A 72,089-nucleotide genomic window follows, 5' to 3' on the forward strand; every position below is an offset into this window, starting at 1 on the left:
CAGGACTTTGTCATAACTATGAAAGGAAAGCAAGCTTTAACAGTGGTATAAGAAGAAAGAAAAGGAAAGAAAGTGGGGGGAGGTAGGAGGAAAGAAAGGAAGGAAGAGAATGGCGTTTTTGGAGGTCCAAAAGCCAATACTGATTAGGCCGTTTTTAGCAAAGGAATGTATTTTATTTTATGTTATTATTTTAGTTGGTGGGTAATTACTTTACAATATTGTGGTGGTTTTTGCCATACATTAACATGAATCAGCCATGAGTGTACATGTGTTCCCCTCCTGATACCCCCTCCCACCTCCCTCCCCATCCCATCCCTCTGCGTCACCCCAGTGCACCAGCCCTGAGCACCCTGTCTTATGCCTCGAACATGGACTGGCTATCTCTTTCACATATGATAATATACATGTTTCAATGCTATTCTCTCAGATCATCCCACCCTCACCGTCTCCCACAGACTCCAAAAGGCTGTTCTGTAAATCTGTGTCTCTTTTGCTGTCTCCCATATAGGGTTAGCATTACCATCTTTCTCAATTCCATATATATGCCTTAGTAAAGTGTATTGGTGTTTTTCTTTCTGACTTACTTCACTCCGTATAATAGGCTCCAGTTTGATCTACCTCATTAGAATGGATCCAAATGTGTTCTTTTTAATGGCTGAGCAATATTCCATTGTGTCTATGTACCACAGCTTTCTTTCCCATTTGTCTGCTGAGGGACATCTAGGTTGCTTCCATGGCCTGGCTATTGTAAACAGTGCTGTGGTGAACATTGCGGCACACGTGTCTTTTTCACTTCTGGGGGAATCACGATTGGAATGAGGAGAAACCATGATGACTATTAGCCTGTTAGTGGGAAACCCTGCATATGAGTTTGGTTGAAGGACTGGGACCAAAGTTGGTAATGGTTGTTTCCAACCTTCTGAGAGTGCTCAGATGGACATGTGGGGTGCTGTCCTGCTGGGGGACATGTGTGGTTGCTCTGTTCTCACTAACAACAGAGGATTTTCTTTCCTTCCTTTCATTTCCGTTGTTTCCCTTTCTCCCTCTTTCCTCCCTACCTGCCTTTCTTTCATAAACATCCAATGTGCTCTGCTGTGCTGCATTTCGTTGCTCAGCAGGGTCCAACACTTTTTGACCCCATGGACCGTAGCCCGCCAGGCTCCTCTGTCCATGGGGATTCTCGAGGCAGGCATACTGGAGAAGGCAGTCATTCCCCCCTCCAGGGGATCTTCCCAACCCAGGGATTGAATCCCGGTCCCCCATGTTGCAGGTGGTTATTTATTTATTTATTTTTTAATGTGTGACCCACGAGGAAACCCATAAAATGGGCTTCATCTGACACTATTTTTTTCATATCTGTAAGATCACATGGGGTTCTCTTTTAGGATTTCCATGTCTCTCCTTACTTTGAGAACACACAAAACACCGTTATTCCAAGTATCTTAATGTCTCTGTCTGCAATTTCTAAAATCTAAGCCACTTCTGCCTGAGTTTCAGTTCTCAAGGGAATTTTAGTATGTTTTTCTTTCCTTCGTCAGATTTAATATGTTCTTAACGTGTTTTGGGGCTAGTTCCATACTCTTCTTGTGAATTGGCTGCTCATGTCTTTAAACATGTCTTCATAAATTTAAAGGCCAGTGATACATCATTCTTATAAAGTGTTGGCTCGTGCTCTTGTCCATTTTTCTTTCAGGTTTTAAGATTTTTCTTCTCAAAATTGTAAGCGTCATCTTTTGGGTTTCTTTTTGGCGTGTTTTTTCTACCTCTTAAAATATTCAGCAGTGTGATGGACCCTGGGTGCGTAAGCAACAAATGGATGAGAACACTTCATGGGAAACCCAGGGAGAACCACTAAGCCAAAAAACTGTCCCCAGGGCTGCACCTTAGGCTGGTTGACCCTCCGAGTCAATTGGAAAAACGAGGACTGAGGAGGTCACACTATCCATTCCCCTTTCTTCCACAGCCAACCAGCTCAATGACAGACCGTGGGAACTAGATGCACAGGACAGGATGACTCAGTGTTTCGTCCAAGAAGCTGGAAGCTTGTGGCAGCTGCTCATGGAAATGAATTCCACCATGGTTTTGGCTGTGAGGTAAGCTTCAAGGGAGCTTCCAGCAGGAAAACAAGATGAGCCAAGAGAATTTTGAGGGCACCTGTTGAGAAGACCTTTGCACACAAGGCTCACACAGCTCTGGGCAAGCTCCACCCCTTGCTGGGAATACTAATCAGCTGCAGGTGGGCATTTCCTGCATGGGATCCACCAGCACAACCTGAAACAAGCATTTCTCTGCCCCATCCCCATCACCCAGCTCAAACGCAAGCCTGGGTGGTACTCCTAGTGAGGTGAGCCTGAGTCCTAAACTTGAAATGAGACAGCTCCTTGCAAGGGCAAGTGTATTCAATGCATTCTCATAGCCTGAAGAAAAGGGTTTCTGACTGGAGACCAGAAAACGGAGGCGAGTTCCGGGAACACTGAGACAAGGAGGCGGGATGGAAAGGTTTCTGACGGCTGGCCCAGAATTCAATGGGCTTCACGGTGCATTAAGACCACACTGCAGAGGGAACGTGGAATGATGCTCCCTTCCACAGACTCTTAAACACAGCCCAGTTGTCGTGGAGTGATTTCAGCAAGATATTCAAAACTAGATAAAGGTGAAAGGTGAGAGAGAACAGAATGAATGCCCGAGGAGTGTGGCTGTGGGGAAGGTTTGTAGGAGATGCACTCTGCCTGCCGTGTGACCGACGAGTTGACGTGGAGAGATGAGGGTGACAGGTGAGTTTGGAGGCCTCTTTAGGGGAATTACAAATGCCTCATTTCTCCCACAAAATCATCTGAGTTGCTCCCCATCCTCTGCTAGACATGGCAGGATGGGTCTTTGTGATGTCAAGGCTCACCCGGGGCCACCATTGGCTGGGGAAGAGACTTGCTGATCCATAAACCGTAACGCTGTGGCCCCCTGGAGATGGGTATATATAAGGGTGCTCAGGGGCCCTGGGGCAGGCTACTGCGAGCCTTCAGAAAGACTAAGTTCACTGGGAAGTCACAAGGCTTAGAGTAGTTATGTAACAGCCATCTCCATATACCCAGGGGGTAAAGATGAAGACCTCCTATCAACTGCAGTCCAAAAGGTGAGCTGAACCCACCTAAGCTCCTCTTATCTTTCTCTGTTGGACTTACTTTGTATGATCATCTCTAGGTGCATCCATGTTGACAAAAGAGCATTGTTTCATTCTTTCTTATGGTTAATATTCCATTGTATGTATAAAATATCTTTCTTTATCCATTCACCTATGTATGGGCATTTAAAGTTGTTTCCATTTCTTTGCTACTGTACTTGGTACTACTATAAACACTGCTGTGCGTGTCTCATTTCTGATGGGAGTTTTCATCTTTACTGGATATATGCCCAGTAGTGGGATTGCTGGATCATATGCTAACTCTACTTTTAGTTTGTTTGAGAAGCTGCATACTGGGGAGGGAGATGGGCAGGAGGTTCTAAAAAGAGGGGACATATGTATACATACGGCTGATTCATGTTGAGGTTGGACAGAAAACAACAAAATTCTGTAAAGCAACTATCCGTCAATAAGAAAATAAAAATTAATTTAAAAAGAACTGCTTACTGTTTTCAATCGTGACAGCATCAGTTTCTTGACTTTCATGTATAGGATGTTGTTAATCTTGCTGCAGTGCATGGTCGACTTAGACGTGTTTTTCACAATCTGTGTTTCTTTATGTTTTAAAGCACTTTGAGCTGTATTTAACTGTTGATGTTTTCTTCCTGAGAGTGTTGTGGATTTTCTTTTTCACGTTTTTCTTTTTTGGATGAATCACCCCTGACATGGTCAAGGGTAGGTCTCATGTTGAGTCCAGCGGCCTTGAGTATATCATATATCCATCAGCGATAGTTTGAAGGCTGCCATTACAGAGAAAACCCTGTACGCTGCAAGGCTTTATGATTCCCTCCTCTTTTGGGATGGCCTGCCCCATCTGAGAGTTTTTGTTAGGCCCAGTTGTACGGTAGAGTTGAACGAGCAAGAGGATGCCACAAAACCCAGCGTCTACTCACTCTTGGATTTTTGAAGTAAATCTTCCTATTCTCTTTAAGTTGAAGACAAGGGGAGCTGTTTTGACGTGAACAGATTCTTGTTCCGTGACACTGAGACTACTCTATGTATTCAGCTGTGCTTGTTTTCACCTCCATATTATTAGAAGCTGTTTCGAATACCACTCTCGCTGCAATAGGTTTATGTGGATTCTGTATTTCATATGTATCTGTGGGAAGAAATTAATGCCAAACTACAGATGTTTCCCTTCCATCCACCAGGGTCCACCCATAGGTTTCTTGCCAGGTTGGATGTCCATGTCACCTTTGTGTGGGTGCTCACTGCAGTGGATTTTTGTATCCCACCTCTCTGTTGCATCACCTAAAGTTTCTTGAACCGAACCTCCTTCACTCAGTGGGATGATCTCTGGATTTATCTATCTCTGAAGTTTTCCTCCTTTCAGATTTCAATCCTTGATTCCAAATTCATTCTAGACCTGTATCAATTTCCTTATACATTCCTCTGTCCAGGTATACTATCTTAACTTTCATCTCTTCCATGTTTTGAATGGTTTCCATGGGACCTGGTTTGGGGTGTGTGGTGTTCGAAATCTGTTCATTTCTGAACGACTCCAGGATAGGGCCTGGTTTATCATAATGTCTCTGGCTCTTTGATTATTTATTTATTTGTCTTTCATGGGAGTGCTCTTTTCTAATCATGCTCATAGCGCCTCTTATCAGGTCCATCCCACCAGTAACCTAAAGTATCCACTGCACTAATGCTATTCTACCACTGATTCCATGTACAGCTTTAGACAGAGGCTTTTTTTCGTGCTGAGGCAGAGGTGATCATATCCTCAAGAGCTTAGATGTTCGTATCTCTTAGATTTTATCCTATGTGCACATTGTCATCAGCTTTTTTAATGAGGCATGCCATTGTGTTGACCCGTTCATATCCTCTATCTGTTAGATTCCCCTGTGTTTATTTTTTCTCTTATGTGAGCCCTGGCAATTTGTAAAGAGTGGGTATGGGTTAGAGCTCAGCACCGTTGTGAACACTGGGTCCATCAGCATTCGAAGGTTGCTGTTATAGAAAATGTCCACAAGGAGACAGCATTTCTTGAGTCCCTCCACTTGTTGCTATGGTAACAGCCCCTCTGAAGTCTCCCAGGCTTGGTTGTAAATGAGAGGAAAAGGAGACCCTGGAAGTCACCAAAAGCTTTTGTCTCTTTAGCCTTTGAGGTTTTTTCTTTAAGTGAAACTTTTATTTCTCATTTAGGACAAATTACACCGTTATAGTTGTTGCAGGGAACCAGTTTCTCCTTCCGTTCCCCAGATACCTGATGTTGTTCAGCTGGGGTTACTATCACAGCTGTTTTTAGAATCTGTTAAGCACATTTCTTTTGATACAAGAAGTCCATGTGGATTATGAATTATATAGGCATTTGTGGGGATAAATTTATTCCAGCCTTCACCTTTCAGGCTCTCACCCAGCAACACCCTTTGCTAACCGTAATTTTCTTACCAGGAATGCAAGTCCATTTCACTTTTTTTTTTTTTTTTTTCATTCATTGCCATCAGTGTTTTCTTTTTAATCCCCTTTCGAAGGTATATGATATGATATCTCTTTAATCTGCCCTTCTTTACTTACTGTGATTAACTCTAGATGTTTGCGTATCTCTGAAAATGGAATTTTTTCCAATTTCATAATTTTGGCAATATATTTCATTGTGTATCTCTGTCACAATTCTTTCTCTTTTCATCTGCACCCAACAATACTCTTTCCCTTCATCTCTTGGTCGTTGTGAATGCTGCTGCAGTGCATGCAACAGACAACTCAGAAATACAAAGGATCACAAGAGACTACTATCAGCAGCTATATGAAAATAAAATTGTAAACTTCAAAGAAATGGACGAATTCTTAGAAAAGTATAACCTTCCAAAACTGAGCCAGGAAGAAATACAAAATCTTACTAGACCAATCAAAAGCATGGAAATTGAAACTGCAATGAACAATCTTTGAACAAACAAAAGCCAAGGACCAGTTGGCTTCACACGTGAATCCACCAAACAATTAAGAGCTAACACCTATCCAACTCAAACTCTTCCACAATATTGCAGAAGGTAAACCCCAATATCAAATTATGAGGCCCCCTTCACCCTAATCCCAAAACCAGCCAAAGATGCGGCCAAAAAAGAAAACTACAGTCCAATATGACTGATGAACATGTGTGAAAAATGTTCAACAAATTCTAGCAAACAGAATCCAACGACATATTCAAAAAGTTAGACATCATGACCAAGTGGGTTTATTCAAGAATGCTCCATGTGGAACAAGGTCAAGTGTATTCACTGTGTTCTCACAGCCTGAAGACAAGCGTTTCTGAATGGAGACCAGAAAACAGAGGAGAGCTCCTGGAACGCGGAGAAAAAAAGGTGGGATGGGAAAGGATTCTGTCAGCTGGCCCAGAATTAAGTGGTCTTTGAGGTGCATTAATACCATATTGCAGGAGGAACGTGGACTGATTCTCGCTTCCACAGACACTTAAACTCAACCTAGTTGTCATGGAGGGAATTTAGGTAAGATATGAAAAGCTAGATAATGGTGAAAGCTGAGAGAGGACAGAATGAATGCTCGAGAAGTGTGGCTGTGAGGCAAGGAATGGAGGAGTGCACTCTGCCTGCTGTGTGACCCATCAGAGTTGACATAGAGGTGAGTGTGGCAGGTGAGTTTGGAGGCCCTCATTTCTCCCAGCAAATCATCTGACTTGCTCCCCATCCTCCGCTAATCATGATAGGATGGGGCTTTGTGATGTCAAATCTCACCCAGGGCCACCATTGCCTGGGGAAGTGACTTGCTGACCTCATAAAGCATGAGGGTGAGGCTCCATGGGGACGGGTATATATAGGGGTGCCCAGGGGCTCTGAGCAGACCACTGTGAGTCCTCCAAATGACTGAGGTGACTAGGAAGCCACAAGGCTCCACAGTAGTTATGGAACACGCACCTCCTGTTACCCAGGAGAAGATGAAGACGTCCTATCAACTGAGGTCCAGAAAAAATATCTAGGTGAGCTGAACCCAGCCAAACACTCTTGCCCATTGGCCCCACCCCAAAAGACCCCTCCCCTGTCCTTGCCTGGCACATAACCCTTCTGTGCCCACTCCTCTTCTCCTGAAGCCATGGTTCCCACCTGTCTTCACACTCTTCCCTAAACCAGTGCCATTCTTTGCTCCCCCTCTTGTTTTCTCTAGGTAGCCAGGGTAACCGTGAGGGTGAATAATCCCGTTCCGGCAAAGCTGCCTAAGAAAACTCAGAAAACTCCCACCATCAAAAAGCTTAAGAAAATCAGATGCTCAAAGCTCTGTAGCCAGAGTTCCAAGGCAAATGAACAGCTGAATCAGAAGGATCCAGAAGAGGTCCCAGAGACCACAGAAACCCCTGCCATTCCAGTTAATCAGAATGAACCACAGGAGGTCTCAGAGACCACAGTGACTCCTGTCATTCCAGCTACTCAGAAGGAAGCAGAGTAGGTCCCAGAGACGACAGAGACCCCTGCCATTCCAGCCAATCAGAACGAACCAGCGGAGGTCCCAGAGGCCATGGAGACCCCTGCCATTCCAGCTGGACCAGTGGACAGCCAGTGACTTCGGGGCATGGCTAGAGACTTGCGAAATGCTCGGGGGTCTCGCCGCTGAGTACTGGCCAACAGTACAGATGCTGAATATTATAGCAACTGCATACATTGATAAGGAAAATAAAATCAACCTGATGTGAAATTATTTTTGTCTCTGAGTTCTCTGATAGTGGGGGCAGAGAGGGCAGGGAAGGGATAAGTGTGTGAGGAGGGAGGGAGATGGCTTCTGTGGAGTTGGAGATGTGACCAGAAGGCCCAGGTTGCCAGAATGTAAGGGGAAGAACTAGTTCCAGACTGATCTTCCAAGACACACTTCCCATGGGAGAAGAGAAGAGGACTTGGTGTTTCTCTGTGTGAGTGCAGAGATGGATACTTAGCTGGGGAGCTGTGTCGTGTGTGGGGGGTCCGTGCCATTTGCTAAAAAGGCCTACAAAGGAGCTGCCCCATCAAAAGAATGGAATATTGGCATTTGAAGCAACACTGAACGTAGAATATTGAGTAAATGAACTCACAGAGATAGACACATTCTTTATGATATCACTTATAGAATCTAAACATACCACAAAGAAAAGAATATGATAAAAATGGAAGCGCACAGATATAGAGAAGCATCTACTGGTTACCAGTGGGGAGGGTCAGAGGGAGGGGCAATACAGAGGTGGTGGATTGGGAGGCTCGCAGTGTTAGTTAGGTGGAAGATGAGCTCAGGGATGCATTGTACAGCATGGGGAATAGAGCCAGGACTTTGTCATAACTATAAATGGAAAGCAAGCTTTAACAGTTGTATAAGAAGAAAGAAAAGGAAAGAAAGTGGGGGGAGGTAGGAGGGAAGAAAGAAAGGAAGAGAATGGCATGTTTGGAGGTCCAAAAGCCAATACTGATTAGGCCGTTTTTAGCAAAGGAATGTATTTTATTTTATTTTATTTATTTTAATTGGTGGTAATTCCTTTACAATACTGTGATGGTTTTTGCCATACATTAACATGAATCAGCCATGAGTGTACATGTGTTCCCCATCCTGATCCCCCCTCCCACCTCCCTCCCCATCCCATCCCTCTGGGTCATCCCAGTGCACCAGCCCTGAGCACCCTGTCTGTTGCCTCGAACATGGACTGGCTATCTCTTTCACATATGATAATATACATGTTTCAATGCTATTCTCTCAGATCATCCCACCCTCACAGTCTCACGCAGACTCCAAAGGCTGTTCTGTAAATCTGTGTCTCTTTTGCTATCTTCCTTACAGGGTTAGCATTACCATCTTTCTAAATTCCATATATATGCCTTAGTAAGGTGTATTGGTGTTTTTCTTTCTGACTTAATTCACTCTGGATAATAGGCTCCAGTTTCATCTACCTCATTAGAATGGATTCAAATGTGTTCTTTTTAATGGCTGAGCAATATTCCATTGTGTCTATGTACCACAGCTTTCTTTCCCATTTGTCTGCTGAGGGACATCTAGGTTGCTTCCTTGCCCTGGATATTGTAGACAGTGCTGTGGTGAACATTGGGGCACACGAGTCTTTTTCACTTCTGGGTGAATCAGAATTTGAATGAGGAGAAACCATGATGACTATTAGCCTGTTAGTGGGAAACCCTGCACATGAGTTTGGTTGAAGGACTGGAACCAAAGTTGGTGATGGTTGTTTCAAACCGTCTGAGAGTGCTCAGATGAACATGTGGGGTGCTGTCCTGCTGGGGGACATCTCTGTTTGCTCTAGTCTCACCAGCAACAGAGGATTTTCTTTCCTTCCTTTCATTTCCGTTGTTTCCCTTTCTCCCTCTTTCTTCCCGACCTGCCTTTCTTTCACAAACATTCAATGTGCTGTGCTGTGCTGTATTTCGTTGCTCAGCCGGGTCCAACTCTTCTTGACCCCATGGACTGTAGCCCGCCAGGCTCCTCTGTCCATGGGGATTCTCCAGGCAGGCATACTGGAGCAGGCTGCCATTCCCCCCTCCATGGGATCTTCCCAACCCAGGCATTGAATCCCGGTCTCCCAGGTTGCAGGTGTTTTTTTTTTTTTTTTTTTTCTTTTTTTTTTACTGTCTGAACCACCAGGAAACTCTTAAAATTAGCTTCATCTGACACTATGTTTTTCATATCTGTAAGATCAAATGGGGTCTATTTTAGGATTTCCATGTCTCTCCTTACTTTGAGAACACACAAAACACAGTTATTCCAAGTATCTTAATGTCTCTGTCTTCAATTTCTAAAATCGATGCCACTTCTGCCTGAGTTTCAGTTCTCAAGGGAATTTTAGTATGATTTTTCTTCATTTTGTGAGATTTAATATGTTCTTAACGTGGTTCGGGGCTAGTTCCATACTCTTCTTGTGAATTGGCTGCTCATGTTTTAAACATGTCTTAATAAATTTAAAGGCCAGTGATACATCTTTCTTATAAAGTGTTGGCTCGTGCTCTTGTCCATTTTTCTTTCAGGTTTTAAGATACTTCATCTCAAAATTGTAAGAGTCATCTTTTGGGTTTCTTTTTGGCGTGTTTTTTCTACCTCTTAAAATATTCAGCAGTGTGATGGACCCTGGGTGAGTAAGCAACAAATGGATGTGAACACTTCAGGGGAAACCCAGGGATTACCACTAAGCCAACAAACTCTCCCCAGGGCTGCACCTCAGGCTGGTTGACTCTCCGAGTCAATTGGAAAAATGAGGACTGAGGTGGTCACACTATCCATTCCCCTTTCTTCCACAGCCAACCAGCTCAATGACAGACCGTGGGAACTAGATGCACAGGACAGGATGACTCAGTGTTTCGTCCAAGAAGCTGGAAGCTTGTGGCAGCTGCTCATGGAAATGAATTCCACCATGGTTTTGGCTGTGAGGTAAGCTTCAAGGGAGCTTCCAGCAGGAAAACAAGATGAGCCAAGAGAATTTTGAGGGCACCTGTTGAGAAGACCTTTGCACACAAGGCTCACACAGTTCTGGGCAAGCTCCAGCCCTTGCTGGGAATATTAATCAGCTGCAGGTGGGCATTTCCTGCATGGGATCCACCAGCACAACCTGAAACAAGCATTTCTCTGCCCCATCCCCATCACCCAGCTCAAACGCAAGCCTGGGTGGTACTCCTAGTGAGGTGAGCCTGAGTCCTAAACTTGAAATGAGACAGCTCCTTGAAAGGGCAAGTGTATTCAATGCATTCTCACAGCCTGAAGACAAGGGTTTCCGACTGGAGACCAGAAAACAGAGGCGAGTTCCGGGAACACTGAGACAAGGAAGCGGGATGGAAAGGTTTCTGTCGGCTGGCCCAGAATTCAATGGGCTTCACGGTGCATTAAGACCACACTGCAGAGGGAACGTGGAATGATGCTCCCTTCCACAGACTCTTAAACACAGCCCAGTTGTCGTGGAAGGATTTCAGGCAAGATATTCAAAACTAGATAAAGGTGAAAGGTGAGAGAGAATAGAATGAATGCCCGAGGAGTGTGGCTGTGGGGAAGGTTTGTAGGAGATGCACTCTGCCTGCCGTGTGACCGACGAGTTGACGTGGAGAGATGAGGGTGACAGGTGAGTTTGGAGGCCTCTTTAGGGGAATTACAAATGCCTCATTTCTCCCACAAAATCATCTGAGTTGCTCCCCATCCGCCGCTAGACATGGCAGGATGGGTCTTTGTGATGTCAAGGCTCACCCGGGGCCACCATTGGCTGGGGAAGAGACTTGCTGATCTCATAAACCGTAACGGTGAGGCCCCCTGGAGATGGGTATATATAAGGGTGCTCAGGGGCCCTGGGGCAGACTACTGCGAGCCTTCAGGAAGACTAAGGTCACTGGGAAGCCACAAGGCTTAGAGTAGTTATGTAACAGCCATCTCCATATACACAGGGGTAAAGATGAAGACCTCCTATCAACTGCAGTCCAAAAGGTGAGCTGAACCCACCTAAGCTCCTCTTATCGTTCTCTGTTTGACTTACTTTGTATGATCATCTCTAGGTGCATCCATGTTGACAAAAGAGCATTGTTTCATTCTTTCTTATGGCTAATATTCCATTGTATGTATAAAATATCTTTCTTTATCCATTCACCTATGTATGGGCATTTAAAGTTGTTTACATTTTTTGCTACTGTACTTGGTACTACTATAAACACTGCTGTGCGTGTCTCTTTTCTGATGGGAGTTTTCATCTTTACTGGATATATGCCCAGTAGTGGGATTGCTGGATCATATGCTAACTCTATTTTTAGTTTGTTTTAAAAGCTGCATACTGGGGAGGGAGATGGGCAGGAGGTTCTAAAAGGAGGGGACATATGTATACATATGGCTGATTCATGTTGAGGTTGGACAGAAAACAACAAAATTCTGTAAAGCAACTATCCATCAATAAGAAAATAAAAATTAATTTAAAAAGAACTGCTTACTGTTTTCAATCGTGACAGCATCAGTTTCTTGACTTTCATGTATAGGATGTTGTTTATCTTGCTGCAGTGCATGGTCAGCTTAGACGTGTTTTTCAAAATCTGTGTTTCTTTATGTTTTAAAGCACTTTGAGCTGTATTTAACTGTTGATGTTTTTTTCCTGAGAGTGTTCTGGATTTTCTTTCTCACGTTTTTCTTTTTTGGATGAATCACCCCTGACATGGTCAAGGGTAGGTCTCATGTTGAGTCCAGCGGCCTTGAGTATATCATATATCCATCAGCGATAGTTTGAAGGCTGCCATTACAGAGTAAACCCTGTACGCTGCAAGGCTTTATGATTCCCTCCTCTTTTGGGATGGCCTGCCCCATCTGAGAGTTTTTGTTAGGCCCAGTTGTACAGTAGAGTAGAACGAGCCAGAGGATGCCACACAACACGGTGTCTCCTCACTCTTGGATTTTTGAAGTAAATCTTCCTATTCTCTTTAAGTTGAAGACAAGGGGAGCTGGTTTGACGTGTACAGATTCTTGTTCCGTGACACTGAGACTACTCTATGTATTCAGCTGTGCTTGTTTTCACCTACATATTATTAGAAGGTGTTTCGAATACCACTCTCGCTGCAATAGGTTTACGTGGATTCTGTATTTTATATGTATCTGTGGTAAGAAATTAAGGCCAAACTACAGATGTTTCCCTTCCATCCACCAGGGTCCACCCATAGGTTTCTTGCCAGGTTGGATGTCCATGTCACCTTTGTGTGGGTGCTCACTGCAGTGGATTTTTGTATCCCACCTCTCTGTTGCATCACCTAAAGTTTCTTGAATCGAACCTCCTTCACTCAGTGGGATGATCTCTGGATTAATCTATCTCTGAAGTTGTCCTACTTTCAGATTTCAATCCTTGATTCCAAATTCATTCTAGACCTGTATCAATTTCCTTATACATTCCTCTGTCCAGGTATGCTATCTTAACTTTCATGTCTTCCATGTTTTGAATGGTTTCCATGGGACCTGGTTTGGGGTGTGTGGTGTTCGAAATCTATTCATTTCTGAACTACTCCAGGAGAGGACCTGGTTTATCATACTGTCTTTGCCTCTTTGTTTATTTATTTATTTGTCTTTCATGGGAGTGCTGTTTTCTAATCATGCTCATAGCGTCTCTTATCAGGTCCATCCCACCAGTAACCTAAAGTGTCCACTGCACTAATGCTATTCTACCAATGATTCCATGTACAGCTTTAGACAGTGGCTTTTTTTCGTGCTGAGGCAGAGGTGATCATATCCTCAAGAGCTTAGATGTTTGTATCTCTTAGATTTTATCCTATGTGCACATTGTCATCAGCTTTTTTAATGAGGCATGGCATTGTGTTGACCCGTTCATATCCTCTACCTGTTAACTTCCCCTGTGTTTATTTTTTCTCTTATGTGAGCCCTGGCAATTTGTAAAGAGTGGGTATGGGTTAGAGCTCAGCACCGTTGTGAACACTGGGTCCATCAGCATTCGAAGATTGATGTTATAGAAAATGTCCACAAGGCGGCAGCATTTCTTGAGTCCCTCCTCTTGTTGCTATGGTAACAGCCCCTCTGAAGTTCTCCCAGGCCTGGTTGTAAATGAGAGGAAAAGGAGACCCTGGAAGTCACCAAAAGCTTTTGTGTTTTTAGCCTTTGAGGTTTTTTCTTTAAGTGAAACTTTTATTTCTCATTTAGGACAAATTACACCGTTGTAGTTGTTGCAGGGAACCAGTTTCTCCTTCCGTTCCACAGATACCTGGAGGTGTTCAGCTGTGGTTACTGTCACAGCTGTTTTTAGAATCTGTTAAGCACATTTCTTTTGATACAAGAAGTCCATGTGGATTATGAATTATATAGGCATTTGTGGGGATAAATTTATTCCCCCCTTCACCTTTCAGGCTCTCACCCAGCAACACCCTTTGCTAACCGTAATTTTCTTACCAGGAATGCAAGTCCATTTCACTTTTTTTTTTTTCCTTCATTGATATCAGTGTTTTCTTTTTAATCCCCTCTCGAAGGTATATGATATGATATCTCTTTAATCTGCCCTTCTTTACTTACTGTGATTAACTCTAGATGTTTGCGTATCTCTGAAAATGGAATTTTTTCCAATTTAATAATTTTGGCATCATATTTCATTGTCTATCTCTGTCACATTTCTTTCTCTTTTCATCTGCACCCAACAATTCTCTTTCCCTTCATCTCTTGGTCGTTGTGAATGCTGCTGCAGTGCATGCAACAGACAACACAGAAATACAAAGGATCACAAGAGACTACTATCAGCAGCTATATGAAAATAAAATGGAAAACTTCAAAGCAATGGACGAATTCTTAGAAAAGTATAACCTTCCCAAACTGAGCCAGGAAGAAATAGAAAATCTTACTAGACCAATCAAAAGCATGGAAATTGAAACTGCAATGAAAAATCTTTGAACAAACAAAAGCCAAGGACCAGTTGGCTTCACAGGTGAATCCACCAAACAATTAAGAGCTAACACCTATCCAACTCAAACTCTTCCAAAGTATTGCACAAGGTAAACCCCAAAATCAATTTATGAGGCCCCCTTCACCCTAATCCCAAAACCAGCCAAAGATGCGGCCAAAAAAGAAAACTACAGGCCAATATGACTGATGAACATGTGTGAAAAATGTTCAGCAAATTCTAGCAAACAGAATCCAACGACATATTCAAAAAGTTAGACATCATGACCAAGTGGGTTTATTCAAGAATGCTCCATGTGGAACAAGGTCAAGTGTATTCACTGTGTTCTCACAGCCTGAAGACAAGCGTTTCAGACTGGAGACCAGAAAAGAGAGGAGAGCTCCTGGAACGTGGAGTAAAAAAGGTGGGATGGGAAAGGATTCTGTCAGCTGGCCCAGAATTAAGTGGTCTTCGAGGTGCATTAAGACCATACTGCAGGAGGAACGTGGACTGATTCTCGCTTCCACAGACACCTAAACAAAACCTAGTTGTCATGGGGGGAGTTTAGGTAAGATATGAATAGCTAGATAATGGTGAAAGCTGAGAGAGGACAGAATGAATGCCCGAGGAGTGTGGCTGTGAGGCAAGGATTGGAGGAGTGCACTCTGCCTGCTGTGTGACCCATCAGAGGTGACATAGAGGTGAGTGTGGCAGGTGAGTTTGGAGGCCCTCATTTCTCCCAGCAAATCATCTGACTTGCTCCCCATCCTCCGGAAAACATGACAGGATGGGGCTTTGTGATGTCAAAGCTCACCCAGGGCCACCATTGCCTGGGGAAGTGACTTGCTGACCTCATAAAGCATGAGGGTGAGGCTCCATGGGGACGGGTATATATAGGGGTGCCCAGGGGCTCTGAGCAGACCACTGTGAGTCCTCCAAATGACTGAGGTTACTAGGAAGCCACAAGGCTCCAGAGTAGTTATGGAACATGCACCTCCTGTTACCCAGGAGAAGATGAAGACGTCCTATCAACTGAGGTCCAAAAAAATGTCTAGGTGAGCTGAACCCAGCCAAACTCTCTTGCCCATTGGCCCCACCCCAAAAGACCACTCCCCTGTCCTTGCCTGGCACATAACCTTACTGTGCGCACACGCCTTCTCCTGAAGCCATCGTTCCCACCTCTCTTCACAATCTTCCCTAAACCAGTGCCATTCTTTTCTCCCCCTCTTGTTTTCTCTAGGTGGCCAGGGTAACGGTTGAGGGTGAATAATCCCGTTCCGGCAAAGCTGCCTAAGAAAACTCAGAAAACTTCCACCATCAAAAAGCTTAAGAAAATCAGATGCTCAAAACTCTGTAGCCAGAGTTCCAAGGCAAATGAACAGCTGAATCAGAAGGAACCAGAAGAGGTCCCAGAGACCACAGAAACCCCTGCCATTCCAGTTAATCAGAATGAACCACAGGAGGTCCCAGAGACCACAGTGACCCCTGCCATTCCAGCTACTCAGAAGGAAGCAGAGGAGGTCCCAGAGACCACAGAGACCCCTGCCATTCCAGCCAATCAGAACGAACCAGCGGAGGTCCCAGAGGCCATGAAGACCCCTGCCACTCCAGCTGGACCAGTGGACAGCCAGTGACTTCAGGGCATGTCTAGAGACTTGCGAAATGCTCGGGGGTCTCGCCGCTGAGTATTGGCCAACAGTACAGATGCTGAATATTATAGCAACTGCATACATTGATAAGGAAAATAAAATCAACCTGATGTGAAATTATTTTTGTCTCTGAGTTCTCTGATAGTGGGGGCAGAGAGGGCAGGGAAGGGATAAGTGTGTGAGGAGGGAGGGAGATGGCTTCTGTGGAGTTGGAGATGGGACCAGAAGGCCCAGGTTGCCAGAAAGTAGGGGGAAGAACTGGTTCCAGACTGAGCTTCCAAGACACACTTCCCATGGGAGAAGAGAAGAGGACTTGGTGTTTCTCTGTGTGAGTGCAGAGATGGATACTTAGCTGGGGAGCTGTGTCGTGTGTGGGGGGTCCGTACCATTTGCTAAAAAGGCATACAAAGGAGCTGCCCCATCAAAAGAATGGAATATTGGCATTTGAAGCAACATGGAAGGTAGAATATTGAGTAAATGAACTCACAGATAGACACATACTGTATGATATCACTTATAGAATCTAAACATACCACAAAGAAAAGAATATGATAAAAATGGAAGCGCACAGATATAGAGAAGCATCTACTGGTTACCAGTGGGGAGGGGAAGAGGGAGGGGCAATACAGAGGTGGGGGATTGGGAGGCACACAGTGTTAGTTAGGTGGAAGTTGAGCTCAGGGATGCATTGTACAGCATGGGGAATAGAGCCAGGACTTTGTCATAACTAAAAATGGAAAGCAAGCTTTAACAGTTGTATAAGAAGAAAGAAAAGGAAAGAAAGTGGGGGGAGGTAGGAGGGAAGAAAGAAAGGAAAAGAATGGCATGTTTGGAGGTCCAAAAGCCAATACTGATTAGGCCGTTTTTAGCAAAGGAATGTATTTTACTTGATTTTATTTATTTTAATTGGTGGTAATTACTTTACAATACTGTGATGGTTTTTGCCATACATTAACATGAATCAGCCATGAGTGTACATGTGTTCCCCATCCTGATCCCCCCTCCCACCTCCCTCCCCATCCCATCCCTCTGGGTCATCCCAGTGCACCAGCTCTGAGCACCCTGTCTGTTGCCTCGAACATGGACTGGCTATCTCTTTCACATATGATAATATACATGTTTCAATGCTATTCTCTCAGATCATCCCACCCTCACCGTCTCACGCAGACTCCTAAGGCTGTTCTGTAAATCTGTGTCTCTTTTGCTATCTTCCTTATAGGGTTAGCATTACCATCTTTCTAAATTCCATATATATGCCTTAGTAAGGTGTATTGGTGTTTTTCTTTCTGACTTAATTCACTCCATATAATAGGCTCCAGTTTCATCTTCCTCATTAGAATGGATTCAAATGTGTTCTTTTTAATGGCTGAGCAATATTCCATTGTGTCTATGTACCACAGCTTTCTTTCGATTTGTCTGCTGAGGGACATCTTGGTTGCTTCCTTGCCCTGGCTATTGTAGACAGTGCTGTGGTGAACATTGGGGCACACGAGTCTTTTTCACTTCTGGGTGAATCAGAATTTGAATGAGGAGAAACCATGATGACTATTAGCCTGTTAGTGGGAAACCCTGCACATGAGTTTGGTTGAAGGACTGGAACCAAAGTTGGTGATGGTTGTTTCAAACCGTCTGAGAGTGCTCAGATGAACATGTGGGGTGCTGTCCTGCTGGGGGACATCTCTGTTTGCTCTAGTCTCACCAGCAACAGAGGACTTTCTTTCCTTCCTTTCATTTCCGTTGTTTCCCTTTCTCCCTCTTTCTTCCCGACCTGCCTTTCTTTCACAAACATCCAATGAGATGTGCTGTGCTGTATTTCGTTGCTCAGCCGGGTCCAACTCTTTTTGACCCCATGGAATGTAGCCCGCCAGGCTCCTCTATCCATGGGGATTCTCCAGGCATGCATAATGAAGCAGGCTTCCATTCCCCCCTCCAGGGGATCTCCCCAAGCCAGGGATTGAATCCCGGTCTCCCAGAGTGCAGGTGGTTTTTTTTTTTTTTTTTTTTTTTTTTTTTTTTCTGTCTGAACCACCAGGAAACTCTTAAAATGAGCTTCATCTGACACTATGTTTTTCATATCTGTAAGATCAAATGGGGTCTATCTTAGAATTTCCATGTCTCTCCTTACTTTGAGAACACACAAAACACAGTTATTCCACGTATCGTAATGTCTCTGCCTTCAATTTCTAAAATCGATGCCACTTCTGCCTGAGTTTCAGTTCTCAAGGGAATTTTAGTATGATTTTTCTTCACTTCGTGAGATTTAATATGTTCTTAACGTGGTTCGGGGCTAGTTCCATACTCTTCTTGTGGATTGGCTGCTCATGTCTTTAAACATGTCTTCAAAAATTTAAAGGCCAGTGATACATCTTTCTTATAAAGTGGTGGCTCGTGCTCTTGTCCATTTTTCTTTCAGGTTTTAAGATACTTCTTCTCAAAATTGTAAGAGTCATCTTTTGGGTTTCTTTTTGGCGTGTTTTTTCTACCTCTTAAAATATTCCGCAGTGTGATGGACCCTGGGTGAGTAAGCAACAAATGGATGTGAACACTTCAGGGGAAACCCAGGGAGAACCAGTAAACCAACAAACTGTCCCCAGGGCTGCACCTCAGACTGGTTGACCCTCCGAGTCAATTGGAAAAACGAGGACTGAGGTGGTCACACTATCCATTCCCCTTTCGTCCACTGGCAACCAGCTCAATGACAGACCGTGGGAACTAGATGCACAGGAGAGGATGACTCAGTGTTTCGTCCAAGAACCTGGAAGCTTGTGGCAGCTGCTCATGGAAATGAATTCCACCATGGTTTTGGCTGTGAGGTAAGCTTCAAGGGAGCTTCCAGCAGGAAATCAAGATGAGCCAAGAGAATTTTGAGGGCACCTGTTGAGAAGACCTTTGCACACAAGGCTCACACAGCTCTGGGCAAGCTCCACCCCTTGCTGGGAATACTAATCAGCTGCAGGTGGGCATTTCCTGCATGGGATCCACCAGCACAACCTGAAACAAACATTTCTCTGCCCGACCCCATCACCGAGCTCAAACGCAAGCCTGGGTGGTACTCCTAGTGAGGTGACCCTGAGTCCTAAACTTGAAATGAGACTGCTCCTTGCAAGGGCAAGTGTATTCAATGCATTCTCACAGCCTGAAGACAAGGGTTTCCGACTGGAGACCAGAAAACAGAGGTGAGTTCTGGGAACACTGAGACAAGGAGGCGCGATGGAAAGGTTTCTGACGGCTGGCCCAGAATTCAATGGGCTTCACGGTGCATTAAGACCACACTGCAGAGGGAACGTGGAATGATGCTCCCTTCCACAGACTCTTAAACACAGCCTAGTTGTCGTGGAGGGATTTCAGGCAAGATAAAGGTGAAAGGTGAGAGAGAACAGAATGAATGCCCGAGGAGTGTGGCTGTGGGGAAGGTTTGTAGGAGATGCACTCTGCCTGCCGTGTGACCCATGAGTTGACGTGGAGAGATGAGGGTGGCAGGTGAGTTTGGAGGCCTCTTTAGGGGAATTACAAATGCCTCATTTCTCCCACAAAATCATCTGAGTTGCTCCCCATCCGCCGCTAGACATGGCAGGATGGGTCTTTGTGATGTCAAGGCTCACCCGGGGCCACCATTGGCTGGGGAAGAGACTTGCTGATCTCATAAACCGTAACGGTGTGGCCCCCTGGAGATGGGTATATATAAGGGTGCTCAGGGGCCCTGGGGCAGACTACTGCGAGCCTTCAGGAAGACTAAGGTCACTGGGAAGCCACAAGGCTTAGAGTAGTTATGTAACAGCCATCTCCATATACACAGGGGTAAAGATGAAGACCTCCTATCAACTGCAGTCCAAAAGGTGAGCTGAACCCACCTAAGCTCCTCTTATCGTTCTCTGTTTGACTTACTTTGTATGATCATCTCTAGGTGCATCCATGTTGACAAAAGAGCATTGTTTCATTCTTTCTTATGGTTAATATTCCATTGTATGTATAAAATATCTTTCTTTATCCATTCACCTATGTATGGGCATTTAAGATTGATTCCATTTCTTTGCTACTGTACTTGGTACTACTGTAAACACTGCTGTGCGTGTCTCTTTTCTGATGGGAGTTTTCATCTTTACTGGATATATGCCCAGTAGTGGGATTGCTGGATCATATGCTAACTCTATTTTTAGTTTGTTTTAAAAGCTGCATACTGGGGAGGGAGATGGGCAGGAGGTTCTAAAAGGAGGGGACATATGTATACATATGGCTGATTCATGTTGAGGTTGGACAGAAAACAACAAAATTCTGTAAAGCAACTATCCGTCAATAAGAAAATAAAAATTAATTTAAAAAGAACTGCTTACTGTTTTCAATCGTGACAGCATCAGTTTCTTGACTTTCATGTATAGGATGTTGTTAATCTTGCTGCAGTGCATGGTCAACTTAGACGTGTTTTTCAAAATCTGTGTTTCTTTATGTTTTAAAGCACTTTGAGCTGTATTTAACTGTTGATGTTTTTTTCCTGAGAGTGTTCTGGATTTTCTTTCTCACGTTTTTCTTTTTTGGATGAATCACCCCTGACATGGTCAAGGGTAGGTCTCATGTTGAGTCCAGCGGCCTTGAGTATATCATATATCCATCAGCGATAGTTTGAAGGCTGCCATTACAGAGTAAACCCTGTACGCTGCAAGGCTTTATGATTCCCTCCTCTTTTGGGATGGCCTGCCCCATCTGAGAGTTTTTGTTAGGCCCAGTTGTACAGTAGAGTAGAACGAGCCAGAGGATGCCACACAACACGGTGTCTCCTCACTCTTGGATTTTTGAAGTAAATCTTCCTATTCTCTTTAAGTTGAAGACAAGGGGAGCTGGTTTGACGTGTACAGATTCTTGTTCCGTGACACTGAGACTACTCTATGTATTCAGCTGTGCTTGTTTTCACCTACATATTATTAGAAGGTGTTTCGAATACCACTCTCGCTGCAATAGGTTTACGTGGATTCTGTATTTTATATGTATCTGTGGGAAGAAATTAAGGCCAAACTACAGATGTTTCCCTTCCATCCACCAGGGTCCACCCATAGGTTTCTTGCCAGGTTGGATGTCCATGTCACCTTTGTGTGGGTGCTCACTGCAGTGGATTTTTGTATCCCACCTCTCTGTTGCATCACCTAAAGTTTCTTGAATCGAACCTCCTTCACTCAGTGGGATGATCTCTGGATTAATCTATTTCTGAAGTAGTCCTACTTTCAGATTTCAATCCTTGATTCCAAATTCATTCTAGACCTGTATCAATTTCCTTATACATTCCTCTGTCCAGGTATGCTATCTTAACTTTCATGTCTTCCATGTTTTGAATGGTTTCCATGGGACCTGGTTTGGGGTGTGTGGTGTTCGAAATCTGTTCATTTCTGAACTACTCCAGGAGAGGACCTGGTTTATCATACTGTCTCTGCCTCTTTGTTTATTTATTTATTTGTCTTTCATGGGAGTGCTGTTTTCTAATCATGCTCATAGCGTCTCTTATCAGGTCCATCCCACCAGTAACCTAAAGTGTCCACTGCACTAATGCTATTCTACCAATGATTCCATGTACAGCTTTAGACAGTGGCTTTTTTTCGTGCTGAGGCAGAGGTGATCATATCCTCAAGAGCTTAGATGTTTGTATCTCTTAGATTTTATCCTATGTGCACATTGTCATCAGCTTTTTTAATGAGGCATGGCATTGTGTTGACCCGTTCATATCCTCTACCTGTTAACTTCCCCTGTGTTTATTTTTTCTCTTATGTGAGCCCTGGCAATTTGTAAAGAGTGGGTATGGGTTAGAGCTCAGCACCGTTGTGAACACTGGGTCCATCAGCATTCGAAGATTGATGTTATAGAAAATGTCCACAAGGCGGCAGCATTTCTTGAGTCCCTCCTCTTGTTGCTATGGTAACAGCCCCTCTGAAGTTCTCCCAGGCCTGGTTGTAAATGAGAGGAAAAGGAGACCCTGGAAGTCACCAAAAGCTTTTGTGTTTTTAGCCTTTGAGGTTTTTTCTTTAAGTGAAACTTTTATTTGTCATTTAGGACAAATTACACCGTTGTAGTTGTTGTGGGGAACCAGTTTCTCCTTCCGTTCCACAGATACCTGGAGGTGTTCAGCTGTGGTTACTGTCACAGCTGTTTTTAGAATCTGTTAAGCACATTTCTTTTGATACAAGAAGTCCATGTGGATTATGAATTATATAGGCATTTGTGGGGATAAATTTATTCCCCCCTTCACCTTTCAGGCTCTCACCCAGCAACACCCTTTGCTAACCGTAATTTTCTTACCAGGAATGCAAGCCATTTCACTTTTTTTTTTTTTTCCTTCATTGCCATCAGTGTTTTCTTTTTAATCCCCTCTCGAAGGTATATGATATGATATCTCTTTAATCTGCCCTTCTTGACTTACTGTGATTAACTCTAGATGTTTGCGTATCTCTGAAAATGGAATTTTTTCCAATTTCATAATTTTGGCATCATATTTCATTGTCTATCTCTGTCACATTTCTTTCTCTTTTCATCTGCACCCAACAATTCTCTTTCCCTTCATCTCTTGGTCGTTGTGAATGCTGCTGCAGTGCATGCAACAGACAACACAGAAATACAAAGGATCACAAGAGACTACTATCAGCAGCTATATGAAAATAAAATGGAAAACTTCAAAGCAATGGACGAATTCTTAGAAAAGTATAACCTTCCCAAACTGAGCCAGGAAGAAATAGAAAATCTTACTAGACCAATCAAAAGCATGGAAATTGAAACTGCAATGAAAAATCTTTGAACAAACAAAAGCCAAGGACCAGTTGGCTTCACAGGTGAATCCACCAAACAATTAAGAGCTAACACCTATCCAACTCAAACTCTTCCAAAGTATTGCACAAGGTAAACCCCAAAATCAATTTATGAGGCCCCCTTCACCCTAATCCCAAAACCAGCCAAAGATGCGGCCAAAAAAGAAAACTACAGGCCAATATGACTGATGAACATGTGTGAAAAATGTTCAGCAAATTCTAGCAAACAGAATCCAACGACATATTCAAAAAGTTAGACATCATGACCAAGTGGGTTTATTCAAGAATGCTCCATGTGGAACAAGGTCAAGTGTATTCACTGTGTTCTCACAGCCTGAAGACAAGCGTTTCCGAATGGAGACCAGAAAACAGAGGAGAGCTCCTGGAACGTGGAGAAAAAAAGGTGGGATGGGAAAGGATTCTGTCAGCTGGCCCAGAATTAAGTGGTCTTCGAGGTGCATTAAGACCATACTGCAGGAGGAACGTGGACTGATTCTCGCTTCCACAGACACCTAAACAAAACCTAGTTGTCATGGGGGGAGTTTAGGTAAGATATGAATAGCTAGATAATGGTGAAAGCTGAGAGAGGACAGAATGAATGCCCGAGGAGTGTGGCTGTGAGGCAAGGATTGGAGGAGTGCACTCCGCCTGCTGTGTGACCCATCAGAGTTGACATAAGGTGAGTGTGGCAGGTGAGTTTGGAGGCCCTCATTTCTCCCAGCAAATCATCTGACTTGCTCCCCATCCTCCGGAAAACATGACAGGATGGGGCTTTGTGATGTCAAAGCTCACCCAGGGCCACCATTGCCTGGGGAAGTGACTTGCTGACCTCATAAAGCATGAGGGTGAGGCTCCATGGGGACGGGTATATATAGGGGTGCCCAGGGGCTCTGAGCAGACCACTGTGAGTCCTCCAAATGACTGAGGTGACTAGGAAGCCACAAGGCTCCAGAGTAGTTATGGAACATGCACCTCCTGTTACCCAGGAGAAGATGAAGACGTCCTATCAACTGAGGTCCAAAAAAATGTCTAGGTGAGCTGAACCCAGCCAAACTCTCTTGCCCATTGACCCCACCCCAAAAGACCGCTCCCCTGTCCTTGCCTGGCACATAACCTTTCTGTGCCCACACGCCTTCTCCTGAAGCCATCGTTCCCACCTCTCTTCACAATCTTCCCTAAACCAGTGCATTCTTTTCTCCTCCTCTTGTTTTCTCTAGTTGGCCAGGGTAACGGTTGAGGGTGAATAATCCCGTTCCGGCAAAGCTGCCTAAGAAAACTCAGAAAACTTCCACCATCAAAAAGCTTAAGAAAATCAGATGCTCAAAGCTCTGTAGCCAGAGTTCCAAGGCAAATGAACAGCTGAATCAGAAGGAACCAGAAGAGGTCCCAGAGACCACAGAAACCCCTGCCATTCCAGTTAATCAGAATGAACCACAGGAGGTCCCAGAGACCACAGTGACCCCTGCCATTCCAGCTACTCAGAAGGAAGCAGAGGAGGTCCCAGAGACCACAGAGACCCCTGCCATTCCAGCCAATCAGAACGAACCAGCGGAGGTCCCAGAGGCCATGAAGACCCCTGCCACTCCAGCTGGACCAGTGGACAGCCAGTGACTTCAGGGCATGTCTAGAGACTTGCGAAATGCTCGGGGGTCTCGCCGCTGAGTATTGGCCAACAGTACAGATGCTGAATATTATAGCAACTGCATACATTGATAAGGAAAATAAAATCAACCTGATGTGAAATTATTTTTGTCTCTGAGTTCTCTGATAGTGGGGGCAGAGAGGGCAGGGAAGGGATAAGTGTGTGAGGAGGGAGGGAGATGGCTTCTGTGGAGTTGGAGATGGGACCAGAAGGCCCAGGTTGCCAGAAAGTAGGGGGAAGAACTGGTTCCAGACTGAGCTTCCAAGACACACTTCCCATGGGAGAAGAGAAGAGGACTTGGTGTTTCTCTGTGTGAGTGCAGAGATGGATACTTAGCTGGGGAGCTGTGTCGTGTGTGGGGGGTCCGTACCATTTGCTAAAAAGGCATACAAAGGAGCTGCCCCATCAAAAGAATGGAATATTGGCATTTGAAGCAACATGGAAGGTAGAATATTGAGTAAATGAACTCACAGATAGACACATACTGTATGATATCACTTATAGAATCTAAACATACCACAAAGAAAAGAATATGATAAAAATGGAAGCGCACAGATATAGAGAAGCATCTACTGGTTACCAGTGGGGAGGGGAAGAGGGAGGGGCAATACAGAGGTGGGGGATTGGGAGGCACACAGTGTTAAGAGGAAGTTGAGCTCAGGAATGCATTGTACAGCATGGGGAATAGAGCCAGGACTTTGTCATAACTATAAATGGAAAGCAAGCTTTAACAGTTGTATAAGAAGAAAGAAAAGGAAAGAAAGTGGGGGGAGGTAGGAGGGAAGAAAGAAAGGAAAAGAATGGCATGTTTGGAGGTCCAAAAGCCAATACTGATTAGGCCGTTTTTAGCAAAGCAATGTATTTTACTTGATTTTATTTATTTTAATTGGTGGTAATTACTTTACAATACTGTGATGGTTTTTGCCATACATTAACATGAATCAGCCATGAGTGTACATGTGTTCCCCATCCTGATACCCCTCCCACCTCCCTCCCCATTCTATCCCTCTGGGTCATCCCAGTGCACCAGTTCTGAGCACCCTGTCTGTTGCCTCGAACATGGACTGGCTATCTCTTTCATATATGATAATATACATGTTTCAATGCTATTCTCTCAGATCATCCCACCCTCACCGTCTCACGCAGACTCCTAAGGCTGTTCTGTAAATCTGTGTCTCTTTTGCTATCTTCCTTATAGGGTTAGCATTACCATCTTTCTAAATTCCATATATATGCCTTAGTAAGGTGTATTGGTGTTTTTCTTTCTGACTTAATTCACTCCATATAATAGGCTCCAGTTTCATCTTCCTCATTAGAATGGATTCAAATGTGTTCTTTTTAATGGCTGAGCAATATTCCATTGTGTCTATGTACCACAGCTTTCTTTCGATTTGTCTGCTGAGGGACATCTTGGTTGCTTCCTTGCCCTGGCTATTGTAGACAGTGCTGTGGTGAACATTGGGCCACACGTGTCTTTTTCACTTCTGGGTGAATCAGAATTTGAATGAGGAGAAACCATGATGACTATTAGCCTGTTAGTGGGAAACCCTGCACATGAGTTTGGTTGAAGGACTGGAACCAAAGTTGGTGATGGTTGTTTCAAACCGTCTGAGAGTGCTCAGATGAACATGTGGGGTGCTGTCCTGCTGGGGGACATCTCTGTTTGCTCTAGTCTCACCAGCAACAGAGGATTTTCTTTCCTTCCGTTCATTTCCGTTGTTTCCCTTTCTCCCTCTTTCTTCCCGACCTGCCTTTCTTTCACAAACATCCAATGAGATGTGCCGTGCTGTATTTCGTTGCTCAGCCGGGTCCAACTCTTTTTGACCCCATGGACTGTAGCCCGCCAGGCTCCTCTGTCCATGGGGATTCTCCAGGCATGCATACTGAAGCAGGCTTCCATTCCCCCCTCCAGGGGATCTCCCCAACCCAGGGATTGAATCCCGGTCTCCCAGAGTGCAGGTGGTTTTTTTTTGTTTTTTTTTGTTTTTTTTTTTTTTTACTGTCTGAACCACCAGGAAACTCTTAAAATGAGCTTCATCTGACACTATGTTTTTCATATCTGTAAGATCAAATGGGGTCTATTTTAGGATTTCCATGTCTCTCGTTACTTTGAGAACACACAAAACACAGTTATTCCAAGTATCTTAATGTCTCTGTCTTCAATTTCTAAAATCGATGCCACTTCTGCCTGAGTTTCAGTTCTCAAGGGAATTTTAGTACGACTTTTCTTCACTTCGTGAGATTTAATATGTTCTTAACGTGGTTCGGGGCTAGTTCCATACTCTTCTTGTGGATTGGCTGCTCATGTCTTTAAACATGTCTTCAAAAATTTAAAGGCCAGTGATACATCTTTCTTATAAAGTGGTGGCTCGTGCTCTTGTCCATTTTTCTTTCAGGTTTTAAGATACTTCTTCTCAAAATTGTAAGAGTCATCTTTTGGGTTTCTTTTTGGCGTGTTTTTTCTACCTCTTAAAATAGTCAGCAGTGTGATGGACCCTGGGTGAGTAATCAACAAATGGATGTGAACACTTCACAGGAAACCCAGGGAGAACCAGTAAACCAACAAACTGTCCCCAGGGCTGCACCTCAGACTGGTTGAGCCTCCGAGTCAATTGGAAAAACGAGGACTGAGGTGGTCACACTATCCATTCCCCTTTCGTCCACAGGCAACCAGCTCAATGAGAGACCGTTGGAACTAGATGCACAGGACAGGATGACTCAGTGTTTCGTAGAAGAACCTGGAAGCTTGTGGCAGCTGCTCATGGAAATGAATTCCACCATGGTTTTGGCTGTGAGGTAAGCTTCAAGGGAGCTTCCAGCAGGAAATCAAGATGAGCCAAGAGAATTATGAGGGCACCTGTTGAGAAGACCTTTGCACACAAGGCTCACACAGCTCTGGGCAAGCTCCACCCCTTGCTGGGAATACTAATCAGCTGCAGGTGGGCATTTCCTGCATGGGATCCACCAGCACAACCTGAAACAAACATTTCTCTGCCCGACCCCATCACCGAGCTCAAACGCAAGCCTGGGTGGTACTCCTAGTGAGGTGACCCTGAGTCCTAAACTTGAAATGAGACTACTCCTTGCAAGGGCAAGTGTATTCAATGCATTCTCACAGCCTGAAGACAGGGGTTTGCGAGTGGAGACCAGAAAACGGAGGTGAGTTCTGGGAACACTGAGACAAGGAGGCGGGATGGAAAGGTTTCTGTCGGCTGGCCCAGAATTCAATGGGCTTCACGGTGCATTAAGACCACACTGCAGAGGGAACGTGGAATGATGCTCCCTTCCACAGACTCTTAAACACAGCCTAGTTGTCGTGGAGGGATTTCAGGCAAGATAAAGGTGAAAGGTGAGAGAGAACAGAATGAATGCCGGAGGAGTGTGGCTGTGGGGAAGGTTTGTAGGAGATGCACTCTGCCTGCCGTGTGACCCATGAGTTGACGTGGAGAGATGAGGGTGGCAGGTGAGTTTGGAGGCCTCTTTAGGGGAATTACAAATGCCTCATTTCTCCCACAAAATCATCTGAGTTGCTCCCCATCCGCCGCTAGACATGGCAGGATGGGTCTTTGTGATGTCAAGGCTCACCCGGGGCCACCATTGGCTGGGGAAGAGACTTGCTGATCTCATAAACCGTAACGGTGAGGCCCCCTGGAGATGGGTATATATAAGGGTGCTCAGGGGCCCTGGGGCAGACTACTGCGAGCCTTCAGGAAGACTAAGGTCACTGGGAAGCCACAAGGCTTAGAGTAGTTATGTAACAGCCATCTCCATATACACAGGGGGTAAAGATGAAGACCTCCTATCAACTGCAGTCCAAAAGGTGAGCTGAACCCACCTAAGCTCCTCTTATCGTTCTCTGTTTGACTTACTTTGTATGATCATCTCTAGGTGCATCCATGTTGACAAAAGAGCATTGTTTCATTCTTTCTTATGGCTAATATTCCATTGTATGTATAAAATATCTTTCTTTATCCATTCATCTATGTATGGGCATTTAAAGTTGTTTACATTTCTTTGCTACTGTACTTGGTACTACTATAAACACTGCTGTGCGTGTCTCATTTCTGATGGGAGTTTTCATCTTTACTGGATATATGCCCAGTAGTGGGATTGCTGGATCATATGCTAACTCTATTTTTAGTTTGTTTCAAAAGCTGCATACTGGGGAGGGAGATGGGCAGGAGGTTCTAAAAGGAGAGGACATATGTATACATATGGCTGATTCATGTTGAGGTTGGACAGAAAACAACAAAATTCTGTAAAGCAACTATCCATCAATAAGAAAATAAAAATTAATTTAAAAATAACTGCTTACTGTTTTCAATCGTGACAGCATCAGTTTCTTGACTTTCATGTATAGGATGTTGTTAATCTTGCTGCAGTGCATGGTCGACTTAGACGTGTTTTTCAAAATCTGTGTTTCTTTATGTTTTAAAGCACTTTGAGCTGTATTTAACTGTTGATGTTTTTTTCCTGAGAGTGTTCTGGATTTTCTTTCTCACGTTTTTCTTTTTTGGATGAATCACCCCTGACATGGTCAAGGGTAGGTCTCATGTTGAGTCCAGCGGCCTTGAGTATATCATATATCCATCAGTGATAGTTTGAAGGCTGCCATTACAGAGAAAACCCTGTACGCTGCAAGGCTTTATGATTCCCTCCTCTTTTGGGATGGCCTGCCCCATCTGAGAGTTTTTGTTAGGCCCAGTTGTACAGTAGAGTAGAACGAGCCAGAGGATGCCACAAAACCCGGTGTCTCCTCACTCTTGGATTTTTGAAGTAAATCTTCCTATTCTCTTTAAGTTGAAGACAAGGGGAGCTGGTTTGACGTGTACAGATTCTTGTTCCGTGACACTGAGACTACTCTATGTATTCAGCTGTGCTTGTTTTCACCTACATATTATTAGAAGCTGTTTCGACTACCACTCTCGCTGCAATAGGTTTACGTGGATTCTGTATTTTATATGTATCTGTGGGAAGAAATTAAGGCCAAACTACAGATGTTTCCCTTCCATCCACCAGGGTCCACCCATAGGTTTCTTGCCAGGTTGGATGTCCATGTCACCTTTGTGTGGGTGCTCACTGCAGTGGATTTTTGTATCCCACCTCTCTGTTGCATCACCTAAAGTTTCTTGAATCGAACCTCCTTCACTCAGTGGGATGATCTCTGGATTTATCTATCTCTGAAGTTGTCCTACTTTCAGATTTCAATCCTTGATTCCAAATTCATTCTAGACCTGTATCAATTTCCTTATACATTCCTCTGTCCAGGTATGCTATCTTAACTTTCATGTCTTCCATGTTTTGAATGGTTTCCATGGGACCTGGTTTGGGGTGTGTGGTGTTCGAAATCTGTTCATTTCTGAACTACTCCAGGAGAGGACCTGGTTTATCATACTGTCTCTGGCTCTTTGTTTATTTATTTATTTGTCTTTCATGGGAGTGCTCTTTTCTAATCATGCTCATAGCGTCTCTTATCAGGTCCATCCCACCAGTAACCTAAAGTGTCCACTGCCCTAATGCTATTCTACCAATGATTCCATGTACAGCTTTAGACAGTGGCTTTTTTTCGTGCTGAGGCAGAGGTGATCATATCCTCAAGAGCTTAGATGTTCGTATCTCTTAGATTTCATTCTATGTGCACATTGTCATCAGGTTTTTTAATGAGGCATAGCATTGTGTTTACCCGTTCATATCCTCTATCTGTTAGCTTCCCCTGTGTTTATTTTTTCTCTTATGTGAGCCCTGGCAATTTGTAAAGAGTGGGTATGGGTTAGAGCTCAGCACCGTTGTGAACACTGGGTCCATCAGCATTCGAAGATTGATGTTATAGAAAATGTCCACAAGGCGGCAGCATTTCTTGAGTCCCTCCTCTTGTTGCTATGGTAACAGCCCCTCTGAAGTTCTCCCAGGCCTGGTTGTAAATGAGAGGAAAAGGAGACCCTGGAAGTCACCAAAAGCTTTTGTGTCTTTAGCCTTTGAGGTTTTTTCTTTAAGTGAATCTTTTATTTCTCATTTAGGACAAATTACACCGTTGTAGTTGTTGCAGGGAACCAGTTTCTCCTTCCGTTCCACAGATACCTGGAGGTGTTCAGCTGTGGTTACTGTCACAGCTGTTTTTAGAATCTGTTAAGCACATTTCTTTTAATACAAGAAGTCCATGTGGATTATGAATTATATAGGCATTTGTGGGGATAAATTTATTCCCCCTTTCACCTTTCAGGCTCTCACCCAGCAACACCCTTTGCTAACCGTAATTTTCTTACCAGGAATGCAAGTTCATTTCACTTTTTTTTTTTTCATTCATTGCCATCAGTGTTTTCTTTTTAATCCCCTCTCGAAGGTATATGATATGATATCTCTTTAATCTGCCCTTCTTGACTTACTGTGATTAACTCTAGATGTTTGCGTATCTCTGAAAATGGAATTTTTTCCAATTTAATAATTTTGGCATCATATTTCATTGTCTATCTCTGTCACATTTCTTTCTCTTTTCATCTGCACCCAACAATTCTCTTTCCCTTCATCTCTTGGTCGTTGTGAATGCTGCTGCAGTGCATGCAACAGACAACACAGAAATACAAAGGATCACAAGAGACTACTATCAGCAGCTATATGAAAATAAAATGGAAAACTTCAAAGCAATGGACGAATTCTTAGAAAAGTATAACCTTCCCAAACTGAGCCAGGAAGAAATAGAAAATCTTACTAGACCAATCAAAAGCATGGAAATTCAAACTGCAATGAACAATCTTTGAACAAACAAAAGCCAAGGACCAGTTGGCTTCACAGGTGAATCCACCAAACAATAAAGAGCTAACACCTATCCTACTCAATCTCTTCCAAAGTATTGCACAAGGTAAACCCCAAAATCAATTTATGAGGCCCCCTTCACACTTCACCCTAATCCCAAAACCAGCCAACGATGCGGCCAAAAAAGAAAACTACAGGCCAATATGACTGATGAACATGTGTGAAAAATGTTCAACAAATTCTAGCAAACAGAATCCAATGACATATTCAAAAAGTTAGACATCATGACCAAGTGGGTTTATTCAAGAATGCTCCATGTGGAACAAGGTCATGTGTATTCACTGTGTTCTCACAGCCTGAAGACAAGGGTTTCTGAATGGAGACCAGAAAACAGAGGAGAGCTCCTGGAACGCGGAGAAAAAAAGGTGGGATGGGAAAGGATTCTGTCAGCTGGCCCAGAATTAAGTGGTCTTCGAGGTGCATTAAGACCATATTGCAGGAGGAACGTGGACTGATTCTCGCTTCCACAGCCATTTAAAAACAACCTAGTTGTAACGGAGGGAGTTTAGGTAAGATATGAAAAGCTAGATAATGGTGAAAGCTGAGAGAGGACAGAATGAATGCCCGAGGAGTGTGGCTGTGAGGCAAGGATTGGAGGAGTGCACTCTGCCTGCTGTGTGACCCATCAGAGGTGACATAGAGGTGAGTGTGGCAGGTGAGTTTGGAGGCCCTCATTTCTCCCAGCAAATCATCTGACTTGCTCCCCATTCTCCGCTAAACATGACAGGATGGGGCTTTGTGATATCAAAGCTCACCCAGGGCCACCATTGCCTGGGGAAGTGAATTGCTGACCTCAAAAAGCATGAGGATGAGGCTCCATGGGGACGGGTATATATAGGGGTGCCCAGGGGCTCTGAGCAGACCACTGTGAGTCCTCCAAATGACTGAGATGACTAGGAAGCCACAAGGTTCCTGAGTAGTTATGGAACACGCACCTCCTGTTACCCAGGAGAAGATGAAGACGTCCTATCAACTGAGGTCCAGAAAAAATGTCTAGGTGAGCTGAACCCAGCCAAACTCCCTTGCCCATTGGCCCCACCCCAAAAGAACCCTCCCCTGTCCTTGCCTGGCACATAAGCCTTCTGTGCCCACACCCCTTCTCCTGAAACCATCGTTCCCACCTGTCTTCACAATCTTCCCTAAACCAGTGCCATTCTTTGCTCCCCCTCTTGTTTTCTCTAGGTGGCCAGGGTAAAGGTGAGGGTGAATAATCCCATTCCGGCAAAGCTGCCTAAGAAAACTCAGAAAACTCCCACCATCAAAAAGCTTAAGAAAATCAGATGCTCAAAGCTCTGTAGCCAGAGTTCCAAGGCAAATGAACAGCTGAATCAGAAGGATCCAGAAGAGGTCCCAGAGACCACAGAAACCCCTGCCATTCCAGTTAATCAGAATGAACCACAGGAGGTCCCAGAGACCACAGTGACCCCTGCCATTCCAGCTACTCAGAAGGAAGCAGAGGAGGTCCCAGAGACCACAGAGACCCCTGCCATTCCAGCCAATCAGAACGAACCAGCGGAGGTCCCAGAGGCCATGAAGACCCCTGCCATTCCAGCTGGACTAGTGGACAGCCAGGGACTTCAGGGCATGTCTAGAGACTTGCAAAATGCTCGGGGGTCTCGCCGCTGAGTATTGGCCAACAGTACAGATGCTGAATATTATAGCAACTGCATACATTGATAAGGAAAATAAAATCAACCTGATGTGAAATTATTTTTGTCTCTGAGTTCTCTGATAGTGGGGGCAGAGAGGGCAGGGAAGGGATAAGTGTGTGAGGAGGGAGGGAGATGGCTTCTGTGGAGTTGGAGATGGGACCAGAAGGCCCAGGTTGCCAGAAAGTAGGGGGAAGAACTGGTTCCAGACTGAGCTTCAAAGACACACTTCCCATGGGAGAAGAGAAGAGGACTTGGTGTTTCTCTGTGTGAGTGCAGAGATGGATACTTAGCTGGGGAGCTGTGTCGTGTCGGGGGGGGGGGGGCTGTGCCATTTGCTAAAAAGGCATACAAAGGAGCTGCCCCATCAAAAGAATGGAATATTGGCATTTGCAGCAACATGGAAGATAGAATATTGAGTAAATGAACTCACAGAGATAGACAAATACTGTATGATATCACTTATAGAATCTAAAAATACCACAAAGAAAAGAATATGATAAAAATGGAAGCACACAGATATAGAGAAGCATCTACTGGTTACCAGTGGGGAGGGGAAGAGGGAGGGGCAATACAGAGGTGGGGGATTGGGAGGCACACAGTGTTAGTTAGGTGGAAGTTGAGCTCAGGAATGCATTGTACAGCATGGGGAATAGAGCCAGGACTTTGTCATAACTATAAATGGAAAGCAAGCTTTAACAGTTGTATAAGAAGAAAGAAAAGGAAAGAAAGTGGGGGGAGGTAGGAGGGAAGAAAGAAAGGAAAAGAATGGCATGTTTGGAGGTCCAAAAGCCAATACTGATTAGGCCGTTTTTAGCAAAGGAATGTATTTTACTTGATTTTATTTATTTTAATTGGTGGTAATTACTTTACAATACTGTGATGGTTTTTGCCATACATTAACATGAATCAGCCATGAGTGTACATGTGTTCCCCATCCTGATCCCCCCTCCCACCTCCCTCCCCATCCCATCCCTCTGGGTCATCCCAGTGCACCAGCTCTGAGCACCCTGTCTGTTGCCTCGAACATGGACTGGCTATCTCTTTCACATATGATAATATACATGTTTCAATGCTATTCTCTCAGATCATCCGACCCTCACCGTCTCACGCAGACTCCTAAGGCTGTTCTGTAAATCTGTGTCTCTTTTGCTATCTTCCTTACAGGGTTAGCATTACCATCTTTTTAAATTCCATATATATGCCTTAGTAAGGTGTATTGGTGTTTTTCTTTCTGACTTAATTCACTCCATATAATAGGCTCCAGTTTCATCTTCCTCATTAGAATGGATTCAAATGTGTTCTTTTTAATGGCTGAGCAATATTCCATTGTGTCTATGTACCACAGCGTTCTTTCGATTTGTCTGCTGAGGGACATCTTGGTTGCTTCCTTGCCCTGGCTATTGTAGACAGTTCTGTGGTGAACATTGGGGCACACGAGTCTTTTTCACTTCTGGGTGAATCAGAATTTGAATGAGGAGAAACCATGATGACTATTAGCCTGTTAGTGGGAAACCCTGCACATGAGTTTGGTTGAAGGACTGGAACCAAAGTTGGTGATGGTTGTTTCAAACCGTCTGAGAGTGCTCAGATGAACATGTGGGGTGCTGTCCTGCTGGGGGACATCTCTGTTTGCTCTAGTCTCACCAGCAACAGAGGATTTTCTTTCCTTCCTTTCATTTCCGTTGTTTCCCTTTCTCCCTCTTTCTTCCCGACCTGCCTTTCTTTCACAAACATCCAATGAGATGTGCTGTGCTGTATTTCGTTGCTCAGCCGGGTCCAACTCTTTTTGACCCCATGGACTGTAGCCCGCCAGGCTCCTCTATCCATGGGGATTCTCCAGGCATGCATACTGAAGCAGGCTTCCATTCCCCCCTCCAGGGGATCTCCCCAACCCAGGGATTGAATCCCGGTCTCCCAGAGTGCAGGTGGTTTTTTTTTTTTTTTTTTTTTTTTACTGTCTGAACCACCAGGAAACTCTTAAAATGAGCTTCATCTGACACTATGTTTTTCATATCTGTAAGATCAAATGGGGTCTATTTTAGGTTTTCCATGTCTCTCCTTACTTTGAGAACACACAAAACACAGTTATTCCAAGTATCTTAATGTCTCTGTCTTCAATTTCTAAAATCGATGCCACTTCTGCCTGAGTTTCAGTTCTCAAGGGAATTTTAGTATGATTTTTCTTCACTTCGTGAGATTTAATATGTTCTTAACGTGGTTCGGGGCTAGTTCCATACTCTTCTTGTGGATTGGCTGCTCATGTCTTTAAACATGTCTTCAAAAATTTAAAGACCAGTGATACATCTTTCTTATAAAGTGGTGGCTCGTGCTCTTGTCCATTTTTCTTTCAGGTTTTAAGATACTTCTTCTCAAAATTGTAAGAGTCATCTTTTGGGTTTCTTTTTGGCGTGTTTTTTCTACCTCTTAAAATAGTCAGCAGTGTGATGGACCCTGGGTGAGTAAGCAACAAATGGATGTGAACACTTCACAGGAAACCCAGGGAGAACCAGTAAACCAACAAACTGTCCCCAGGGCTGCACCTCAGACTGGTTGACCCTCTGAGTCAATTGGAAAAACGAGGACTGAGGTGGTCACACTATCCATTCCCCTTTCCTCCACAGGCAACCAGCTCAATGAGAGACCATTGGAACTAGATGCACAGGACAGGATGACTCAGTCTTTCGTCCAAGAAGCTGGAAGCTTGTGGCAGCTGCTCATGGAAATGAATTCCACCATGGTTTTGGCTGTGAGGTAAGCTTCAAGGGAGCTTCCAGCAGGAAGTCAAGATGAGCCAAGAGAATTATGAGGGCACCTGTTGAGAAGACCTTTGCACACAAGGCTCACACAGCTCTGGGCAAGCTCCACCCCTTGCTGGGAATACTAATCAGCTGCAGGTGGGCATTTCCTGCATGGGATCCACCAGCACAACCTGAAACAAACATTTCTCTGCCCGACCCCATCACCGAGCTCAAACGCAAGCCTGGGTGGTACTCCTAGTGAGGTGACCCTGAGTCCTAAACTTGAAATGAGACTGCTCCTTGCAAGGGCAAGTGTATTCAATGCATTCTCACAGCCTGAAGACAAGGGTTTGCGAGTGGAGACCAGAAAACGGAGGTGAGTTCTGCTAACACTGAGAAAAGGAGGCGGGATGGAAAGGTTTCTGTCGGCTGGCCCAGAATTCAATGGGCTTCACGGTGCATTAAGGCCACACTGCAGAGGGAACGTGGAATGATGCTCCCTTCCACAGACTCTTAAACACAGCCTAGTTGTCGTGGAGGGATTTCAGGCAAGATAAAGGTGAAAGGTGAGAGAGAACAGAATGAATGCCGGAGGAGTGTGGCTGTGGGGAAGGTTTGTAGGAGATGCACTCTGCCTGCCGTGTGACCCATGAGTTGACGTGGAGAGATGAGGGTGGCAGGTGAGTTTGGAGGCCTCTTTAGGGGAATTACAAATGCCTCATTTCTCCCACAAAATCATCTGAGTTGCTCCCCATCCTCCGCTAGACATGGCAGGATGGGTCTTTGTGATGTCAAGGCTCACCTGGGGCCACCATTGGCTGGGGAAGAGACTTGCTGATCTCATAAACCGTAACGGTGTGGCCCCCTGGAGATGGGTATATATAAGGGTGCTCAGGGCATCTGGGGCAGACTACTATGAGCCTTCAGAAAGACTAAGGTCAGTGGGAAGCCACAAGGCTTAGAGTAGTTATGTAACAGCCATCTCCATATACCCAGGGGGAAAAGATGAAGACCTCCTATCAACTGCAGTCCAAAAGGTGAGCTGAACCCACCTAAGCTCCTCTTATCTTTCTCTGTTGGACTTACTTTGTATGATCATCTCTAGGTGCATCCATGTTGACAAAAGAGCATTGTTTCATTCTTTCTTATGGTTAATATTCCATTGTATGTATAAAATATCTTTCTTTATCCATTCACCTATGTATGGGCATTTAAAGTTGTTTCCATTTCTTTGCTACTGTACTTGGTACTACTATAAACACTGCTGTGTGTGTCTCATTTCTGATGGGAGTTTTCATCTTTACTGGATATATGCCCAGTAGTGGGATTGCTGGATCATATGCTAACTCTATTTTTAGTTTGTTTCAAAAGCTGCATACTGGGGAGGGAGATGGGCAGGAGGTTCTAAAAGGAGAGGACATATGTATACATATGGCTGATTCATGTTGAGGTTGGACAGAAAACAACAAAATTCTGTAAAGCAACTGTCCATCAATAAGAAAATAAAAATTAATTTAAAAAGAAACCAGTCCTAATGAGATGGATGAAGCTGGAGCCCCTTATACAGAGTGAAGTAAGCCAGAAAGATAAAGAACATTACAGCATACTGACACATGTATATGGAATTTGAAAGGTGATAACGATAACCCTATATGCAGAACAGAAAAAGAGACACAGAAATACAGAACAGACTTTTGAACTTTGTGGGAGAATGTGAGGGTGGGATATTTCAAAAGAACAGCATGTATACTGTCTATGGTGAAATAGATCACCAGCCCAGGTGGGATGCACAAAACAAGTGCTCCGGCCTGGTGCAATGGGAAGACCCAGAGGAATCGGGTGGAGAGGGAGGTGGGAGGGGGGATCGGGATTGGGAATACATGTAAATCCATGGCTGATTCATATCAATGTATGACAAAACCCACTGGAAAAAAAAAAATAATAATAATAAAAATTAAAAAAAAATAAAATAAAAATCTTCTCATAAAAAAAAAAAAAAAAAAAAAAAAAAAAAAAAAAAAAAAGCACTTTGAGCTGTATTTAACTGTTGATGTTTTTTTCCTGAGAGTGTTCTGGATTTTCTTTCTCACCTTTTTCTTTTTTGGATGAATCACTCCTGACATGGTCAAGGGTAGGTCTCATGTTGAGTCCAGCAGCCTTGAGTATATCATATATCCATCAGCGATAGTTTGAAGGCTGCCATTACAGAGAAAACCCTGTACGCTGCAAGGCTTTATGATTCCCTCCTCTTTTGGGATGGCCTGCCCCATCTGAGAGTTTTTGTTAGGCCCAGTTGTACAGTAGAGTAGAACGAGCCAGAGGATGCCACAAAACCCGGTGTCTCCTCACTCTTGGATTTTTGAAGTAAATCTTCCTATTCTCTTTAAGTTGAAGACAAGGGGAGCTGGTTTGACGTGTACAGATTCTTGTTCCGTGACACTGAGACTACTCTATGTATTCAGCTGTGCTTGTTTTCACCTACATATTATTAGAAGGTGTTTCGACTACCACTCTCGCTGCAATAGGTTTACGTGGATTCTGTATTTTATATGTATCTGTGGGAAGAAATTAATGCCAAACTACAGATGTTTCCCTTCCATCCACCAGGGTCCACCCATAGGTTTCTTGCCAGGTTGGATGTCCATGTCACCTTTGTGTGGGTGCTCACTGCAGTGGATTTTTGTATCCCACCTCTCTGTTGCATCACCTAAAGTTTCTTGAATCGAACCTCCTTCACTCAGTGGGATGATCTCTGGATTTATCTATCTCTGAAGCTGTCCTACTTTCAGATTTCAATCCTTGATTCCAAATTCATTCTAGACCTGTATCAATTTCCTTATACATTCCTCTGTCCAGGTATGCTATCTTAACTTTCATCTCTTCCATGTTTTGAATGGTTTCCATGGGACCTGGTTTGGGGTGTGTGGTGTTCAAAATCTGTTCATTTCTCAACTACTCCAGGAGAGGACCTGGTTTATCATACTGTCTCTGGCTCTTTGTTTATTTATTTATTTGTCTTTCATGGGAGTGCTGTTTTCTAATCATGCTCATAGCGTCTCTTATCAGGTCCATCCCACCAGTAACCTAAAGTGTCCACTGCACTAATGCTATTCTACCAATGATTCCATGTACAGCTTTAGACAGTGGCTTTTTTTCGTGCTGAGGCAGAGGTGATCATATCCTCAAGAGCTTAGATGTTCGTATCTCTTAGATTTTATCCTATGTGCACATTGTCATCAGGTTTTTTAATGAGGCATGGCATTGTGTTTACCGGTTCATATCCTCTATCTGTTAGCTTCCCCTGGGTTTATTTTTTCTCTTATGTGAGCCCTGGCAATTTGTAAAGAGTGGGTATGGGTTAGAGCTCAGCACCGTTGTGAACACTGGGTCCATCAGCATTCGAAGATTGATGTTATAGAAAATGTCCACAAGGCGGCAGCATTTCTTGAGTCCCTCCTCTTGTTGCTATGGTAACAGCCCCTCTGAAGTTCTCCCAGGCCTGGTGGTAAATGAGAGGAAAAGGAGACCCTGGAAGTCACCAAAAGCTTTTGTGTCTTTAGCCTTTGAGGTTTTTTCTTTAAGTGAAACTTTTATTTCTCATTTAGGACAAATTACACCGTTGTAGTTGTTGCAGGGAACCAGTTTCTCCTTCCGTTCCACAGATACCTGGAGGTGTTCAGCTGTGGTTACTGTCACAGCTGTTTTTAGAATCTGTTAAGCACATTTCTTTTGATACAAGAAGTCCATGTGGATTATGAATTATATAGGCATTTGTGGGGATAAATTTATTCCCCCCTTCACCTTTCAGGCTCTCACCCAGCAACACCCTTTGCTAACCATAATTTTCTTACCAGGAATGCAAGTCCATTTCACTTTTTTTTTTTTTTTTCATTCATTGCCATCAGTGTTTTCTTTTTAATCCGTCTCGAAGGTATATGATATGATATCTCTTTAATCTGCCCTTCTTGACTTACTGTGATTAACTCTAGATGTTTGCGTATCTCTGAAAATGGAATTTTTTCCAATTTAATAATTTTGGCATCATATTTCATTGTCTATCTCTGTCACATTTCTTTCTCTTTTCATCTGCACCCAACAATTCTCTTTCCCTTCATCTCTTGGTCGTTGTGAATGCTGCTGCAGTGCATGCAACAGACAACACAGAAATACAAAGGATCACAAGAGACTACTATCAGCAGCTATATGAAAATAAAATGGAAAACTTCAAAGCAATGGACGAATTCTTAGAAAAGTATAACCTTCCCAAACTGAGCCAGGAAGAAATAGAAAATCTTACTAGACCAATCAAAAGCATGGAAATTGAAACTGCAATGAACAATCTTTAAACAAACAAAAGCCAAGGACCAGTTGGCTTCACAGGTGAATCCACCAAACAATTAAGAGCTAACACCTATCCTACTCAATCTCTTCCAAAGTATTGCACAAGGTAAACCCCAAAATCAATTTATGAGGCCCCCTTCACCCTAATCCCAAAACCAGCCAAAGATACAGCCAAAAAAGAAAACTACAGGCCAATATGACTGATGAACATGTGTGAAAAATGTTCAACAAATTCTAGCAAACAGAATCCAACGACATATTCAAAAAGTTAGACATCATGACCAAGTGGGTTTATTCAAGAATGCTCCATGTGGAACAAGGTCAAGTGTATTCACTGTGTTCTCACAGCCTGAAGACAAGCGTTTCTGAATAGAGACCAGAAAACAGAGGAGAGCTCCTGGAACGCGGAGAAAAAAAAGGTGGGATGGGAAAGGATTCTGTCAGCTGGCCCAGAATTAAGTGGTCTTCGAGGTGCATTAAGACCATATTGCAGGAGGAACGTGGACTGATTCTCGCTTCCACAGCCATTTAAAAACAACCTAGTTGTCATGGAGGGAGTTTAGGTAAGATATGAAAAGCTAGATAATGGTGAAAGCTGAGAGAGGACAGAATGAATGCCCGAGGAGTGTGGCTGTGAGGCAAGGATTGGAGGAGTGCACTCTGCCTGCTGTGTGACCCATCAGAGTTGACATAGAGGTGAGTGTGGCAGGTGAGTTTGGAGGCCCTCATTTCTCCCAGCAAATCATCTGACTTGCTCCCCATTCTCCGCTAAACATGACAGGATGGGGCTTTGTGATATCAAAGCTCACCCAGGGCCACCATTGCCTGGGGAAGTGAATTGCTGACCTCAAAAAGCATGAGGATGAGGCTCCATGGGGACGGGTATATATAGGGGTGCCCAGAGGCTCTGAGCAGACCACTGTGAGTCCTCCAAATGACTGAGGTGACTAGGAAGCCACAAGGTTCCTGAGTAGTTATGGAACACGCACCTCCTGTTACCCAGGAGAAGATGAAGACGTCCTATCAACTGAGGTCCAGAAAAAATGTCTAGGTGAGCTGAACCCAGCCAAACTCCCTTGCCCATTGGCCCCACCCCAAAAGAACCCTCCCCTGTCCTTGCCTGGCACATAAGCCTTCTGTGCCCACACCCCTTCTCCTGAAACCATCGTTCCCACCTGTCTTCACAATCTTCCCTAAACCAGTGCCATTCTTTGCTCCCCCTCTTCTTTTCTCTAGGTGGCCAGGGTATCGGTGAGGGTGAATAATCCCATTCCGGCAAAGCTGCCTAAGAAAACTCAGAAAACTCCCACCATCAAAAAGCTTAAGAAAATCAGATGCTCAAAGCTCTGTAGCCAGAGTTCCAAGGCAAATGAACAGCTGAATCAGAAGGAACCAGAAGAGGTCCCAGAGACCACAGAAACCCCTGCCATTCCAGCCAATCAGAATGAACCACAGGATATCCCAGAGACCAGGGTGACCCTTGCCATTCCAGGTGGACCAGTGGACAGCCAGTGACATCGGGGCATGGCTAGAGACTTGCGAAATGCTCGGGGGTCTCGCCGCTGAGTACTGGCCAACAGTACAGATGCTGAATATTATAGCAAATGTATACATTGATGAGGAAAATAAAATCAACCTGATGTGAAATTATTTTTGTCTCTGAGTTATTTGATAGTGGGGGCAGAGAGGGCAGGGAAGGGATAAGTGTGTGAGGAGGGTGGGAGATGGCTTCTGTGGAGTTGGAGATGGGACCAGAAGGCCCAGGTTGCCAGAAAGTAGGGGGAAGAACTGGTTCCAGACTGAGCTTCAAAGACACACTTCCCATGGGAGAAGAGAAGAGGACTTGGTGTTTCTCTGTGTGAGTGCAGAGATGGATACTTAGCTGGGGAGCTGTGTCGTGTGTGGGGGGGCCGTGCCATTTGCTAAAAAGGCATACAAAGGAGCTGCCCAATCAAAAGAATGGAATATTGGCATTTGCAGCAACATGAAAGATAGAATATTGAGTAAATGAACTCACAGAGATAGACACATACTGTATGATATCACTTATAGAATCTAAACATACCACGAAGAAAAGAATATGATAAAAATGAAGTACAGAGATATAGAGAAGCATCTACTGGTTACCAGCGGGGAGGGGAACAGGGAGGGGCAATACAGAGGTGGGGGATTGGGAGGCACACAGTGTTAGTTAGGTGGAAGATGAGCTCAGGGATGCATTGTACAGCATGGGGAATAGAGCCAGGACTTTGTCATAACTATAAATGGAAAGCAAGCTTTAACAGTTGTATAAGAAGAAAGAAAAGGAAAGAAGGTGGGGGGAGGTAGGAGGGAAGAAAGAAAGGAAAAGAATGGCATGTTTGGAGGTCCAAAAGCCAATACTGATTAGGCCGCTTTTAGCAAAGGAATATATTTTATTTTATTTTATTTATTTTAATTGGTGGGTAATTACTTTACAATATTGTGGTGGTTTTTGCCATACATTAACATGAATCAGCCATGAGTGTACAGGTGTTCCCCATCCTGATCCCCCCTCCCACCTCCCTCCCCATCCCATCCCTCTGGGTCATCCCAGTGCACCAGCCCTGAACACCCTGTCTGTATCCTCGAACATGGACTGGCTATCTCTTTCACATATGATAATATACATGTTTCAATGCTATTCTCTCAGATCATCCCACCCTCACCGTCTCACACAGACTCCAAAGGCTGTTCTGTAAATCTGTGTCTCTTTTGCTATCTTCCTTATAGGGTTAGCATTACCATCTTTCTAAATTCCATATATATGGCTTAGTAAGGTGTATTGGTGTTTTTCTTTCTGACTTACTTTACTCTGAATAATAGGCTCCAGTTTCATCTACCTCATTAGAATGGATTCAAATGTGTTCTTTTTAACGGCTGAGCAATATTCCATTGTGTCTATGTACCACAGCTTTCTTTCCCATTTGTCTGCTGAGGGACATCTAGGTTGCTTCCATGCCCTGGGTATTGTAAACAGTGCTGTGGTGAACATTGGGGCACACGTGTCTTTTTCACTTCTGGGTGAATCAGAATTTGAATGAGGAGAAACCATGATGACTATTAGCCTGTTAGTGGGAAACCCTGCACATGAGTTTGGTTGAAGGACTGGAACCAAAATTGTTGATGGTTGTTTCAAACCACCTGAGAGTGCTCAGATGAACATGTGGGGTGCTGTCCTGCTGGGGGACATCTCTGTTTGCTGTAGTCTCACCAGCAACAGAGGATTTTCTTTCCTTCCTTTCATTTCCGTTGTTTCCCTTTCTCGCTCTTTCTTCCCGACCTACCTTTCTTTCACAAACATCCAATGTACTGTGTTGTGCTGTATTTCGTTGCTCAGCTGGGTCCAACTCTTTTTGACCCCATGGACTGTAGCCCGCCAGGCTCCTTTATCCATGGGGATTCTCCAGGCATGCATACAGGATCAGGTTGCCATTCCCCCCTCCAGGGGATCTCCCCAACCCAGGGATTGAATCCCAGTCTCCCAGGTTGCAGGTGGTTTTTTTTTTTTTTTTTTTTTTTTTTTTACTGTCTGAACCACCAGGAAACTCTTAAAATGAGCTTCATCTGACACTATGTTTTTCATATCTGTAAGATCAAATGGGGTCTATTTTAGGATTTCCATGTCTCTCCTTACTTTGAGAACACACAAAACACAGTTATTCCAAGTATCTAAATGTCTCTGTCTTCAATTTCTAAAATCGATGCCACTTCTTCCTGAGTTTAAGTTCTCAAGGGAATTTTAGTATGATTTTTCTTCACTTCGTGAGATTTAATATATTCTTAACGTGGTTCGGGGCTAGTTCCATACACTTCTTGTGAATTGGCTGCTCATGTCTTTAAACATGTCTTCATAAATTTAAAGGCCAGTGATACATCTTTCTTATAAAGTGGTGGCTCGTGCTCTTGTCCATTTTTCTTTCAGGTTTTAAGATCCTTCTTTTCAAAATTGTAAGAGTCATCTTTTGGGTTTCTTTTTGGCGTGTTTTTTCTACCTCTTAAAATAGTCAGCAGTGTGATGGACCCTGGGTGAGTAAGCAACAAATGGATGTGAACACTTCACAGGAAACCCAGGGAGACCCACTAAGCCAACAAACTGTCCCCAGGGCTGCACCTCAGGCTGCTTGACCCTCCGAGTCAATTGGAAAAACGAGGACTGAGGTGGTCACACTATCCATTCCCCTTTCCTCCACAGCCAGCCAGCTCAATGACAGACCGTGGGAACTAGATGCACAGGAGAGGTTGACTCAGTGTTTCGTCCAAGAAGCTGGAAGCTTGTGGCAGCTGCTCATGGAAATGAATTCCACCATGGTTTTGGCTGTGAGGTAATCTTCAAGGGAGCTTCCAGAGGAAAACAAGATGAGCAAAGAGAATTTTGAGGGCACCTGTTGAGAAGACCTTTGCACACAAGGCTCACACAGCTCTGGGCAAGCTCCACCCCTTGCTGGGTATTCTAATCAGCTGCAGGTGGGCATTTCCTGCATGGGATCCACCAGCACAACCTGAAACAAGCATTTCTCTGCCCCATCCCCATCACCCAGCTCAAACGCAAGCCTGAGTGGTACTCCTAGTAGGTGACTCTGAATCCTAAACTTGAAATGAGATAGCTCCTTGCAAGGGCAATGTATTCAATGCATTCTCACAGCCTGAAGACAAGGGTTTCCGACTGGAGACCAGAAAACTGAGGCGAGTTCCGGGAACACTGAGACAAGGAGGCGGGATGGAAAGGTTTCTGTCAGTGGCCCAGAATTCAATGGGCTTCACGGTGCATTAAGACCACACTGCAGAGGGAACGTGGAATGATGCTCCCTTCCACAGTCTCTTAAACACAGCCTAGTTGTCTTGGAGGGATTGCAGGCAAGATATTCAAAACTAGATAAAGGTGAAAGGTGAGAAAGAACAGAATGAATGCCCGAGGAGTGTGGCTGTGGGGAAGGTTTGTAGGAGATGCACTCTGCCTGCCGTGTGACCCATGAGTTGACGTGGAGAGATGAGGGTGGCAGGTGAGTTTGGAGGCCTCTTTAGGGGAATTACAAATGCCTCATTTCTCCCACAAAATCATCTGAGTTGCTCCCCATCCTCCGCTAGACATGGCAGGATGGGTCTTTGTGATGTCAAGGCTCACCTGGGGCCACCATTGGCTGGGGAAGAGACTTGCTGATCTCATAAACCGTAACGGTGTGGCCCCCTGGAGATGGGTATATATAAGGGTGCTCAGGGCCTCTGGGGCAGACTACTGCGAGCCTTCAGAAAGACTAAGGTCAGTGGGAAGCCACAAGGCTTAGAGTAGTTATGTAACAGCCATCTCCATATACCCAGGGGGAAAAGATGAAGACCTCCTATCAACTGCAGTCCAAAAGGTGAGCTGAACCCACCTAAGCTCCTCTTATCTTTCTCTGTTGGACTTACTTTGTATGATCATCTCTAGGTGCATCCATGTTGACAAAAGAGCATTGTTTCATTCTTTCTTATGGTTAATATTCCATTGTATGTATAAAATATCTTTCTTTATCCATTCACCTATGTATGGGCATTTAAAGTTGTTTCCATTTCTTTGCTACTGTACTTGGTACTACTATAAACACTGCTGTGTGTGTCTCATTTCTGATGGGAGTTTTCATCTTTACTGGATATATGCCCAGTAGTGGGATTGCTGGATCATATGCTAACTCTATTTTTAGTTTCTTTCAAAAGCTGCATACTGGGGAGGGAGTTGGGCAGGAGGTTCTAAAAGGAGGGGACATATGCATACATATGGCTGATTCATGTTGAGGTTGGACAGAAAACAACAAAATTCTGTAAAGCAACGATCCATCAATAAGAAATTAAAAATTAATTTAAAAAGAACTGCTTACTGTTTTCAATCGTGACAGCATCAGTTTCTTGACTTTCATGTATAGGATGTTGTTAATCTTGCTACAGTGCATGTTTGACTTAGACGTGTTTTTCAAAATCTGTGTTTCTTTATTTTTTAAAGTACTTTGAGCTGTATTTAACTGTTGATGTTTTCTTCCTGAGAGTGTTCTGAATTGTCTTTTTTTTTTTTTTTTTGAAAGCTTTTTCTTTTTTTTTTTTTCTTTTTTTTTTTATTATTATTTTTTTTTCCAGTGGGTTTTGTCATACATTGATATGAATCAGCCATGGATTTACATGTATTCCCAATCCCGATCCCCCCTCCCACCTCCGTCTCCACCCGATTCTTCTGGGTCTTCCCAGTGCACCAGGCCGGAGCACTTGTCTCGTGCATCCCACCTGGGCTGGTGATCTGTTTCACCATAGATAGTATACATGCTGTTCTTTTAAAATATCCCACCCTCACATTCTCCCACAAAGTTCAAAAGTCTGTTCTGTATTTCTGTGTCTCTTTTTCCATTCTGCATATAGGGTTATCGTTATCATCTTTCTAAATTCCATATACATGTGTCAGTATGCTGTAATGTTCTTTATCTTTCTGGCTTACTTCACTCTGTATAATGGGCTCCAGCTTCATCCATCTCATTAGGACTGGTTCAAATGAATTCTTTTTAATGGCTGAGTAATATTCCATGGTGTATATATACCACAGCTTCCTTATCCATTCATCTGCTGATGGGCATCTAGGTTGCTTCCATGTCCTGGCTATTATAAACAGTGCTGCGATGTACATTGGGGTGCACGTGTCTCTTTCAGATCTGGTTTCCTCAGTGTGTATGCCCAGAAGTGGGATTGCTGGGTCATATGGCAGTTCTAATTCCAGTTTTTTAAGGAATCTCCACACTGTTTTCCATAGCGGCTGTACTAGTTTGCATTCCCACCAACAGTGTAAGAGGGTTCCCTTTTCTCCACACACTCTCCAGCATTTATTTTTTGAAAAATTAAACAAAATTGACAAACCATTAGCAAGACTCATTAAGAAACAAAGAAAGAAAAACCAAATTAACAAAATTAGAAATGAAAATGGAGAGATCACAACAGACAACACTGAAATACAAAGGATCATAAGAGACTATTACCAGCAGCTCTATGCAAATAAATTGGACAACTTGGATGAAATGGACAAATTCTTAGAAAAGTATAACTTTCCAAAACTTAACCAGGAAGAAATAGAAAATCTTAACAGACCCATCACAAGCAAGGAAATCGAAACTGTCATCAAAAATCTTCCAGCAAACAAAAGCCCAGGACCAGATGGCTTCACAGCTGATTTCTACCAAAAATTTAGAGAAGAGCTAACACCTGTCTTACTCAAACTCTTCCAGAAAATTGCAGAAGAAGGTAAGCTTCCAAACTCATCCTATGAGGCCACCATCACCCTAATTCCAAAACCAGACAAAGATGCCACAAAAAAAGAAAAATACAGGCCAATATCACTGGATTGTCTTTTTCACGTTTTTCTTTTTTGGATGAATCACCCCTGACATGGTCAAGGGTAGGTCTCATGTTGAGTCCAGCGGCCTTGAGTATATCATATATCCATCAGCGGTAGTTTGAAGGCTGCCATTACAGAGAAAACCCTGTACGCTGCAAGGCTTTATGATTCCCTCCTCTTTTGGGATGGCCTGCCCCATCTGAGAGTTTTTGTTAGGCCCAGTTGTACAGTAGAGTAGAACGAGCCAGAGGATGCCACAAAACCCGGTGTCTCCTCACTCTTGGATTTTTGAAGTAAATCTTCCTATTCTCGTTAAGTTGAAGACAAGGGGAGCTGGTTTGACGTGTACAGATTCTTGTTCCGTGACACTGAGACTACTCTATGTATTCAGCTGTGCTTGTTTTCACCTACATATTATTAGAAGGTGTTTCGACTACCACTCTCGCTGCAATAGGTTTACGTGGATTCTGTATTTTATATGTATCTGTGGGAAGAAATTAATGCCAAACTACAGATGTTTCCCTTCCATCCACCAGGGTCCACCCATAGGTTTCTTGCCAGGTTGGATGTCCATGTCACCTTTGTGTGGGTGCTCACTGCAGTGGATTTTTGTATCCCACCTCTCTGTTGCATCACCTAAAGTTTCTTGAATCGAACCTCCTTCACTCAGTGGGATGATCTCTGGATTTATCTATCTCTGAAGTTGTCCTACTTTCAGATTTCAATCCTTGATTCCAAATACATTCTAGACCTGTATCAATTTCCTTATACATTCCTCTGTCCAGGTATGCTATCTTAACTTTCATCTCTTCCATGTTTTGAATGGTTTCCATGGGACCTGGTTTGGGGTGTGTGGTGTTCAAAATCTGTTCATTTCTGAACTACTCCAGGAGAGGACCTGGTTTATCATACTGTCTCTGCCTCTTTGTTTATTTAATTATTTGTCTTTCATGGGAGTGCTGTTTTCTAATCATGCTCATAGCTTCTCTTATCAGGTCCATCCCACCAGTAACCTAAAGTGTCCACTGCACTAATGCTATTCTACCAATGTTTCCATGTACAGCTTTAGAAAGTAGCTTTTTTTCGTGCTGAGGCAGAGGTGATCATATCCTCAAGAGCTTAGATGTTCGTATCTCTTAGATTTCATTCTATGTGCACATTGTCATCAGGTTTTTTAATGAGGCATGGCATTGTGTTTACCCGTTCATATCCTCTATCTGTTAGCTTCCCCTGTGTTTATTTTTTCTCTTATGTGAGCCCTGGCAATTTGTAAAGAGTGGGTATGGGTTAGAGCTCAGCACCGTTGTGAACACTGGGTCCATCAGCATTCGAAGATTGATGTTATAGAAAATGTCCACAAGGCGGCAGCATTTCTTGAGTCCCTCCTCCTGTTGCTATGGTAACAGCCCCTCTGAAGTTCTCCCAGGCCTGGTTGTAAATGAGAGGAAAAGGAGACCCTGGAAGTCACCAAAAGCTTTTGTCTCTTTAGCCTTTGAGGTTTTTTCTTTAAGTGAAACTTTTATTTCTCATTTAGGACAAATTACACCGTTGTAGTTATTGCAGAGAACCAGTTTCTCCTTCCGTTCCACAGATACCTGGAGGTGTTCAGCTGAGGTTACTGTCACAGCTGTTTTTAGAATCTGTTAAGCACATTTCTTTTGATACAAGAAGTCCATGTGGATTCTGAATTACATAGGCATTTGTGGGGATAAATTTATTCCCCCCTTCACCTTTCAGGCTCTCACCCAGCAACACCCTTTGCTAACCGTAATTTTCTTACCAGGAATGCAAGTCCATTTCACTTTTTTTTTTTTTTTTTTTTTCACTCATCACCATCAATGTTTTCTTTTCAATCCCCTCTCGAAGGTATATGATATGATATCTCTTTAATCTGCCCTTCTTTGCTTACTGTGATTAACTCTAGATGTTTGCTTATCTCTGAATATGAATTTTTTTCCAATTTAATAAATTTGGCATCATATTTCATTGTGTATCTCTGTCACATTTCTTTCTCTTTTCATCTGCACCCAACAATTCTCTTTCCCTTCATCTCTTGGTCGTTGTGAATGCTGCTGCAGTGCATGTAACAGACAACACAGAAATACAAAAGATCACAAGAGACTACTATCAGCAGCTATATGAAAATAAAATGGAAAACTTCAAAGCAATGGACGAATTCTTAGAAAAGTATAACCTTCCAAAACTGAGCCAGGAAGAAATAGAAAATCTTACTAGACCAATCAAAAGCATGGAAATTGAAACTGCAATGAAAAATCTTTGAACAAACAAAAGCCAAGGACCAGTTGGATTCACAGGTGAATCCACCAAACAATTAAGAGCTAACACCTATCCGACTCAAACTCTTCCAAAATATTGCACAAGGTAAACCCCAAAATCAATTTATGAGGCCCCCTTCACCCTAATCCCACAACCAGCCAAAGATACAGCCAAAAAAGAAAACTACAGGCCAATATCACTGACGAACATGTGTGAAAAATGTACAACAAATTCTAGCAAACAGAATCCAACGACATATTCAAAAAGTTAGACATCATGACCAAGTGGGTTTATTCAAGAATGCTCCATGTGGAACAAGTTCAAGTGTATTCACTGTGTTCTCATAGCCTGAAGACAAGGGTTTCAGACTGGAGACCAGAAAAGAGAGGAGAGCTCCTGGAACGCGGAGAAAAAAAGGTGGGATGGGAAAGGATTCTGTCAGCTGGCCCAGAATTAAGTCGTCTTCGAGGTGCATTAAGACCACATTGCAGGAGGAACGTGGACTGATTCTCGCTTCCACAGACACTTAAACACAACCTAGTTGTCATGGGGGGAGTTTAGGTAAGATATTAAAAGCTAGATAATGGTGAAAGCTGAGAGAGGACAGAATGAATGCCCGAGGAGTGTGGCTTTGAGGCAAGGATTGGAGGAGTGCACTCTGCCTGCTGTGTGACTCATCAGAGTTGACATAGAGGTGATTGTGGCAGGTGAGTTTGGAGGCCCTCATTTCTCCCAGCAAATCATCTGACTTGCTCCCCATCCTCCGCTAAACATGACAGGATGGGGCTTTGTGATGTCAAAGCTCACCCAGGGCCACCATTGCCAAGGGAAGTGACTTGCTGACCTCATAAAGCATGAGGGTGAGGCTCCATGGGGACGGGTATATATAGGGATGCCCAGGGGCTCTGAGCAGACCACTGTGAGTCCTCCAAATGACTGAGGTGACAAGGAAGCCACAAGGCTCCAGAGTAGTTATGGAAAATGCACCTCCTGTTACCCAGGAGAAGATGAAGACGTCCTATCAACTGAGGTCCAAAAAAATGTCTAGGTGAGCTGAACCCAGCCAAACACCCTTGCCCATTGGCCCCAGCCGAAAAGACCCCTCCCCTGTCCTTGCCTGGCACATAACCCTTCTGTGCCCACACCCCTTCTCCTGAAGCCATCGTTCCCACCTGTCTTCATCCCACCCTCACCATCTCCCACAGACTCCAAAAGGCTGTTCTGTAAATCTGTGTCTCTTTTGCTGTCTCCCATATAGGGTTAGAATTACCATCTTTCGAAATTCCATATATATGCCTTAGTAAAGTGTATTGGTGTTTTTCTTTCTGACTTACTTCACTCCGTATAATAGGCTCCATCTTCATCTACCTCATTAGAATGGATTCAAATGTGTTCTTTTTAATGGCTGAACAATATTCCATTGTGTCTATGTACCACAGCTTTCTTTCCCATTTGTCTGCTGAGGGACATCTAGGTTGCTTCCATGCCCTGGCTATTGTAAACAGTGCTCTGGTGAACATTGGGGCACACGTGTCTTTTTCACTTCCGGGTGAATCAGAAATTGAATGAGGAGAAACCATGATGACTATTAGCCTGTTAGTGGGAAACCCTGCACATGAGTTTGGTTGAAGGACTGGAACCAAATTGGTGATGGTTGTTTCAAACATTCTGAGAGTGCTCTGATGGACATGTGGGGTGCTGTCCTGTTGGGGTACATCTCTGGTTGCTGTAGTCTCACCAGCAACAGGGGATTTTCTTTCCTTCCTTTCATTTCCCTTGTTTCTCTTTCTCCCTCTTTCCTCCCTACCTGCCTTTCTTTCACAAACATCCAATGTGCTGTGCAGTGCTGTATTTCGTTGCTCAGCCGGGTCCAACTCTTTTTGACCCCATGGAATGTAGCCCGCCAGGCTCCTCTGTCCATGGGGATTCTCCAGACAGGCATACTCGAGCAGGCTGCCATTCCCCGCTCCAGGGGATCTTCCCAACCCAGGGATTGAATCCCGGTCTCCCATGTTGCAGGTGTTTTTTTATTTTTTATTTTTTTACTGTCTGAGCCACCAGGAAACCCTTAAAATGGGCTTCATCTGACACTATGTTTTTCATATCTGTAAGATCAAATGGGGTCTATTTTAAGATTTCCATGTCTCTCCTTACTTTGAGAACACACAAAACACAGTTATTCCAAGTATCTTAATGTCTCTGTCTGCAGTTTCTAAAATGTATGCCACTTCTGCCTGAGTTTCAGTTCTCAAGGGAATTTAAGTATGATTTTTCTTCCCTTCGTGAGATTTAATATGTTCTTAATGTGGTTCGGGGCTAGTTCCATAATCTTCTTGTGAATTGGCTGCTCATGTCTTTAAACACGTCTTCATAAATTTCAAGGCCAATGATACATCTTTCTTATAAAGTGTTGGCTCGTGCCTCTTACCCATTTTTCATTCAGGTTTTACGATCTTTCTTCTCAAAATTGTAAGAATCATCTTTTGAGTTTGTTTATGGCGTGTCTTTTTTTTTTTTTTTTTCCTATTAAAATGTTCTGCAGTGTGATGGACCCTGGGTGAGTAAGCAAGAAATGGATGTGAACACTTCACAGGAAACCCAGGGAGACCCACAAAGCCAAGAAACTGTCCCCAGGGGTGCACCTCAGGTTGGTTGACCCTCCGAGTCAATTGGAAAAACGAGGACTGAGGTGGAGCACACAATCCATTCCCCTTTCCTCCACAGCCAACCTGCTCAATGAGAGACCGTGGGAAGTCGATGTACAGGACAGGAAGACTCAGTGTTTTATCCAAGAAGCTGGAAGCTTGTGGTAGCTGCTCATGGAAATGAATTCCACCATGGATTTGGCTCTGAGGCAAGCTCCAAGGAAGCTTCCAGCAGGAAAACAAGATGAGAAAAGAGATTTGTGAGAGCACGTGTTGAGAAGACCCTTGCACACAAGGCTCACACAGCTCTGGGCAAGCTCCACCCCTTGCTGGGAATAGGAATGAGCCGCAGGTGGTCATTTCCTGCATGTGATCCCCCAGCACAACCTGAAACAAGCATTTCTTTGCCCCATCCCCATCACCCTGTTCAAACGCAAGCCTGGGTGGTACTCCTAGTGAGGTGACCTTGAGTCCTAAACTTGAAACGAGACAGCTCCTTGCAAGGGCAAGTGTATTTGATGCATTCTCCAGCCTCCGATTGGAGACCAGAAAACGGAGGCGAGTTCCGGGAACACTGAGACAAGGAGGCGGGATGGAAAGGTTTCTGTCGGCTGGCCCAGAATTCAATGGGCTTCACGGTGCATTAAGACCACACTGCAGAGGGAAAGTGGAATGATGCTCCCTTCCACAGACTCTTAAACACAGCCTAGTTGTCGTGGAGGGATTTCAGGCAAGATATTCAAAACTAGATAAAGGTGAAAGGTGAGAGAAACCGAATGAATGCCCGAGGAGTGTGGCTGTGGGGAAGGTTTGTAGGAGATGCACTTTGCCTGCCATGTGACCCATGTGTTGACGTGGAGAGATGAGGGTGACAGGTGAGTTTGGAGGCCTCTTTAGGGGAATTACAAATGCCTCATTTCTCCCACAAAATCATCTGAGTTGCTCCCGATCCTCCGCTAGACATGGCAGGATGGGTCTTTGTGATGTCAAGGCTCACCCGGGACACCATTGGCTGGGGAAGAGACTTGCTGATCTCATAAACCGTAACGGTGTGGCCCCCTGGAGATGGGTATATATAAGGGTGCTCAGGGGCCCTGGGGCACACTACTGGGAGCCTTCAGAATGACTAAGGTCACTGGGAAGCCACAAGGCTTAGAGTAGTTATGTAACAGCCATCTCCATATACCCAGGGGGAAAAGATGAAGACCTCCTCTCAACTGCAGTTCAAAAGGTGAGCTGAACCCACCTAAGCTCCTCTTATCTTTCTCTGTTGGACTTACTTTGTATGATCATCTCTAGGTGCATCCATGTTGACAAAATAGCATTGTTTCATTCTTTCTTATGGTTAATATTCCATTGTATGTATAAAATATCTTTCTTTATCCATTCACCTATGTATGGGCATTTAAGGTTGTTTCCATTTCTTTGCTACTGTACTTGGTACTACTATAAACACTGCTGTGCGTGTCTCGTTTCTGATGGGAGTTTTCATCTTTACTGGATGTATGCCCAATAGTGGGATTGCTGGATCATATGCTAACTCTATTTTCAGTTTCTTTCAAAAGCTGCATACTGGGGAGGGAGATGGGCAGGAGGTTCTAAAAGGAGGGGACATATGTATACATATGGCTGATTCATGTTGAGGTTGGACAGAAAACAACAAAATTCTGTAAAGCAACTATCCATCAATAAGAAAATAAAGATTAATTTAAAAAGAACTGCTTACTGTTTTCAATCGTGACAGCATCAGTTTCTTGACTTTCATGTATAGGATGTTGTTAATGTTGCTTCAGTGCGTGGTCGACTTAGTCGCGTTTTTCAAAATCTGTGTTTCTTTATTTTTTAAAGTACTTTGAGCTGTATTTAACTGTTGATGTTTTCTTCCTGAGAGTGTTCTGGATTTCCTTTTTCACTTTTTCTCTTTTTTGGATGAATCACCCCTGACATGGTCAAGGGTAGGTCTCATGTTGAGTCCAGCGGCCTTGAGTATATCATATATCCATCAGCGGTAGTTTGAAGGCTGCCATTACAGAGAAAACCCTGTACGCTGCAAGGCTTTATGATTCCCTCCTCTTTTGGGATGGCCTGCCCCATCTGAGAGTTTTTGTCAGGCCCGGTTGTACAGTAGAGTAGAACGAGCCAGAGGATGCCACAAAACCCGGTGTCTCCTCACTCTTGGATTTTTGAAGTAAATCTTCCTATTCTCTTTCAGTTGAAGACAAGGGGAGCTGGTTTGACGTGTACAGATTCTTGTTCCATGACACTGAGACTACTCTATGTATTCAGCTCTGCTTGTTTTCACCTACATATTATTAGAATGTGTTTTGACTACCACTCTTGCTGCAATAGATTTACGTGGATTCTGTATTTTATCTGTATCTATGGGAAGAAATTAATGCCAAACTACAGATGTTTCCCTTCCATCCACCAGGGTCCACCCATAGGTTTCTTGCCAGGTTGGATGTCCATGTCACCTTTGTGTGGGTGCTCACTGCAGTGGATTTTTGTATCCCACCTCTCTGTTGCATCACCTGATGTTTCTTGAATCGAACCTCCTTCACTCAGTGGGATGATCTCGGGGTTTATCTATCTCTGAAGTTGTCCTACTTTCAGATTTCAATGCTTGATTCCAAATTCATTCTAGACCTGTATCAATTTCCTTATACATTCCTCTGTCCAGGTATGCTATCTTAACTTTCATTTCTTTGATGATTTGAATGGTTTCCATGGGACCTGGTTTGGGGTGTGTGGTGTTCGAAATCTGTTCATTTCTGAACTACTCCAGGAGAGGACCTGGTTTATCATATTGTCTCTTCCTCTTTGTTTATTTATTTATTTGTCTTTCATGGGAGTGCTCTTTTCTAATCATGCCCATGGTGCCTCTTATCATGTCCACCCCACCAGTAACCTAAAATGTCCACTCTACTAATGCTATTCTACCAATGATTCCATGTAAAGCTTTAGACAGTAGCTTTTTTTCGTGCTGAGGCAGAGGTGATCATATCCTCAACAGCTTAGATGTTCGTATCTCTTAGATTTCATTCTATGTGCACATTGTCATCAGCTTTTTTAATGAGGCACGGAATTGTGTTTACCCGTTCATATCCTCTACCTGTTAGCTTCCCCTGTGTTTATTTTTTCTCTTATGTGAGCCCTGGCAATTTGTAAAGAGTGGGTATGGGTTAGAGCTCAGCACCTTTGTGAACACTGGATCCATCAGCATTCGAAGGTTGCTGTTATAGAAAATATCCACAAGGCGGCAGCATTTCTTCAGTCCCTCCTCTTGTTGCTATGGTAACAGCCCCCTCTGAGGTTCTCCCAGGGCTGGTTGTAAATGAGAGGGAAAGGAGACCCTGGAAGTCACCAAAAGCTTTTGTCTCTTTAGCCTTTGAGGTTTTTTCTTTAAGTGAAACCTTTATTTCTCATTTAGGATAAATTACACCGTTGTAGTTGTTGCAGGGAACCAGTTTCTCTTTCTGTTCCACAGATACCTGGAGGTGTTCAGCTGTGGTTACTGTCACAGCTGTTTTTAGAATCTGTTGAGCACATTTCTCTTGATACAAGAAGTCCATGTGGATTATAAATTACATAGGCATTTGTGCGGATAAATTTATTTCAGCCTTCACCTTTCAGGCTCTCACCCACCACCACCCTTTGATAACCGTAATTTTCTTACCAGGAGTGCAAATCCATTTCACCTTTTTTTTTTTTTTTTTTTTTTTTCACTCATCGCCACAATGTTTTCTTTTTAGTCCCCTCGCGAAGGTATATGGTATGATATCTCTTTAATCTGCCCTTCTTTACTTACTGTGATTAACTCTAGATATTTGCATATCTCTGAAAATGGAATTTTTTCCAATTTCATAATTTTGGCATCATATTTCATTTTGTATCTCTGTCACATCTCTTTCTCTTTTCATCTTAACCCAGCAATTCTCTTTCCCTTCATCTCTTGGTCTTTGTGAATGCTGCTGCAGTGCATGCAACAGACCACACAGAAATACAAAGGATCACAAGAGACTATTATCAGCAGCTATATGAAAATAAAATGGAAAACTTCAAAGAAATGGACGCATTCTTAGAAAAGTATAACCTTCCAAAACTGAGCCAGGAAGAAATAGAAAATCTTACTAGACTAATCAATTGCATGGAAATTGAAACTGCAATGAAAAATCTTTGAAGAAACAAAAGCCACGGACCAGATGACTTCACAGGTGAATCCACCAAACAATTAAGGGCTAACACCTATCATACTCAAACTCTTCCAAAATATTGCACAAGGTAAACCCTAAAATCAATTTATGAGGCGCCCTTCACCCTAATTCCAAAACCAGTCAAAGATGCGGCCAAAAAGGAAAACTACAGGCCAATATCACTGATGAACATGTGTGAAAAATGTACAACAAATTTTAGCAAACAGAATCCAACGACATATTCAAAAATTAGACATCATGACCAAGTGGGTTTATTCAAGAAAGCTCCATGTGGAAAAAGATCAAGTGTATTCACTGTGTTCTCACAACCTGAAGACTAGGGTTTCCGACTGGAGACCAGAAAAGAGAGGAGAGCTCCTGGAACTTGGAGAAAAGGAGGCAGGATGGGAAAGGATTCTGACGGCTGGCCCAGAATTAAGTGGTCTTCGAGGTGCATTAAGACCATATTGCAGCAGGAACGTTGACAGATTCTCGCTTCCACAGACACTTAAACACAACCTAGTTGTCATGGAGGGAGTTTAGGTAAGATATGAAAAGCTCGATAATGGTGAAAGCTGAGAGAGGACAGAATGAATGCCCGAGGTGTGTGGCTGTGAGGCAAGGATTGGAAGAGTGCACTCTGCCTGCTGTGTGACCCATCAGAGTTGACATAGAGGTGAGTGTGGCAGGTGAGTTTGGAGGCCCTCATTTCTCCCAGCAAACCATCTGACTTGCCCCCCATCCTCCGCTAAACATGACAGGATGGGGCTTTGTGATGTCAAAGCTCACCCAGGGCCACCATTGTCAGGGGAAGTGACTTGCTGACCGCATAAAGCATGAGGGTGAGGCTCCATGGGGACGGGTATATATAGGGGTGCCCAGGGGCTCTGAGCAGACCACTGTGAGTCCTCCAAATGACTGAGGTGACAAGGAAGCCACAAGGCTCCAGAGTAGTTACGGAACACGCACCTCCTGTTACCCAGGAGAATATGAAGTCGTCCTATCAACTGAGGTCCAGAAAAAATATCTAGGTGAGCTGAACCCAGCCAAACTCCCTTGCCCATTGGCCCCACCCCAAAAGACCCCTCCCCTGTCCTTGCCTGGCACATAACCCTTCTTTGCCCACACCCCTTCTCCTGAAGCAATCTTTCCCACCTGTCTTCACAATCTTCCCTAAACCAGTGCCATTCTTTGCTCCCCTTCTTGTTTTCTCTAGATGGCCAGGGTAATGGTGAGGGTGAATAATCCCATTCCGGCAAAGCTGCCTAAGAAAACTCAGAAAACTCCCACCATCAAAAAGCTTAAGAAAATCAGATGCTCAAAGCTCTGTAGCCAGAGTTCCAAGGCAAATGAAGAGCTGAATCAGAAGGAACCAGAAGAGGTCCCAGAGACCACAGAAACCCCTGCCATTCCAGTTAATCAGAATGAACCAGAGGAGGTCCCTGAGACCACAGTGACCCCTGCCATTCCAGCTACTCAGAAGGAAGCAGAGGAGGTCCCAGAGACGACAGAGACCCCCGCCATTCCAGCCAATCATAACGAACCACGGAGGTCCCAGAGGCCATGGAGACCCCTGCCATTCCAGCTGGACCAGTGGACAGCCAGTGACTTCGGGGCATGGCTAGAGACTTGCGAAATGCTCGGGGGTCTCGCCGCTGAGTATTGGCCAACAGTACAGATGCTGAATATTATAGCAACGGCATACATTGAGAAGGAAAATAAAATCAACCTGATGTGAAATTATTTTTGTCTCTGAGTTCTCTGATAGTGGTGGCAGAGAGGGCAGGGAAGGGATAAGTGTGTGAGGAGGGTGGGAGATGGCTTCTGTGGAGTTGGAGATGGGACCAGAAGGCCCAGGTTGCCAGAAAGTAGGGGGAAGAACTGGTTCCAGACTGAGCTTCAAAGACACACTTCCTATGGGAGAAGAGAAGAGGACTTGGTGTTTCTCTGTGTGAGTGCAGAGATGGATACTTAGCTGGGGAGCTGTGTCGTTTGTGAGGGGGGCCTGCCATTTGCTAAAAAGGCATACAAAGGAGCTGCCCTATCCAAAGAACGGAATATTGGCATTTGCAGCAACATGGAAGGTAGAATATTGAGTAAATGAACTCACAGAGATAGACACATACTGTATGATATCACTTATAGAACCTAAACATACCACAAAGGAAAGAATATGATAAAAATGGAAGCACACAGATACAGAGAAAGATCTACTGGTTACCAATGTGGAGGGGAAGAGGGAGGGGCAATACAGAGGTGGGGGATTGGGAGGCACGCAGTGTTAGTTAGGTGGAAGATGAGCTCAGGGATGCATTGTACAGCATGGGGAATAGAGCCAGTACTTTGTCATAACTATAAATGAAAGCAAGGTTTAACAGTTGTATATGAAGAAAGAAAAGGAAAGAAAGTGGGGGTTGTCTTTTTTCCATTGTATATCCTTGCCTCCTTTGTCAAAGATAAGGTGTCCATAGGTTCGTGGATTTATCTCTGGGCTTTCTATTCTGTTCCATTGATCTATATTTCTGTCTTTGTGCCAGTACCATACTGTCTTGATGACTGTGGCTTTGTAGTAGAGTCTGAAGTCAGGCAGGTTGATTCCTCCAGTTCCATTCTTCTTTCTCAAGATTACTTTGGCTATTCGAGGTTTTTTGTATTTCCATACAAATTGTGAAATTCTTTGGTCTAGTTCTGTGAAAAATACCGTTGGTAGCTTGATAGGGATTGCATTGAATCTATAGACTGCTTTGGGTAAAATAGCCATTTTGACAATATTAATTCTTCCAATCCATGAACACGGTATGTTTCTCCATCTGTTTGTGTCCTCTTTGATTTCTTTCATCAGTGTTTTATAGTTTTCTATGTATAGGTCTTTTGTTTCTTTAGGTAGATATACTCCTAAGTATTTTATTCTTTTTGTTGCAATGGTGAATGGTATTGTTTCCTTAATTTCTCTGTCTGTTTTTTCATTGTTAGTATATAGGAATGCAAGGGATTTCTGTGTGTTAATTTTATATCCTGCAACTTTACTATATTCATTGATTAGCTCTAGTAATTTTCTGGTAGAATCTTTAGGGTTTTCTATGTAGAGGATCATGTCATCTGCAAACAGTGAGAGTTTTACTTCTTCTTTTCCTATCTGGATTCCTTTTACTTCTTTTTCTGCTCTGATTGCTGTGGCCAGCACTTCCAACACTATGTTGAATAGTAGTGGTGAGAGTGGGCACCCTTGTCTTGTTCCTGATTTCAGGGGAAATGCCTTCAATTTTTCACCATTGAGGGTGATGCTTGCTGTGGGTTTGTCATATATAGCTTTTATTATGTTGAGGTATGTTCCTTCTATTCCTGCTTTTTGGAGAGTTTTAATCATAAATGAGTGTTGAATTTTGTCAAAGGCTTTCTCTGCATCTATTGAGATAATCATATGGTTTTTATCTTTCAATTTGTTAATGTGGTGTATTACATTGATTGATTTGCGGATATTAAAGAATCCTTGCATTCCTGGGATAAAGCCCACTTGGTCATGGTGTATGATTTTTTTAATATGTTGTTGGATTCTGTTTGCTAGAATTTTGTTAAGGATTTTTGCATCTATGTTCATCAGTGATATTGGCCTGTAGTTTTCTTTTTTTGTGGCATCTTTGTCTGGTTTTGGAATTAGGGTGATGGTGGCCCCATAGAATGAGTTTGGAAGCTTACCTTCTTCTGCAATTTTCTGGAAGAGTTTGAGTAAGATAGGTGTTAGCTCTTCTCTAAATTTTTGGTAGAATTCAGCTGTGAAGCCATCTGGTCCTGGGCTTTTGTTTGCTGGAAGATTTTTGATGACAGTTTCGATTTCCTTGCTTGTGATGGGTCTGTTAAGATCTTCTATTTCTTCCTGGTTCAGTTTTGGAAAGTTATACTTTTCTAAGAATTTGTCCATTTCATCCAAGTTGTCCATTTTATTGGCATAGAGCTGCTGGTAGTAGTCTCTTATGATCCTTTGTATTTCAGTGTTGTCTGTTGTGATCTCTCCATTTTCATTTCTAATTTTGTTAATTTGGTTTTTCTCTCTTTGTTTCTTAATGAGTCTTGCTAATGGTTTGTCAATTTTGTTTAATTTTTCAAAAAATAAATGCTGGAGAGTGTGTGGAGAAAAGGGAACCCTCTTACACTGTTGGTGGGAATGCAAACTAGTACAGCCGCTATGGAAAACAGTGTGGAGATTCCTTAAAAAACTGGAATTAGAACTGCCATATGACCCAGCAATCCCACTTCTGGGCATACACACTGAGGAAACCAGATCTGAAAGAGACACGTGCACCCCAATGTTCATCGCAGCACTGTTTATAATAGCCAGGACATGGAAGCAACCTAGATGCCCATCAGCAGATGAATGGATAAGGAAGCTGTGGTACATATACACCATGGAATATTACTCAGCCATTAAAAAGAATTCATTTGAACCAGTCCTAATGAGATGGATGAAGCTGGAGCCCATTATACAGAGTGAAGTAAGCCAGAAAGATAAAGAACATTACAGCATACTGACACATGTATATGGAATTTAGAAAGGTGATAACGATAACCCTATATGCAGAACAGAAAAAGAGACACAGAAATACAGAACAGACTTTTGAACTTTGTGGGGGAATGTGAGGGTGGGATATTTCAAAAGAACAGCATGTATACTATCTATGGTGAAACAGATCACCAGCCCAGGAGGGATGCACGAGACAAGTGCTCCGGCCTGGTGCACTGGGAAGACCCAGAGGAATCGGGTGGAGAGGGAGGTGGGAGGGGGGATCGGGATTGGGAATACATGTAAATCCATGGCTGATTCATATCAATGTATGACAAAACCCACTGGAAAAAAAAATAATAATAATAATAAAAAAAAATTAAAAAAAAAAAAAAAAAAAAGAAAGTGGGGGGAGGTAGGAGGGAAGAAAGAAAGGAAAAGAATGGCATGTTTGGAGGTCCAAAAGCCAATACTGATTAGGCCGCTTTTAGCAAAGGAATGTATTTTATTTTATTTTATTTATTTTAATTGGTAGGTAATTACTTTACAATATTTTGGTGGTTTTTGCCATACATTAACATGAATCAGCCATGAGTGTACATGTGTTCCCCATCCTGATACCCCCTCCCACCTCCCTCCCCATCCCATCCCTCTGGGTCATCCCAGTGCACCAGCTCTGAGCACCCTGTCTGTTGCCTCGAACATGGACTGGCTATCTCTTTCACATATGATAATATACATGTTTCAATGCTATTCTCTCAGATCATCCCACCCTCACCGTCTCCCACAGACTCCAAAGCCTGTTCTGTAAATCTGTGTCTCTTTTGCTATCTTCCTTATAGGGTTAGCATTACCATCTTTCTAAATTCCATATATATGCCTTAGTAATGTGTATTGGTGTTTTTCTTTCTGACTTACTTCACTCCGTATAATAGGCTCCAGTTTCATCTACCTCATTAGAATGGATTCAAATGTGTTTTTTTAATGGCTGAACAATATTCCATTGTGTCTATGTACCATAGCTTTCTTTCCCATTTGTCTGCTGAGGGACATCTAGGTTGCTTCCTTGCCCTGGCTATTGTAAACAGTGCTGTGGTGAACATTGGGGCACACGTTTCTTTTTCACTACTTGATGAATCAGAATTTGAATGAGGAGAAACCATGATGACTATTAGCCTGTTAGTGGGAAACCCTGCACATGAGTTTGGTTGAAGGACTGGAACCAAAGTTGGTGATGGTTGTTTCAAACCACCTGAGAGTGCTCAGATGAACATGTGGCGTGCTGTCCTGCTGGGGGACATCTCTGGTAGCTCTAGTCTCACCAGCAACAGAGGATTTTCTTTCCTTCCTTTCATTTCCCTTGTTTCCCTTTCTCCCTCTTTCCTCCCTAACTGCCTCTCTTTCACAAACATCCAATGTGCTGTGCTGTGCTGTATTTCATTGCTCAGCAGGGTCCAACTCTTTTTGACCCCATGGACTGTAGCCTGTCAGGCTCCTCTATCCATGGGGATTCTCCAGGCATGCACACTGGAGCAGGCTGCCATTCCTCCCTCCATGGGATCTCCCCAACTCAGGGATTGAATCGCGGTCTCCCATGTTGCAGGTGGATTTTTTTTTTTTTTTTTTTTACTGTCTGAACCACCAGGAAACTCTTAAAATGAGCTTTATTTGACACTATGTTTTTCGTATCTGTAAGATCAAATGGGGTCTATTTTAGGATTTCCATGTCTCTCCTTACTTTGAGAACAAACAAAACACAGTTATTCCAAGTATCTTAATGTCTCTGTCTTCAATTTCTAAAATCGATGCCACTTCTGCCTGAGTTTCAGTTCTCAAGGGAATTTTAGTATGATTTTTCTTCACTTTGTGAGATTTAATATGTTCTTAACGATTTAATATTAAATCGTGAGATTTAATATGTTCGGGGCTAATTCCATACTCTTTTTGTGAATTGGCTGCTCATGTCTTTAAACATGTCTTCATAAGTTTAAAGGCCAGTGATACATCTTTCTTATAAAGTGTTGGCTCGTGCTCTTGTCCATTTTTCTTTCAGGTTTTAAGATCCTTCTTCTCAAAATTGTAAGAGTCATCTTTTGGGTTTCTTTTTGGCGTGTTTTTTCACCCTCTTAAAATATTCAGCAGTGTGATGGACTCTGGGTGAGTAAGCAACAAATGGATGTGAACACTTCACAGGAAACCCAGGGAGACCCCTAAGCCAACAAACTGTCCCCAGGGCTGCACCTCAGGCTGGTTGACCCTCCGAGTCAATTGGAAAAACGAGGACTGAGGTGGTCACACTATTCATTACCCTTTCTTCCACAGCCAACCAGCTCAATGAGAGACTGTAGGAACTAGATGCACAGGACAGGATGACTCAGTGTTTCGTCCAAGAAGCTGGAAGCTTGTGGCAGCTGCTCATGGAAATGAATTCCACCATGGTTTTGGCTGTGAGGTAAGCTTCAAGGGAGCTTCCAGCAGGAAAACAAAATGAGCCAAGAGAATTGTGAGGGCACGTGTTGAGAAGACCTTTGCACACAAGGCTCACACAGCTCTGGGCAAGCTCCACCCCTTGCTGCGAATACTAATCAGCTGCAGTTGGGCATTTCCTGCATGGGATCCACCAGCACAACCTGAAACAAGCATTTCTCTGCCCCATCCCCATCACCCAGCGCAAACGCAAGCCTGGGTGGTACTCCTAGTGAGGTGACCCTAGGTTCTAAACTTGAAATGAGACAGCTCCTTGCAAGGGCAAGTGTATTCAATGCATTCTCACAGCCTGAAGACAAGGTTTCCGACTGGATATCAGAAAAATGAGGAGAGCTCCTGGTAGGCGGAGAAAAGGAGGCGGGAAGGGAAAGGATTCTGTCGGCTGGCCCAGAATTAAGTGGTCTTGGAGGTGCATTAAGACCATATTGCAGGAAGAACGTGGACTGATTCTCGCTTCCACAGACACTTAAACACAACCTAGTTGTCATGGAGGGAGTTTAGGTAAGATATGAAAAGCTAGATAATGGTGAAAGCTGAGAGAGGACAGAATGAATTCCCGAGGAGTGTGGCTGTGGGGCAAGGATTGGAGGAGTGCACTCTGCCTGCTGTGTGACCCATCAGAGTTGACATAGAGGTGAGTGTGGCAGGTGAGTTTGGAGGCCCTCATTTCTCCCAGCAAATCATCTGACTTGCTCCCCATCCTCCGCTAAACATGACAGGATGGGGCTTTGTGATGTCAAAGCTCACCCAGGGCCACCATTGGCTGGGGAAGAGATTTGCTGACCTCATAGAGCATGAGGGTGAGGCTCCATTGGGATGTGTATATATAGGGGTGCTCTCTTGATACAAGAAGTCCATGTGGATTATGAATTATATATGCATTTGTGGGGATAAATTTATTCCTGCCTTCACCTTTCAGGCTCTCACCCACCAACACACTTTGCTAACCGTAATTTACTTACCAGGAATGCTAGTCCATTTCCCTGTTTTTTTTTTTTTTTTCTTTCTCTCATCGCCATCAATGTTTCCTTTTTAATCCTTTCTCGAAGGTATATGATATGATATCTCTTTAATCTGCCCTTCTTTACTTACTGTGATTAACTCTTGATGTTTGCGTATGTCTGAAAATGGAATTTTTTTCCAATTTCATAATTTTGGCATCATATTTCATTGTGTATCTCTGTCACATTTCTTTCTCTTTTCATCTGCACCCAACAATTCTCTTTCCCTTCATCTCTTGGTCTTTGTGAATGCTGCTGCAGTGCATGCAACAGACAACACAGAAATACAAAGGATCACAAGAGACTACTATCAGCAGCTATATGAAAATAAAATGGAAAACTTGGAAGAAATGGACGAATTCTTAGAAAATTATAACCTTCCAAAACTGAGCCAGGAAGAAATAGAAAATCTTACTAGACCAATCAAAAGGATGCAAATTGAAACTGCAATGAAAAATCTTTGAACAGACAAAAGCCAAGGACCAGTTGGCTTCACAGGTGAATCCACCAAACAATTAAGAGCTAACACCTATCCTACTCAAACTCTTCCAAAGTGCTGCACAAGGTAAACACCCAAAATCAATTTATTAGGCCCCCTTCACCCTAATCCCAAAACCAGCCAAAGATGCAGCCAAAAAAGAAAACTACAGGCCAATATCACTGATGAACATGTGTGAAAAATGTTCAACAAACTGTAGCAAACAGAATCCAATGACATATTCAAAAAGTTAGACATCATGACCAAGTGGGTTTATTCAAGAATGCTCCATGTGGAACAAGGTCACGTGTATTCACTGTGTTCTCACAGCCTGAAGAAAAGGGTTTCCGAGTGCAGAGCAGAAAACAGAGGACAGCTCCTGGAACGCGGAGAAAAGGAGGCGGCATGGGAAAGGATTCTGTCGGCTGGCCCAGAATTAAGTGGTCTTCGAGGTGCATTAAGATCATATTGCAGGAGGAACGTGGACTGATTCTCGCTTCCACAGACACTTAAACACAACCTAGTTGTCATGGAGGGAGTTTACGTAAGATATGAAAAGCTAGATAATGGTGAAAGCTGAGACAAGACAGAATGAATGCCCGAGGAGTTTGGCTGTGGGGCAAGGATTGGAGGAGTGCACTCTGCCTGCTGTGTGACCCCTCAGATTTGACATAGAGGTGAGTGTGGCAGGTGAGTTTGGTGGCCCTCATTTCTCCCAGCAAATCATCTGACTTGCTCCCCATCCTCTGCTAAACATGTCAGGATGGGGCTTTGTGATGTCAAAGCTCACCCAGGGCCACTATTGGCTGGGGAAGAGACTTGCTGACCTCATAAAGCATGAGGGTGTGGCTCCATGGGGACTGGTATATATAAGGGTGCTCAGGGGCTCTGAACGGACTACTGCGAGTCCTCCAAATGACTGAGGTGACTAGGAAGCCACAAGGCTCCAGAGTAGTTATGGAACATGCACCCGTGTCACCCAGGAGAAGATGAACACCTCCTACCAACTGAGGACCAGAAAAAATGTCTAGGTGAGCTGAACCCAGCCAAACTCTCTTGCCCATTGGCCCCACCCTAAAAGACCCCCTCCCCTGTCCTTGCCTGGCACATAACCCTTCTGTGCCCACACCCCTTCTCCTGAAGCCATCGTTCCCACCTGTCATCACAATCTTATGTAGACCAGTGCCATTCTTTGCTCCCCCTCTTGTTTTCTCTAGGTGGCCAGGGTAACCGTGAGGGTGAATAATCCCATTCCGGCAATGCTGCCTAAGAAAACTCAGAAAACTCCCACCACCAAAAAGCTTAAGAAAATCAGATGCTCAAAGCTCTGTAGCCAGAGTTCCAAGGCAAATGAAGAGCTGAATCAGAAGGAACCAGAGGAGGTCCCGGAGACCACAGAGACCCCTGCCATTCCAGTTAATCAAAGTGAACCAGATGAGGTCCCAGACCACAGTGACCCCTGCCATTCCAGCTAATCAGAACGAACCAGAGGAGGTCCCCGAGGCCATGGAGACCCCTGCCATTCCAGCTGGACCAGTGGACAGCCTGCGACTTCGGGGCATGGCTAGAGACTTCAGAAATGTTCACGGGTCTCGCTGCTGAGTACTGGCCAACAGTACAGATGCTGAATATTATAGCAACTGCATACATTGATGACGAAAATAAAATCAACCTGATGTGAAATTATGTTTGTCTCTGAGTTCTCTGATAGTGTGGGGCAGAGAGAGCAGGGAAGGGATAAGTGTGTGAGAAGGGAGGGAGATGGTTTCTGTGGAGTTGGAGATGGGATCAGAAGGCCCAGTTTGCCATAATGTAGGGGGAAGAACTGGTTCCAGACTGAGCTTCAAAGACACACTTCCCATGGGAGAAGAGAAGAGGAATTGGTGTTTCTCTGTGTGAGTGCAGAGATGGATACTTAGCTGGGGAGCTGTGTCTTGTGTGTGGCGGGGGGGGGGCGTGCCATTTGCTAAAAAGGCATAAAAAGGAGCTGCCCGATCAAAAAAATGGAATATTGGCATTTGAAGCAACATGGAAGGTAGAATATTGAGTAAATGAACTCACAGAGATAGACAAATACTGTGTGATATCACTTATAGAATCTAAACATACCGCAAAGTAGAGAATGTGATAAAAATGGAGACGCACAGATATAGAGAAGCATCGACTGGTTACCAGCGGGGAGGGGAAGAGGGAGGGGCAATACAGAGGTGGGGGAGTGGGAGGCACGCAGTGTTAGTTAGGTGGAAGATGAGCTCAATGATGCATTGTACAACATGGGGAATAGAGCCAGGACTTTGTCATAACTATAAATGGAAAGCAAGCTTTAACAGTTGTATAAGAAGAAAGAAAAGGAAAGAAAGTGGGGGGAGGAAGGAGGGAAGAAAGGAAGGAAAAGAATGGCGTTTTTGGAGGTCCAAACGCCAATACTGATTAGGCCGTTTTTAGAAAACGAATATATGTTATTTTATTTTATTTATTTTAATTGGTGGGTAATTACTTTACAATATTGTGGTGGTTTTTGCCATACATTAACATGAATCAGCCATGAGTGTACATGGGTTCTCCATCCTGATCCCCCCTCCCAGCTCCCTCCCCATCCCATCCCTCTGGGTCATCCCAGTGCACCAGCCCTGAGCACCCTGTCTTATGCCTCGAACATGTACTGGCCTTCTCTTTCACATATGATAATATACATGTTTCAATGCTATTCTCTCAGATCATCCCACCCTCACCGTCTCCCACAGACTCCAAAAGGCTGTTCTGTAAATCTGTGTCTCTTTTGCTGTCTCCCATATAGGGTTAGAATTACCACCTTTCTAAATTCCATATATATGCCTTAGTAAGGTATATTGGTGTTTTTCTTTCTGACTTACTTCACTCCGTATAATAGGCTCCAGTTTCATCTACCTCATTAGAATGGATTCAAATGTATTCTTTTTAATGGCTGAACAATATTCCCTTGTGTCTATGTACCACAGCTTTCTTTCCCATTTGTCTGGTCAGGGATATCTAGGTTGCTTCCATGCCCTGGCTATTGTAAACAGTGCTGTGGTGAACATTGGGGCACACGTGTCTCTTTCACTTCTGGGTGAATCAGAATTTGAATGAGGAGAAACCATGATGACTATTAGCCTGTTAGTGGGAAATCCTGCACATGAGTTTGGTTGAAGGACTGGGACCAAAGTTGGTGATGGTTGTTTCAAACCTTCTGAGAGTGCTCAGATGGACATGTGGGGTGCTGTCCTGCTGGAGGTCATCTCTGGTTGCTCTGTTCTCACCAGCAAGAGAGGATTTTCTTTCCTTCCTTTCATTTCCCTTGTTTCCCTTTCTCCCTCTTTCCACCCTACCTGCCTTTCGTTCACAAACATCCAATCTGCTGTGCTGTGCTGCATTTCGTTGCTCGGCTGGGTCCAACTCTTTTTGACCCCATGGAATGTAGCCCGCCAGGCTCCTTCGTCCATGGGGATTACCCAGGCAGGCATACTGGAGCAGGCTGCCATTCCCTCCTCCAGGGTATCTTCCCAACCCAGGGATTGAATCCCGATCTCCCATGTTGCAGGTGGTTTTTTATTTCTTTTTTTTTTTTTTTTTTTTTTTTTACTGTCTGAGCCACCAGGAAACCCTTAAAATGGGCTTCATCTGACACTATGTGTTTCATATCTGTAAGATCAAATGGGGTCTATTTTAGGATTTCCATGTCTCTCCTTACTTTGAGAACACACAAAACACAGTGATTCCAAGTATCTTAATGTCTCTGTCTGCAATTTCTAAAATCTATTCTACCTCTGCCTGAGTTTCAGTTCTCAAGGGAATTTTAGTATGATTTTTCTTCCCTTTGTGAGATTTAATATGTTCTTAATGTGGTTCCGGGCTAGTTCCATACTCTTCTTGTGAATTGGCTGCTCATGTCTTTAAACATGTCTTTATAAATTTAAAGGCCTGTGATACATCTTTCTTATAAAAATGGCCCCTTGCTCATTTTTCTTTCAGGTTTTAAGATCTTTCTTCGCAAAATTGTAAGAGTCATCTTTTGGGTAGTTTATGGCTTTTTTTTTTTCTTCCTCTTAAAATGTTCAGCAGTGTGATGGACCATGGGTGAGTAAGCAATAAATGGATGTGAACACTGCACAGGAAATGCAGGGAGACCCTCTAAGCCAACAAACTGTCCACAGGTATGCACCTCAGGCTGGTTGACCATCCAAGTCAATTGGAAAAACGAGGACTGAGGTGGAGCACACAATCCATTCCCCTTTCCTCCACAGGCAACCAGCTCAAAGAGAGACCGTGGGAACTAGATGCACAGGACAGGATGACTCAGTGTTTTATCCAAGAAGCTGGAAGTTTGAGGCAGCTGCTCATGGAAACGAATTCCACCGTGGATTTGGCTGTGAGGCAAGCTCCAAGGGAGCTTCCAGCAGGAAAACAAGATGAGAAAAGAGATTTGTGAGGGCACGTGTTGAGAAGACCCTTGCATACAAGGCTCACACAGCTCTGGGCAAGCTCCACCCCTTCCTGGGAATACAAATGAGCCGCAGGTGGTCATTTCCTGCATGGGATCCCCCAGCACAACCTGAAACAAGCATTTCTCTGCCCCATCCCCATCACCCTGTTCAAACGCAAGCCTGGGTATTACTCCTAGTGAGGTGACCCTGAGTCCTAAACTTGAAATGAGACAGCTCCTTGCAAGGGCAAGTGTATTCAATGCATTCTCAAAGCCTGAAGACAAGGGTTTCTGACTGGAGACCAGAAAACGGAGGCGAGTTCTGGGAACACTGAGAAAAGGAGGTGGGATGGAAAGGTTTCTCTTGGCTAGCCCAGAATTCAATGGGCTTCACGGTGCATTAAGACAACACTGTAGAGGGAACATGGAATGATGCTCCCATCCACAGACTCTTAAACACAGCCTAGTTGTCGTGGAGGGATTTCAGGCAAGATATTCAAAACTAGATAAAGGTGAAACGTGAGAGAGAACAGAATGAATGCCCGAGGAGTGTGGCTGTGGGGAAGGTTTGTAGGAGATGCACTCTGTCTGCCGTGTGACCCATGAGTTGACGTGGAGAGATGAGGGTGGCAGGTGAGTTTGCAGGCCTCTTTAGGGGAATTACAAATGCCTCATTTCTCCCACAAAATCATCTGAGTTGCTCCCCATCCTCCACTAGACACGTCAGGATGGGTCTTTGTGATGTCAAGGCTCACCCGGGGCCACCATTGGCTGGGGAAGAGACTTGCTGATCTCATAAACTGTAACGGTGTGGCCCCCTGGAGATGGGTATATGTAAGGGTGCTCAGGGACTCTGGGGCAGACTACTGGCAGCCTTCAGAATGACTAAGGTCTCTGGAAAGCCACAAGGCTTAGAGTAGTTACGTAACAGCAATCTCCATATACCCAGGGGGAAAAGATGAAGACCTCCTCTCAACTGAAGTCCAAAAGGTGAGCTGAACCCACCTAAGCTCCTCTTATCTTTCTCTGTTTGACTCACTTTGTATGATCATCTCTAGGTGCATCCATGTTGACAAAAGAGCATTGTTTCATTCTTTCTTATGGTTAATATTCCATTGTATGTATAAAATATCTTTCTTTATCCATTCACCTATGTATGGGCATTTAAAGTTGTTTCCATTTCTTTGCTACTGTACTTGGTACTACTATAAGCACTGCTGTGCGTGTCTCGTTTCTGATGGAAGTTTACATCTTTACTGGATATATGCCCAGTAGTGGGATTGCTGGATCATATGCTAACTCTATTTTTAGTTTGTTTCAAAAGCTGCATACTGGGGAGGGAGATGGGCAGGAGGTTCTAAAAGGAGGGGACATATGTATACATATGGCTGATTCATGTTGAGGTTGGACAGAAAACAACAAAATTCTGTAAAGCAACTATCCATCAATAAGAAAATAAAAATTAATTTAAAAAGAACTGCTTACTGTTTTCAATCGTGACAGGATCAGTTTCTTGACTTTCATGTATAGGATGTTGTTAATGTTGCTGCAGTGGATGGTCGACTTAGTCGTGTTTTTCAAAATCTGTGTTTCTTTATATTTTTAAGGACTTTGAGCTGTATTAACTGTTGATGTTTTCTTCCTGAGAGTGTTCTGGATTTCCTTTTTCACTTTTTTTCTTTTTTGGATGAATCACCCCTGACATGGTCAAGGGTAGGTCTCATGTTGAGTCTAGCAGCCTTGAGTATATCATATATCCATCACCGATAGTTTGAAGGCTGCCATTACAGAGAAAACCCTGTATGCTGCAAGGCTTTATGATTCCCTCCTCTTTTGGGATGGCCTGCCCCATCTGAGAGTTTTTGTCAGGCCCGGTTGTACAGTAGAGTAGAACGAGCCAGAGGATGCCACAAAACCCGGTGTCTCCTCACTCTTGGATTTTTGAAGTAAATCTTCCTATTCTCTTTAAGTTGAAGACAAGGGGAGCTGGTTTGACTTGTACAGATTATTGTTCCGTGACACTGAGACTTCTCTATGTATTCAGCTGTGCTTGTTTTCACCTACATATTATTAGAAGGTGTTTCGACTACCACTCTTGCTGCAACAGGTTTACATGGATTCTGTATTTTATATGTATCTGTGGGAAGAAATTAATGCCAAACTACAGATATTTCCCTTCCATCCACCAGGGTCCACCCATAGGTTTCTTGCCAGGTTGGATGTCCATGTCACCTTTGTGTGGGTGCTCACTGCAGTGGATTTTTGTATCCCACCTCTCTGTTGCATCACCTGATGTTTCCTGAATCGAAACTCCTTCACTCAGTGGGATGATCTCTGGGTTTATCTATCTCTGAAGTTGTCCTACTTTCAGATTTCAATCTTTGATTCCAAATTCATTCTAGACCTGTATCAATTTCCTTATACATTCCTCTGTCCAGGTATGCTATCTTAACTTTCATTTCTTTGATATTTTGAATGGTTTCCATGGGACCTGGTTTGGGGTGTGTGGTGTTTGAAATCTGTTCATTTCTGAACTACTCCAGGAGAGGCCCTGGTTTATCATACTGTGTCTGCCTCTTGGTTTATTTATTTATATGTCTTTCCTG

The sequence above is a fragment of the Dama dama genome, chromosome X, assembly GCF_033118175.1.
Source record: "Dama dama isolate Ldn47 chromosome X, ASM3311817v1, whole genome shotgun sequence".
Taxonomy (NCBI): Eukaryota; Metazoa; Chordata; class Mammalia; order Artiodactyla; family Cervidae; genus Dama; species Dama dama.